The sequence below is a fragment of the Ursus arctos genome, unplaced genomic scaffold, assembly GCF_023065955.2.
Source record: "Ursus arctos isolate Adak ecotype North America unplaced genomic scaffold, UrsArc2.0 scaffold_36, whole genome shotgun sequence".
Taxonomy (NCBI): Eukaryota; Metazoa; Chordata; class Mammalia; order Carnivora; family Ursidae; genus Ursus; species Ursus arctos.
In genome coordinates this window covers 11,903,414-11,975,502 of record NW_026623050.1, presented here as the reverse complement: position 1 = coordinate 11,975,502, position 72,089 = coordinate 11,903,414, and the positions used below count along the sequence as shown (strand labels likewise).

General features: G+C 40.8%; 1 long non-coding RNA gene across 1 annotated transcript; it reads right to left on the bottom strand.

Annotated features, from left to right (window-relative positions):
* Window positions 1–43,551: 43,551 nt before the first annotated feature.
* LOC113269732 (uncharacterized) lies at window positions 43,552–54,589 on the bottom strand. The gene is made up of 3 exons (XR_003321558.4): window positions 54,463–54,589; window positions 50,756–50,875; window positions 43,552–43,648 (listed from the first exon to the last, which is right to left on the bottom strand). It is a non-coding gene; the product is annotated as an uncharacterized LOC113269732 (long non-coding RNA).
* Between the last annotated feature and the right edge of the window lie 17,500 nt (window positions 54,590–72,089).

Genomic DNA, 72,089 nt, shown 5'->3' with positions numbered 1-72,089 from the left:
GACACGCTCCCCCTCCCCAGGACCCTCCTCCTCCCAAGACCTACCCATACCCACCAATCCTGGTGTAGTGCTGGGGGGGGGGGTAAGGGTTGGGGTGGGGGCTTCAGGATGCTGCAGGCCTTGGTCCTCAACATTGCTACCCCGGCAGTTAAATATCATTAATATTGCCCCAGCCTCTTCCTCCTCCTCCTCCGTGTCTCCCCACAAAACAGCACCTCCTCCTGACTTCCTTATTTCCAGGTCGTTATCTTATTCTCCGGTTGGTTCATGTTACATGGAGCCTCCTCTGAGCCCTCCTTTCTTCTCCTCTCTTGCTCACCTTCAATTGGTTGTCTTCCCTGTGGCCTTGACCTCTTCTACCCCCTGCCACTCCTCCCTCATCTCCTCCTTTCCCTTCCCTATGGCCTCCATTCTGGAACAGACCCCGACTCCTGTCTCAGTTTCCTTGGCCCCCGCTAACTCTCCTTACCCCCATCCCTTCCTCCTCCACTAACTTGAGGCCAAAGCTTGCCTTCCTTACCTTGCTTCCTCGTGGGAATATTCTTTCTAACCAAGGTGGTGGCCTTACCCCTGCAAATGCCACCTCCATTAGAAATCCTTATACAGAAAAGGTCTTTCATAAATACTTATTAAATTCAGTCAACTGATTAAAAAAATTTCAAGTGCACAGAATTATATTAATTATAAACCTTAGGTCATGATACACTCTCACCATTTCTGTATACTCTATGTCCCACCTTCCCTATATCATTTTTGTTCCTCTTACCTTCTTTTGAGTTGATTATATTTTATTTCTCCAGTTTTTCCTCAACTAGTTTATATTCTTTTCAATTTCTATTCTTTTAGTGGTGACCTAAAAATCCCAACGTGTGTCCTATGTGTGTTTAATCTGTACCTTCTCCCTACTTCCTTGAAGACTTCAGCTCCACCTAACTCCTTCTCCACTTCTCTATTATTGTTCGTCATGGATTTGACTATGCATTTTGACCCCATTAGACATTATTGTTTTAAACAGCCAATACTTACTTGAATGTACCAATATATTTACCACTTTTTTGTTTTGAATTACTTCTTGCATATCAAACCCTCAGTGTGGGAGCAGTTTTCTTCCTTTTGACTTTTAGAATGTTTTAGTCAGGTCCTGCTAGTAATAAAGTATGGATTTTTTAACTTAAAACACCTATTTCATCTTTTATCTTGAAATTTTTTTTTAAGGTACAGGATTTTATTTTAGTGGATATATTTTCAACTTAGAAGGATCGTATTCCATTGAATACTGGCTTCCATGATTATCATTAAGGAGCTAGCTAGCAGTCTACTAACTGCCACTCCTTGGAAATAATCTTTTTTATGAGCGCTTTTAAGACTGTTTGTCTTCAGTTCTCTGTAGATTCACTGTGTGTCTAGACTAGGAGTGTCTTTTTTCTTTTCCTGCTTTGGATTCTTTGGGTTGAGTCTTTGGCTTAGTCTTTCTTCAGTTCTAGAAAGCTATCAACTGTCATCTCTTTAAATATCTCTTCTTCTTCACTCTCTCCTCTCCTTATCGGACTCTAACCAGATGTTAGACTTTTTTACTCTTACCTGCATTTTCCCTCTTTTTTGTCTCTGGATAATTTCTTTTGACCTGTCTATCCTCTAATTCACTAATGCTCTCTTCACCTGCATTCCATCTGCTATTAAGCCCCATCTACTGAGGGTTTTTTTTTTTTTAAGATTTTATTTATTTATTTGACAGAGATAGAGACAGCCAGCAAGGGAGGGAACACAAGCAGGGGGAGTGGGAGAGGAAGAAGCAGGCTCACAGCGGAGGAGCCTGATGTGGGGCTTGATCCCATAACGCCGGGATCACGCCCTGAGCCGAAGGCAGGCGCTTAACCACTGTGCCACCCAGGCGCCCCTTTTTTTTTTTTAACCAACTTTATTGAAGTATAATTTACCACCCATCGAGTTCTTTTAATTGAGGTTATTGTATTTTTTATTTCTTGAAGTTCTATTTATTCATGAAATCTCTTTGTCACTCTTTATAGTTTTCTGTACCATCCTAAGATTTTTCAAATTTGTCTTTATTTTAGTGCTTTATAATCAGTGTCTGATCATTTTATCTTTGGTCTTTCTGGGTCTGGTTTCTGTTATTTCTCTTGTAGCCATCGCTGTCAGTGCCCTGCCCTCACCCTGGGAACTTTTGGTGCTCTGTGGGCTCCCAGCTGCCATGTCTGCTGTCTATTCTGCACAGGATGGCTCTTCTCCTCAGAGCCATGGCAACTCTGCCACCCCGGTGTGTGGCTGGCTAGTAGTGCAAACAAATTCACAATATCAACCCACACTGGAGCAACCATCAACCAGCGTTTGATCAACCAGAACTGGCCTTTATAAAGGTGAGTTTCCTCACCTCTTACATGGGATTACTCTGAGATATGGGTTTTGTACGATTTCCCCATTTGCTCATGAGTTTACATTCTAATCTCCTACACTGGGCTTTATTGGTTGCCTTCCCTATGTGAGGTCTCCACTTCCCAGCTAGTGTCACTTTCACGGCCCAAATATTCTACATACCTTCAAATCCTTGTCTTGGAGTCTGCTACAATGATTAGGATTAGGATATGGTTCCCCATTTTCTTCTGTGCTTTGTTGCCCACTCACCACCACCACCCCTTTTTTTAGCTTGTCATGTAACTGAGAAATTGTTTTGTAGAAATTCAGGACCAAGGACAAAGCTATGTTTATCCAAAGATTTGGATTTGCTCTGCCAATTCTGGGATGCTTACTGAACCACCAAAGGGATGTAAATTTAAGCTAACATTCACTTAAGGGCCAATCTATTGTTCAAACTTTTTAGGGCCTTATAAGTACTGTTCTGTTCAGCACAAAAGTACATTTTCCTATAAGCCCCTGGGAGTAGAGATCTAGAGCAGATTTAATTTAATTTTACTCTGAAGACTAGCCTTTTGAGTTCCAGCTTTACTGGGGATGGTCTTCCATGAGATGCCCCATCTTGAAAAAATGCTGTGTTTTGTCTTCTGATTCCTGTACCTAACAAAACTGTCCCCCCACCAAAAAACAGTTTTGGTAAATATTCTTTGAACAAAACAAGAATTCTCGATTTACCTCTCTGGGCTCCCACCTTCTTTGATAATGGCCTTTAATTTCTCACAGTCTAGCATGTCTCCAACACTTAAAAATCTTTTTATTTAATACAGCATTTTTATTTGTCCTAAGTGGAAGGTTCAGGTCAAATAGCTAACTATTCATATTATTAGAAATGGATTTATTTCCTTTTGTTAAAAGCCAACTTGACTTGGGTTTTCTGTCACTTCCACATGAAAAAGTCCTAATAATTAAGAAGATGTGTTCCCCTCCCCCCAAAAAAGAAAAGATGTGTCTTTCCTTCCATCAAAATAATGTATTAAATAACCGGCTAAGCATAAAGGAGATAGTATTACTGCGTTTTCCTTTGTCACTTGATTGCTCCTTGAAATAAACCTCCTCAGAATTTGAGGTACATTGTTTTGCTAGTATATTCTATGCACATGTCTATGTCATCCTGTGGGCATTACTGGGTCACATTAATTCATGGATTCTATCTATCTATGTAGGCTATGAGAGCCCTCAGGACAATGGACCAGACTGATTCATTTATAATTCAGTCAACAAATATCCATTAAGTGTGCCTTGTGCAGACACTACAAATACAAAAGCAGCCAAGATCCCTGCCTTCATCTTTCTCACATACGGGTATGTAAGACAAACATCAATAAAACAATCACATCACAAAATATATGCATAGACATGCTGCAGCGAGAGCATATAATAAGGGAACGTGTCCTAGCAAGCAAGTCAGGAAAGGCTTTTGATGAAACAATAAATGAAGTTGTTAGTGTCTAACATGGTTAGAAACCATGCTATTATTTGACTTTTTTAAGGGACTAAAAATTATAGGGGAGAAGCTTTTTTCTGTTAATTTGAAATTGTTCATTTACAAATAACTATGAACATGCAGGTCTCCAGGTTGGTTAATTGAAAAATCAATCAAGTAAATTGTTTTACCCCTTGTCCATGCCACTGAACTCTGTATGGGATGCTTTTTAACCAGAGGGTCATGCCCGAAATCTAAGCATTCGTCTCACACAAAATGTCAGGTGCATTTCTCAAGTACTAATTCTTTCAAATTCTACACCTTTCCCCCAGAACTATCACTATTATAAGGCAAACTAAGGCCCCCATCATCAAAGATGGAAACTATAAATTAGAGATGCCATCCCATTTATCCATGTTATCCTAGTGCCCGTTATTTTAGACAAAGCACAATTGGCTATAGATTATTTGCCAGCTGAGCTTAAGAAATTGGCTCAATCGAATAACCCAAGGAATCTCTGCTTCTCCAACATGAAACACTATGTGGTAAGCATTAGTTTCTGGATGTGTTTTTTAGTGAGGTGTTTAAGATTTATGGGGTCATTCTTTTGTGATTATTTCTGATATTTCCCGACTACATACCCTGTTTTCAGGACTCAGGGCAGCAGCTCCAACTCGCTAAGTCCTACCTGGACCTCTCATAATTCACTCTAGCAAGGCACTAACTGAACCAGAACCATTCTGTGTTGCCATCTGCAAAGCGAGGTCTGGAAAGTGGAAAACTTTCAGTACTTGAATCAAGGTAGGGCGATTCAATTTTTTTATAAAAGTCACCTTCAATTTTCAATCCCCCAGCACATCTATTTCTCCTCACTTCACCCAACTCTAATTCTGCAGAAATTCACTTGGAAGGGATGCATTTGAAAATAAAAAAACATTAGAAATATCACAAGCTTGTATTTTCTTCATATTAAGCCAATAGGCTTAAAAATGTAATTTGCCTACATCAAGATTTCATTCCCAACTGTGAATACTCCATTTAGGAAATGCTCCTATTATGTTAGACACATCGCAATGCGGTGCAGTTCCGAAATAAACCACTCTGCAGTATTGTCAGCTCGAACTTAAACCCGCAAGTCAAGGGAACAATCAGTGTGCACACATCATACTGTATTTAATCACACGAATTACAAACGAGTATTGATGATTTTGATAATGAAGCTGATGGTGATGTTTATTTTTTTCAATTTCTTCATTAACGCCATGTTTGTATAGCATCAGACAATAAGTTGTCAAGGTGCTGCGACACATTTTGTTGAAGATAGTGTAAATATCTTTGCCAAGTGTAAAAACCACTTGTCTTATAAAACTGTTCCTCACATAATTCTGAGAAACTTTTCAAAGCTTTGCTCAGTAACCTTCTAAGGATAAACTTCATTGAAGTTTTAGTTAATGGAAAAGACAATCCATCTGTATTGACACAGAGTTCATGTTAGTTGTACTTCTCATCGCTTAAAAGAAAGGTCTATAAATCTATCATGGAAGAACAAAGGTATTTTACAAAGGGAAATATAATGAACAGGCTGTTCGCTCCTTACTTGTCTTTACATTAGAAGAACAGGATGAGTGACCAGAATAAAGCTCCAGTACTAACATGTAATTGCTAACGTTAACCCAGAATGACATTTTTATGGGACGAAATATGTGATGTTCTGTAGGTGCTTTCATGTCTGCAGTTTCTCTATAGCAGATACACAGATCAATAAAATCAGACTGGAAAGTAAAAACTTCCAAGCTTCTCCCCCTCACCTTTAATCTCCCCTCTTCAGGCCTCATTTCTCCCTATTTCCCCTCCAGATTTTCTCAAAAAGACCAGTAGGGTGGAGAAGGGAATCAAAGGTCTTAGCAGAGTGTACAACTAGGCTACGACAATGTCTAAAGCTCTTAAATGTGTTATTAGAAAAGAATGTTAAATTCAACAAAGATGAATTACTAATTATTCAAAACTTTTTTGTTCCTGCATCCACCTTTCTCTCTCTCTATAATTGTGTGTGCTGTACTTGCAACTCCTGTGTGACTGGTATTGAGGGCAAATTCATCAGGTAGTGTTGGATAGGCCAGGGGTCAGCAAATTTTCAGAAGAACTGATTCAAGCAGTTACTATCCCTTCCCTTCTTAAAGAGGATTAGAAATGCAGCCAGGAACAGCTATTAAGTCTAAGGCTATGAACTCTCCCCCTTCATCTTCTCTACCACCTAGGCAGTAAGTTAGACTTTGATTCTCACTTTAAACTACAATAGTCCTGCTCAAAGTTGCTCCTTAAGTCTTCACCAAATGAGTTTTAAGTTTTTAATTTTCATTTTTAATTTAATTACACTGTGTACTGTTTCTTGCCAAGATAGGGCTCCAGAGGGTCCTGTGGGAGAAGGACCTGAAAAAGAGTATATCCTGAGACAGTTAGCAGGACTGCTGCTTTGAGAAGTCATACAGGGCCCAAACCAAGCTTCTCTCACTTGATAATTGTATCTGGGCTATGGTGCTTGATCATCTCGTTGTGCCAAAATACACTGGCATCGACCAGGATTGTGTTTGTTCAAACTGAATACAGAGGACCTAGTTTATAGCTGCCTGGTGTTGGAAAAAAGCTATAAGGTAGTCGTCTGCTTGGTTCCTCCTTGCGAATGAGTAGAAAAGGACTGTGTGTGTGTGATTGTTCCATTCCAGTTGAAGGGCATTCGTTTTTCTTTTTGCTTTTATTTTTTTAGAGTGGGGGAGGGGCAGAAGGAGAGAAAGGGAATCTTTTTTTTTTTTCCCCTAAGATTTTATGTATTTATTTGAGAGATGGAAAGAGAGAGAGAGAGCATGAGAGGGGTCAGGGTCAGAGGGAGAAGCAGACTCCCTGCTTAGCAGGGAGCCTGATACAGGACTCGATCCTGGGACTCCAGGATCATGACCTGAGTCGAAGGCAGTCACTTAACCAACTGAGCCACCCACGTGCCCAGAGAGAATCTTAAGCAGGCTCCACGCCCAGTGCAAAGCCCAATGAGGGGCTCAATATCACAATCTTCAGATCATGACCTGAGCCGAAATCAAGAGTCGGATGCTTAACTGTCTCAGCCACCCAGGCCCCCGAAGGGTGTTTATTTTTAAATTAAACTTGCTATTCATCAGAAAGGATGACATGGATTTACATCGACATGGATGGAACTGGAGAGTATTATGCTAAATAAAATAAGTCAATCAGAGAAAGGTAATTATCATATGGTTTCACTCATGTGGAATATAAGAAATAGCACAGAGGATCATAGGGCAAGGGAGGGAAAACTGAATGGAAGAAATCAGAGATGGAGACAAACCATGAGAGACTCTCATGTGGGAAACAAACTGAGGGTTGTGGAAAGGGAGGTAGGAGGGGAGATGGGGTAACTGGTTGATGGGCATTTAGGAGGCATGTGATATGATGAGCACTGGGTGTTATATGCAACTAATGAATCATCGAACGCTACACCAAAACTGATGATGTACTGCATGTTGGCTAATTGAATTTAAATAAAAAATTAACTAATTAAACTGCTATTGCATGAATGAATGAATAATGGGTATAATGGAGAAGAATCTTACTAGTGACAATACCTTGGCTTCCCCGACTGATCCTATTAAAACATAAGTCGGATCATGTCACTTCTTTTTCAAAATCCTCCAGTGACTTCCCACTTTGCTCTAGGAGACTGATCTTCTGTCAGTAATAATCAAACATGTATTAACTATCAAATACCAGACACTACCCTAGGTACTAGGGATACAAAACAGACAAAAACTCCTGCCTTCATGAAGCTTATATCATGACGGCAGGCGTTACTGAGAGCTAAACAATACATTAAAATGCTATTTATAGTAATAAAGGCCAAACAGGAAAAGTAAGAACCAATTCAGAGGTGAAATCCTCAGTGGAGTGTTGGCATTCTAGATAGGATGGTCAGAGGAGACCTCAAGAATGTGGCTTTTGATTCAAGATCTGAATAAATTGAGGGACTTAACCATCTTGGGGAAGAGAATTCCAGGCAGAGGGAACAGTAAGTGCAAAAGCCCTAAGGCGGGAGTGTTCACGGTGTGCACAAAGAAAAGCAAGGGGTTCAATGCAGCTGGTTGGAAGGAATAATAACAGCAAGAATCAAAGTCTTTACTAGGACTTCCCAGGTCCTAGTACGTGATCAGTCCCCTTGAATGACATAGGAAGTCACGGGAAGATTTTGAACAAGGAGTATCATGATCTTTTAATAGGATGAGTCCAGGAAGCCAGGGTATCAGAGAGGTCATCAATGTATATTAAAATCACAAGGCACTATAATAGAAGAAACACTGAAGGGTTAACTAGTAGCTAAAATAATCAAGAAATGAGGGAGTGGGCTAGGGATAGGAGCAAAGGACTATAATCAAATAGGGGTAGAAGGAGATATAGTCTGATTACATGAGGTTCAAAGCTGGGTGTTTTTATGGAGAAAAAAAGAGCAATAGATATGGAAGGGGATATGGAAAGAAAGCAGGACACCCTTCTGACTTCCAGACTCCTTCTGAAGATAGAGGTCAAAGACAGAAAACACCCCCATGTAGGAGGGCTACAGGGGACTTGTCAAGAGAAGAGGAGGTTTTAGAGGAAGAAGTGGTGAGAATATTCACAGGAGAGGCTCCAGATAAAGGGCATCTTGATCATGATTGACCTCATGTTCCTGGGGACAATGTGAAAGAGTTCAAGAGATGGTGAGGCAAGGGAGAAGGGTCAGAGAAGGCAATAGAAGTAGTGATGGGGAAGATGAGGGATGATTTCAGTCTTGAACTCATGATGAACAGGGAGAAGAGGCATGCTGAGAGTTTTGCCACTGGTCCCAAGGCACATGGTGATGGAGAAGCTGTGAGTGTTGAGAAGAAAGAGGGATGAAGGAGTCTTTCCAAGAGCAGAAACATTTCTGGGTTCCTAATTCACTCAAGCTGAAGGAAGCACACCCTAAAGAAGGGTGATCTTTTTTAATGTGGGCTCACTCTGGATTCCCATAAAGTAGTGGTCTGCTGGGTGCTGACTCCTTTATGACTCTGCTGACAGTGGATTGCTGAGAGCATGTGGTCTGACTTGGAACACAGGCAAGCACTTGTCCCCTGATAAATGGGAGACTGCAGGGTGCTGAGCCTTCTCCCAGACCACACAGTACCTCAATACTTTGACTCTTGTTGATGGTAATCTGTGAAAGGGGTTCTTCCTCTGAAAATTCAGGGACCCTTTTGACACCTGATGAATGAGAAATTGAGGTTACCTTTAGGAATACTTTCTCATTAAAAACAAGGTCTATTTATTGAACACTTAATGTGCCAGGCTTTGTGATAGTCCTTAAGATACATTCTTATTTAATCCTCTAATGTCCCCATAACTCAGTGATACAGTCTCATTTTACAGACAAGAAAAATGAAGCTCAGAGCTGTGCTCCAGAGCACTGAGCTAGTAACTGCTAAGTTAGGATTTGAACGCTGGTCTGAATGATGCCAACTCTTGACTCATTATCACCATGCTCTACCACCTCCCAGCTCTGCCTGACTGAGAGTTGTCAGTCGCTGCGCCAACCTCTAACAAACGGAAATAAGGCAACTGCCCTAAGCTGTGCTGTAAGCCTGTACGCTAAGACAGACCTGCGGGCCCCTCTGTAGGTGATTTCCAGGAAGCACTGTCTCTAGTCCAGGCTCCTTCCTTCAAAAGACTGCAAGAATTAAAATTCCTCATATGACGGCCTGCGGATGCTAATGTCTCTAGCTTCTCAAGGTCTGGGACAGAATCTACAAGTTCTATACCCACCCTAGAAAAACAGATGATTCCCAGCACTCCTGAGTCTATTCATACCAATGGGGGAAAAAAAGGAAGCTGACACAGAAAACTAGGAGCTGAGCACATGAGCACAGAACCCACCCAGCTGCCCTCCCTTTCAGTGGCTTAGGGCAGCACCCCGGGAACTGGGATAGCCAATTCGTCCTCCATCTTGGGTCTGACTCTGGTAGCTCCTGCGATGTTCTGGTCAGAAAGAAAGTGAAGGAATAGATCGTCACCAAGAAAGCACGAAGTGCCCTTCAGTTTCGGGTCTCCCGTTACCTCTCCTGGCAACAGGGAAGGGGAAGGATCTAGCTGGTCAATTCTGGTCTGTCAGCGATAGGTGTTGAAGACCTACTACCTTGGATTAGGCTGAGCTAGACCCTGAGCCAACAAGCACGGAGGTTGACAATATTTTAATAGTTATAGCCACCAACCCACAGCAGACACCACAGGAAAACAAAGGCAAAACCTCAAGAACCCTGATTCCGTGAAACAGCTACAGGTGTTTTCCTATCCTGATAACTAGTAACATTGCTTAAATGTCTTTCAGTTTCTTTTTTACCGTTCCTACCTTCCCCTAACTTGCCAGTCCATTTGATCCACTTGAGAAACAGCAAGTTCTCTGGACACAGAAGGCATTACCACTTGCCTTCTTTCCAACCCATGCTCAGTGACCCTGAAGTACTCCAGATAAAAACCAGTTGTAAGCTTTGATTATGCAAGCGATGTGTTACTGAAAGGGATGTAGAAATAGAATTTTGCCACTAATACCTCATAACTTGAGAGCCATTTCTAAAGGAATAATTCTGGCCCCAAGAGGTCGTTGAAAATCACACAAAGAACATAAAGTGCTATTTCATGAACTAACTCTGATAAAATATTTATACCTCAGTTGAAAACTATACTAAAATGGTGGTACTCTAGACTACCACAGGCTGAAGTAACTGTTACTGGGTTGTGGGCCGAAGGCCTCACGTCACCAGAGGTACACTCAAGAATTTGTGTCACAAAAAACATAGCTCAGGTAACTAACTGCACTGAACAAATGTTATTCCTGTTCAGTTCCCTGAGGTGCCTGAAAAATCACTATTAACTCTCCTTGAAATGTTCAGGTTACATACATGATTACATCCACTTGATAGGATTGCAAATCTGTCTTAAATTGCTTTCACACTTGAAGCTAATTACGCTACCACCTCTAAATTTGCTGATTTTTAAATTCCCATTATCCAGGTGATGAAAACTTAATGGGATGCTAAATACTTCACAGGTGCCCCCAAAAGTTTCATCTCTCTAGTGTCAGAGGTATGGAATGAAGCCAAAGCGTCTGCAGTTCCCACAAGCATGAGGATCTTGGGAAGCTTTGGCAGAATACAGGCTTGGATTGGAATTCGGACCCAGTTCGTCAGCCCAGCCCAGCCTCAGAGCTGCCTATAAGGAGGGCAATGCATGTTTCAGAGGTTCGTGGGAGAAAAAGAAACACATCTACCCTAGAGTGCCTGACACTTCATAGGTGCCCGAATGTTGGTTAAACACATTAAATCCATCCCTCTATCCTAAGGGTCACAAACACTAAATGCCTGGGGGGCCAGGCCTGATGGCAACGGGGCCTGATGGCAACGGGGCATTCAGCGGGGCTGCCGCTCGGCACTCCTGGGAAAACGGCTCCAGTGCTGATGAAACTTGTGGATTTCCCTTATGGTGACAAGTCTGAATTTTTATGTGAAACAATCTCAACTTTTAACTATAGCCTTACATCTTTCTAGAAACACTGTTTTAAAATAAATTTTAATGAAAAATTTAAATTAAATTTTAAATAAATAAAACACACCTGCTAGACCAATGTCTGCTGTGAGCCACCAGCCTGCAAAGCCAGATTAATATCATTTTCCTGTTATCAGGGGAAAAAAGCCAAAAACAAAACAAAGAACAGAAAAAAAGGCAAGATGATTTCATAGCAAAACATAGCAAGGAATACATTTATTGATGTGACCTACAGACAGGAAGGTTTTAGGCAACATGATTAAAGAAATAATTTTATTAAAGCAGTTTTCACATTACAGACTTTTGAAACTATATATTGAATCATCTAGACTAAAGTGGTTGTTCTCAAACCTGGCTACAGTCCACATTCATTTTGGAGGTTTTTAAAAAACACCGATGCCTAGTCCTTACTTTCAGAACTTCTCATTTAATTGCTGTGTGGTGGGTACCATGAGTTCTGTTGTTTAAGTGAACCTTCCCACCTCTCTACGCTCACCTCTACCCTGGGACTTACAGCCAAGATTAGGAACAAGATATAAAGCAGGAACTCTCAATCTAGAGGAGGTTTTGTTGTTGTTTTAATTGCATCTTAGAGCCACGGAATTGAAAACTAGTAGCTGGAGGTAGGGCTCAGAAAGTTTCTTGTTAACTTGCTCCTAGATGATTCTGAGGCACGTGGTCCACAGACCACACTCTTAAAAACATCGCTAGTGTTTGGGCTGAGACACAATGCTTGCATCCTATGTAGTACGTTCAATATGTGCACAGTTGGTTTTTTTAACCCAAGTATCATTTCCTAAAGCGGAGTAACAGGGAAGAACCAGAAATGTGCTCACCAGGGAACACGGTGGGGCTCACGTGGAGACTACGTCTGTTGTTAAGTAAACTTGGATGAGAATAGTGGTAGTAACAGCGAAGCAAGTACAGCAGAGCCCAGCAATTGTTGGTCCCCAAGGTCTTTGTCAACACAGGGAACACCAGGAACCACAGGCATCAGACCACACTTGCCATCAGTGCCATGGCCGTTTCTGAGAACGCTGCCCACGCAGGACAGCAGCCACACCAGCAGGAGGCCGGGAAGCACAGAGGTGGTAAGAGCAGAGGACGAGGGAACCGAGAGGGCTGAGGAAGACAGTCGGGGAAGGTAGGCAAGGTCAAGGAGCTCAGCCACCCGCCCGCATTCACCACAAGGCTGGGGTCATGGCAGGGGTCTCAAGCAGAAATCATAAGTGAGAAACAAGCAATGCCCAGCAGAACAAGTGTGTGCCTAATTGCTCCCCCTAACTGTAACATTCTTGGATTCTTTTTCTCCTCGTTTCCCAGCACTGGGAGTTGAATAAGGGGTTTCTGGTTGGCTGGGTAAATCTGACTAACTAAATAGACTCAGCTTGTTTATAATTCATAGGCATGCCACATTTTTGTTAAGCATCAAATCATTCTTAAAAGCTTTGCTTTCCCGGGTCTCTCAATCAGCATAATTAGTCGAACACCTGTTATGTATATTGAGCTGTGGCCTAGGTGTTACAGTGTGAGACAGGAAATGAAGATACCAATTTGTCCGTACCCCACCAAACCCACCCCTGTCAACCATACATACCACTGAAAGTGACAAGATAATACAGCCAGGGAAACACAGAGGGGAATGCAAACTCTCCACCACTTTGGACTCTTCTTTATGAGGCTGGTGTTCTCGGGCCACTGCCAAGACCACCCAGGCAGTACCAGAGATCAGCACCACCACCGGTCTGAGCAGACTCAGCTGACTCGCATTCAGCGGAGACTCAGAAAACACTGGAGTTTTCTGGACCAGTGAATGCCCCGAAACAAAAGCCATTTTTCTTACAGAAGAATGTAAGAAACCGAGCTGTACTTTTCCTCCCTGTCACCAAAGCAGCATCTTTGCCATAAGATCTCTGCGCTGCTGATGAGAAGCAACTTTGCGTTTACTTACAACCCCCCTTTCTTCCACAGAACTAGTGGTCAAGAGACAAATCTAAATAGTTTCCAAGGAAAGATCCCAGTGGTGACCCAGTATTAGTTACTGGTTCAACTGTGTCTAATTCTCTCTTCCTTTAAGATGAAGGCCCTTCCCAGGAGGATCCCCTATTACTCATGTAATAAATTCAGATAGGCATGCTTCCCCAGTTACGTTTGAATATCTAGACACAATTTATGCACGAGCTGTCCCTACCATTCCGTTCACAACAAAAAGAAAGGTTTAAAGAGGTGGAGGTGTCTAGCACCTTTGCCGTCAAACTCACTAACAAGATGTACAAAATTTGCTAGCTGAAAACAATCTGAAGTTGAAGGCAGAGAATATATGAGAATGACTAGATGAATTAATTTCATATTTATATGAGAGCCAAGTGGCTATTTGCTTTCTGGCTCTTTAAGCTGTATCACCCCCTGGATTCCCTTGAACTTTCTCTTTTCAAATCCAGCAGGAGAGTCATTCGTTGGTTTTTTTCTCTGGTTCTTGAAAGACTTCTTTCCTGCCTTTAACATATTTACTCTGAATGTCCATCAACTGAGGAATGGATAAAGAAAAGTGGTGTATCTATACACAATGGAATATTACTCAGTCATCAAAAAGAACGAAATCGTGCCATTTGCAATGACGTGGATGGAGCTAGAGTGTATTATGCTAAGTGAAATAAGTCAGTCAGAGAAAGACAAATACCATATGATTTCACTCATGTGGAATTTGGGAAACAAAACAGATGAACATATGGGAAGGAGAAAAAAAAGAGAGAGAGAGAGGAACCATAAGAGATTCTTACCGATAGAGAACAAATAGGGTTGATGCAGGGATGTGGGTGGGGATGGGCTAAATGGGTGATGGGGATTAAGGAGGGCATGTTGAGCACTGGATGTTAAATGGAAGTAATGAATCACTAAATTCTACTCCTGAAAACAATATTACACTATATGTTAACTAGAATTTAAATGAAATTTTGAAAAAAAAAAATATTTACTTTGTTTTCTATCCAATTTTTGAACTGATTTTCCACATCAGCAGGGAGATGCTCTATCCCTCTGAAAAGATACATCCTCTTTCAAGTCGCTCTCCAGGACTTCTCGAAACTCTAGCTTGCATCAAAGTCACCTGGGGGACTTCAGAAAACACAGATTGCTGGGCTCCATCTCCCCAGTTTCAGATTAGGTGGGTCTGGAGTGGGGCCCAAGAGTTTGCATTTCTAACACATTCCCCAGTGATGCTGAGGCTGCTGGTCCAGACACCACACTTGGAGAACCAGGAGTCTAAACCAACATCCAGCGTCTTTGGATTCAGGAGCTGAGTGGAATATCACAGTGAGCTTGCAAATTGGCATCAAAGAGCCTCCATAAGGTAGATGCTAGCGTTGTGTATACCTGTTCCCCTCAGAAAGTGTCTCGCCTACAGCCTGCTCTTCCTAGAGGACTGTTTCCACTTCTCCTGCTAGAATGTGTATGTCCTGGCTTTGGTAATGAGAATCAGAAAAGGCTGTTTCTATAGATTTTCTGGGACTCACCAAGTTACCATGCCTCTTCAACTGTTGAACCAGTGGCTTGAAAAATCTCTAATATTAAGCGTTATTGCTGTTTCCAACTAGCTTTACAAAATATAAAATGGGAGATTGCAGGAGCAGCCAGACTAGTAGCCTGAGGTTCCCCATGCGCCTGCAAGGTCAAAATGCCTAATTGCACCACCATAATTACAGTCACCCTTGAGTTCTCCTCACACATAAGGGGTTACACAGAGAGAGTCATTAAACAATTACTTGTAAAAACACACTATGAATTCAAACTTGGCCTCCATCAGCCCATCCTAGCAATTATGACTTTTAAAATAAATATAAAAACCCTATTTAGTCTCTGGGCAATTGTAAGGATCAGTTAAAATAAACATTAAGAAAATACTAAAAGTGTTTGTTTTCCAAGCACCAGACATTTAGGTTTTGCTCTGGTCCAATTAAAGCAAAGTTTTAATGATGTTAAATGTAATCATTCAGTGGTCTGGGACCAAGATGCAATGGAGGAACAATTACAAACTGCTTTGCTGTTGAAAACCCATGTTCTAACTCACCTGGAGAATAGACTTCATGCTTGAACTACAGAAATCTAGACTTTCCTCCCTCTCCCATCAGGAGAGGGTAATAATTCAGAGTTGAGAAACACTGGCATGGGATGAGGTCATGTATTTAGAAAGCCTCATATAGGGGCGCCTGGGTGGCACAGCGGTTAAGCATCTGCCTTCGGCTCAGGGCGTGATCCCGGCGTTATGGGATCGAGCCCCACATCAGGCTCCTCTGCTGTGAGCCTGCTTCTCCCTCCCCCACTCCCCCTGCTTGTGTTCCCTCTCTCTCTGGCTGTCTCTCTGTCAAATAAATAAATAAAATCTTTAAAACAAAAAAAAAAAAAAAAAGAAAAGAAAGCCTCATATAGGCTGGGGAAAAAACCAGGCCAGAATATGAAGGAACACCCTGCAAGCCCTTTACCTGCATCAGCTGTCCTCACTGGACAGGTCTGACAGATGTTGCAGATGCTTTCGCACATGCTAGTTTGAGATTTTCCAAAAGTTCTTTCCTTTCAGCACCTCCTCTAAGACTGCAGCTGAATCAAAGACTAATGATTTGTTCAATATTCAACAAAAATTTAGTTCATACTATGTGCCAGATACTTCAAAATACATATGTTAACACTTAATTCAAACATGTATTCTAAAATTTCCTCTGTTTTCCTTAGATTTTAGTGCTAGAAGAGACATTCTGGGCAAATCTAGAACAAGAGCTAGACTCCACAAAAGCTGTTACCTGGGGAAAACCAACCGGCCTCCAGCCTCGAGTTTTCTCATCTGAAGAGAGACCATCTGGTACCATATTAGTAGTTCTCAAACTAGAGGATGCATCAAACTCACCTGGAAGACTTGTTAAAATACAGATTGCTGAGCTCAACCCTCAGGTTTCTGACTCAGTAGGTCTGGGATGGGGCTCAGGAATTTGTTGTTTGGGTGGGGGGGGGGCAGAGGGCGAGAGAGAATCTTAAGCAGGCTCCCCGTCCAGCATGGAGCCTGACATAGGGCTCAATCTCACAACCCTAAGATCGTGACCCAAGCCAAAACCAAGAGTCAGACACTTAACTGACTGAACCACCCAGGCTCCCCGGGGAATTTGCATTTCTAGTAAACTCCCAGGTGATGCTGTTGCTGCTGGTCCAGGGGCCACATCTGACTAGAGTATAATGATTATCATCTAGAAGTTTTCTCTCGCCAGTTTGCTCCTTTCCAGGTTCAAAAGCAGGCTTTTTGTGGAACTTTTATTGTTGTTTTTGTCTGTGGGTCTTGGTGTTTCTGGGTTGCCAGTGTCTTCCACTATTATAAGTCTGTTTGTGAAACTGAAAGAAAACCCAGGGAACTTATCACTATGTCATTCCTTGGGTCCTGAGACCCCTAGCCATTCTTTCTTTTTCCATCCTTTAGAGTCTTATGTTTGCTTAGTATAAAATGTCCAGGGCATTGTACTTACCAGGAGAAAGAGAGAAAGTGGAAGAAGTGCTTCTCCACCCTTCCAGAACCAGAAGTCTCTGGACCCCATTTTGAGAACCACTACCTTAGATGACCTGTCACATCCCCTTCCAGCTCTATACTCTATGATTTTAAAAAGCATCTCCATGAATTCATAAGACACATGGCAGGGCATGCACTGAGCAATATAGAGAAGGGATCGGGCTGGCTGTCTGGGCTTCTCTTTTCTTTCTTTTGTTCTAATTACAAACCAATTAAAACTACCAGGTGTGAGGTCTGAGGCTCCTCTAACTAACTCCCGCTGCCAAGGTTCACCTGCCCTCCCTGTCCAGCTCACACCTCCAAATAAGTACTCTGGTTTCTGCTGTTTGCTAACCTGGGACCCATTCTCTGGGGCCTCTTTCTGTGCCAGAACTAGTCTGTCAAAACTTTCTGTGTGGTACATAGTGGTGAGAGCTCCAGATCACATTCTTACAAGGATTTTATTTTTCCTTAACTCAGACAACAGATTGGTAGTGATTTCGCATACTTCAAATCGTCCTAGTCAAAGGTGGCATCATCTCTTTCCTGGTTTCCCACAATCGCTTCCCCCCAGCTCTTCTGTACACTCCTGCCCCCTTCTAAGCTCCTTTCAATATGGAAGCCTGAGTGATCCTGTCAGAATGAGATGCTCATGGCTTGTTGAGGATTCAATCACTTCCTGCAGCTCCCCAAAAAAAGAGTTAAATGTTTTCTGTCTGATGTGGCCCTGCAGTGGCCTGGGACACACCTCTCTCCTCTGCTCCCTGCGCTCAGTGACAATGACCTGCCCAGATTTCCTCGGTTATCTTCTTTAGTTCCAGGCACCTTCCCGCCACAGGGCCTTAGCTCTTGCTGCCCATTCTCCCTGGAATGCTCTCCCTCTTCAGCCAGTTAATTCACCCTCCTTCAGATGCCAAATCAACGCTTTCCCTGATCACTTGGATCTCGTCACACCCAGCTGTTACTTTCCCTGATCACTTAGATCTCGTCACACCCAGCTGTTACTTTCCCTGATCGCTTAGATCTCGTCACACCCAGCTGTTACTTTCCCTGATCGCTTAGATCTCGTCACACCCAGCTGTTACTTTCCCTGATCGCTTAGATCTCGTCACACCCAGCTGTCACTTTCCCTGATTGCTTAGATCTCGTCACACCCAGCTGTTACTTTCCCTGATCGCTTAGATCTCGTCACACCCAGCTGTCACTTTCCGATTGCTTAGATCTCGTCACACCCAGCTGTTACTTTCCCTGATCGCTTAGATCTCGTCACACCCAGCTGTCACTTTCCCTGATCGCTTAGATCTCGTCACACCCAGCTGTCACTTTCCCTGATCGCTTAGATCTCGTCACACCCAGCTGTCACTTTCCCTGATCGCTTAGATCTCGTCACACCCAGCTGTTACTTTCCCTGATCGCTTAGATCTCGTCACACCCAGCTGTTACTCATTTACAGCACTGTTTCCTTTCCTTCGTAGCACCTATCCGCAAATAATCACAAAATCTCTCTCACTTTTATTCTTCTTGCATTGTTATTATCACCAGGACCTACCACAATGCGTGGTACGTGAGACATGTTTAACCAATCTCTCTTGAATGAAGTGTATTAGAAGAGGGAAAAACCCCCAAATATCACAAATTAGTCATATTAGCTGCAAAAAACAAAAACAATCAAACAAACAAAAAAATCACCCACATTTGTTTCACTTCAATCAATAGTGACTAGCACAGTGGCTTTTCAAATATGTTGAAAGAGACAATTTTCATATTTCTTTTCATATGTTAAAAAATTAACATACTGCTCAATATTCAACATAGTAGATTTTGCCACCCATAAGGGCACTGTCTGGAGATTTTGGCTAATATCTCAATACATGAATAACCCCCTCACATATTATTTACTCCACTAAAGTGTGGTTCAGCAATGACAGAGAAGCCTTTAACTCCTGATGCTTCAGTAAGATGACTGGGCCACCTCTCGACTTTGGGTCACATTTGCAAAGAGACTCAATCGTGAGTTTCCTGAGCACGATCTCAACCACTGAGATAACTCCTGGCTCAGCCTCACTAAAGTTTTCTCTCTTACTTGCTGAGACATTTGAGACCTAACCAAAACATGCCTTGAAATTTTATAAGTCACTTTTCTTATTCCATAGAGTGCCTATGGTAAACACGCTCTGGTCGGTCAGAATAATAGCTAGGAATCATTTGGATAAATTAAATGCAGAGTGTTTAATTCAACTTAGACACATCCCTTTCTTTGAACTTGTCTAGAGTCCCAGACACTGTAAGACAAAGAGGTACTACCCAGGGCCTCACAGGTGAAGAATCTTGATAAATTGCAAGCCTCAGACTAAATTATATGTAAGATCCCAGTTCACTTATTTAAATGTAATTTGAACAAACCCTATGACATCAGTTAGCATGTATTTACAGCTCCTTTTAAAAGGAAATATATTTTGAGGCATTATATTCATAAAAGTAAGCTAAAGATTATCAAATATTCACAGAACAATAAAATCTTTTAGGTAATACAAAACACTTAAACCTGACTCTACTGCGAGAGTGGTTATTCAGAGCTACAATTCAGTGAGCAAACCTGGCTTGCACTACAGAAAATTCAACCAAAACGCAGTCTGTAATGCCCAGTCACAGATGGTCACATACCCAGAGGAGCTCATATGTGCCCACCTTGAGGATTTAATAACTAAGCTGTAGTAGTAGCTGTAGGTTTCATAGACGACAAACATCAACTGAGAAGTGTGAGCCATCAAAACGTAGGTACCAATGAGGGAGAGAATATGGTAAGTCCTGAAAAGCTGAATTGAGTTATGCCAAGAAGGATAAAAGATGCTCAAGAAAAATTACTTTGAACCAAGGTAAGGTTAGAGGGTGGAGGAGCGGGGCGCCTGGGTGGCTCAGTCGGTTAAGTATTTGCCTTTGGCTCAAGTCATGGTTCCGGAGTCCCGGGATCAAGCCCTGCATTGGGCTCCCTGCTCAGTGGGAAACCTGCTTCTCCCTCTCCCTCTGCCTGCCGCTCCCCGTGCTTGTGCTCTCTCTCTCTTCATCTCTCTCTCTCTGTCAAATAAATAAATAAAATCTTAAAAAAAAAAAAAAGAAGGTGGAGAGGGATGGTAAAGTATCCTCCAGGCTGAGAAGGCACTTTGAGACCAAGAAACAAAGCAAACTACTCCATACCATTTAGTTTTATTCAGGGTAACTTACCGAGAGGGGGGAATCAGGCAGACAACAAACCAACCAAGCACTATTCTCTCCCAGACCTTAATCCACACCTTTTAAGGGATGAGGGGTATCCTGGGGAAGTCAAAGGGTTGTTACCTAAAGTGTACCATCTGTGTGCCAGAGGGAAGATCAAAACAAGTCCTCTCGAATTGCTGGTCAGAGCATACATTAACCTCCCAGGAGCCTGGAACACATAGCCCTGAGGGAGGTCACTATCCAAACGTGAACAAGACGGGGAGCCAAAGATGAAGTCAGAGTTGTTAGCACTCCTACCACAAGTACTTTGTGTGCCTATTCTAATGTCCTGATGGAGACTGCCTAATGAGTCAGGCTTACAAGAATTATGAGGCAGGAGCTAAACTTAGCAGAAAAGAACAAATGATTAACTTGCAATATCTGCCATGGGCTTGAGAGCAAAGGGTGGTGGGAGAAATGCCATTTTTGCTGACCCTAGGGTCTCTCTGGTTTTAGAGCTACTTCTAACTTCTCCTGGTCTTCACCAGTACAAGAGGTTGGCTTTATTGGGGACGATATTCTTCACAAAGAACTCCAGTGTTTGTTTGTTTGTTTGTTTGTTTGTTTGTTTCACTTTAGCAGAATTTCTACCTGAGGGGTCATGCGTGGAGGATGGCCAAATCTCACTGGGACGCAGCGAGGTCTACCAGCTGGCTAAGCGGCTTGTTGCAGCACAACAGCCTCGGAGCATGCTCAGTTCCAGTTCTTGCCTCACTGTGCAAATTACTACATGGGCCTTTAGGGTTACTCACTGTTAGTTAAAATTGTGATAGTTAAATGTGTAAATGAGGTTCAGTACTTGATTTGTGCATGTGATTAGTTGTTAGCTTTTAGACATAGTCCTTGATACAAGTTGACGATTTCCACTGAAAAAGTAGATACAGCTGGATAAATACACACGTAAGTAATGCTAACTCTGCAAATGTGAAGAAAGGAGCCCATTAGAACTGAGCCTTGCAGGATTAATAGAATTTTGAAAGCAAGTTATTTAAAGCAAAAAAGAAAAGCATTTCAGGCTGATCTTCCCTGGAGAAAATGTTTTTAAGTCTAGTCCTGCTGCTTCCTCCAAAGATCCCATGGCTACTTTACCAATACTACTAAAATCTTGGTCTGTATTAACATCCATTCTCTTGCCCCTTGGCTGTGTGCATTAGTGGGTGTTATCCTAGGACATACCTACCAGAGAAAAAGAACTCCACAGAGCTGGAAAAGCACTGCTGTGGTCTACAAGTCTCTTTTTAATTTTTCTGGACTGCCATAAGCAGAAGATATGAACAGGATATATAATATATTTTGTCTCACAATATTCTCAGGTTGATGAAAAGGAATAGCAGAAATTCAATAGATTGATGACAGGACAGACCCCCTTTCGCTGCTTCAGAACCCAAGGCATTTTTTCGGTTGGGTCAGAACGCAAATAGTTTCATGTGTTTTGTACCACAGAGAAAGTTTTGAATGATCTCAGCTCAGCAGCCAGTTAGAAAAGCTCCCTGCATAATCAGAGACACTCGCCCAGAGCAGCTCCTCCGTGGATGACCGAAGGCCTCAGGCCCGCATGTGTGCATCCACTGTAGGCTGAAGCAAATCCCGTGCTTGTGACCAGGAAGAATGTAATACGGCAAATTGCTTTAGTATGCTTCTCTGACCGTAATCTGTAATTGAATTTCATCATTGAAAATCATATCTACAGAAAATTTTCTATAGAAAATATAAAATTCAGTGCAGCTTTTTGTGTTTTGCATTTATTTCTATTAAAAACTTGGCTAAGTGCACACCTTGGCATTAAATACTACTGTCTAAGTCAGATTCCATAGGAGCAGGGTCTGAGAGAGGGATTCTTGTTCAAATGATTTATGGGAGGAGTACTCTCAGAATAGGGGCAGGAGGGAAGCAAGATAGGGCAGGGGAACAAAGGGAAGCAAGAGCTACTCTCAGCTGGAGACCAGCTTCAGTCTCCTCCCTGGGGAAGCCCTGCGGGATGAATTGCATCACAGAGTTAGTCCACTTTGAGGAAAGAGGCCAACCTTTGCACATACTTGCTGCAGTCATCAGCCACAGTCAGTTCTCAGAAGGTTATGGTTATCAACAGAAGTGTCATGGTTATCAACACTCAAGCACCTGGGAGATCTGAGTGGGGACCACCAACACGCACTAAAGCCATTTTTATTGGTAACTGGTCATCTCTGCTATGATAGTTTCATTAACCAACTGATTTTTCCTACTTCATCTTCCTTTCCTCTAGGCCAGGGGGAGTCAGCAATCTTCTATGTAAAAATAAATATTTCAGGCTTTGCAGGCCATATATCATCTCTGTCACAACCACTCAACTTGGCTGTTTTAGCACAACAGAGCCATAGACAATATGTAAATGGAAGAGCTTGGCTGTGCTCCAGTAAAAGTTTATTTACAGAAACAGGCAGCTGGTCAAATGTGACACGCAGGCCACTGACTGCCGCTATGGTCCATCTCTGTCTCTACTTCCTGACTTATTTTCTTTACTACTCATCTTTGATCTCCCTCACATGTCATTGGACCTATTAATTCCCCATTGCTCTCCTCCTCCCTCTTCTAACATGCCTCTCAGCCAACTTCCTTTCCCTATTATTCCTCTACTTATCCTCCTACTTGACCTTTGAAATAGAGCATCATTTGAAGTACCCCACACAGTTGCTTGTTAAAATTCCCATTGTTCCTTCTCTCAATGATCGTTTCTTTGTTTTACTATCACATCTCTCTTCTAGTTCTTCGTTTATTTCTGATTCATCAGTACACCCATTTATCCCAAAATTTCGTTCTCTCAGCCTGGTCTTCTAGAAAACAGCAACCTCACCGTATGCACCAACCAGGAACAAATTCTGCACTTACTCCAACTGCCTGCAACAGTCCAAGTTTTCCATTTGTCTTTCTTCCTTTTCTTTCTCTCTCTCTCTTTTTTTTAACGATCTTATTTATTAGAGAGAAAGAGAGAGAGCAAGAGAGAGCCTGAGCAGGGGGAGAGGCAGATGGAGAGGGAGAGACAGAATTCCCCACTAAGCAGGGAGCCCGATCATGACCCGAGCCAAAGGCAGCCACTTAACCGACTGAGCCACCCAGGCACCCCATGTCTTTCTTCCTTTTAGACATTTCTTTAATTCTATGAATAGTGGTTCAAGTTTTACATGCTGTATTTGGAACAAGAAAAAAATATTGATTTTCAACCAATCTAGTATCCCAATCTAACCTCATACCCTTCTCAAGAAGCATCTAAGGCCACCCCCCTCCCCTCTGAAGCCCTCAGTTTGCTTCTCAGAGTCCATAGTCTCTCATGCTTCATTCCCCCTTCTGATTACCCCCCCTTCTTTATCCCTTTCTTCCCTACCGATCTTCCTAGTTCTTATGTTCCATAGATGAGAGAGGGGGGTGGGGGAATGGGATAGGCTGGTGATGGGTAGTAAGGAGGGCACGTATTGCATGGTGCACTGGGTGTTAATGAATCATCGAACTTTACATCAAAAACCAGGGATGTACTGTATGGTGACTAACATAATATAATAAAAAAACTAAAATAAAAAATTTAAAAAAAGAAGCATCTAAGGACATCATGTAATCAATACTCAGAAAAGCAATCAGATACACAAGGTGGAGTTTTCTGTGGGGCAGAGATAAACTTGTTTTCCATGTAAAGACCTCTTTTATACTCCCTTTTAAAGACTGCTTTATTCTCTTACAACCCACTTCTTCATGTGGTGTTTCTAAAATAATGGTCTAAAATCTCTTTCCACTTGGCAGGAGAGGTTCTGGTAGGGTGGGGATCTCAGAGGCAACAAGGAAATGCAGGAGAAACCTCTACATTGTAGCCTTCACAGGTCACTGTTAGTTTTGACAAATTCGTGAAAGTAAGATATTGTTTAAGAGTGTAGGTCAAAGCTCTGGCTACTAATAAGGTAGCTGTTATCATTGGAAAGAACCCAAAGCACATATTCGTGGCAACTTACTGAAGTGGCCACAGTCATGGTAGGCAGCTGAGCAAAGATTTGACGATTCAGGATACCAGTTAAATCTTTTCCCAGAATCACATCTGATGGAAGTGGGTAGAAGCAGAAGAGTACAGGGTATGGCAGAAAGATCACACTGCAGGGGCTCTTGGGTGGCTCAGCTGGTTAGGCATCGGACAATTGATTTCAGCTCAGGTCTTGATCTCAAGGTCATGAGATCAAGCCCCACATTGGGCTCCATGCTGAGTGTGGAGCCTGCTTGAGATTATCTCTCTTTCTGCCCCCCCCTGCCCCACCACTGCCACCCCCTCATTCTTGCTCTTGCTCTCTCTAAAAAGAAAGAAAGGAAAGGAAAGAAAGGTCAAACTGCAAACAAAATCTCTGGTATTGAGAGATGTCCTCCATCAGTGGTTCTAGAAGTCATCTCAGGGGGATAAGGATTCATCTTAAGGGCTAAGGCAGGTTCACTCCTAAAGTACAAATTATAACAGCAATTATGTATCTCACCCCACTTCAAGCAACAGGATCTTGTTTTAGACACTGTTAGGAATTCATTTCTAGACTGGAGCAGGCCCAGGTCAGTTAGGGAAGTGCACATTGGGCCTGACAGTATGAAGAAACAGTAGGAGGCAGTGAATTCACTATGCTATTTTTGTTTTCCCCTTCTCCTATATTCAGTGAGGATTGGAGACGAGACTAGCATTGCTGGGAATGCAAAGCTGTGAATGTTACTTCTAGAGTCTCCTATTATCTGTGAGGAGTTACTTCACTGTCAAAAAGTAGGACCATCTTAATTTGGATTCTCCCAGAAACAGAATCTGACACAAGGAATTGAGTATAAGTTGTGTATTTCAGTGGTGATCCAAGAACGACTTGGAAGGAAGTGGGAAATAAAACAGGAAATGGAGGGTATCAAGCCAGCTACCACTGTGGGCCACTGGAGCCTCATCCTGCCGGAAAACTCCAGGAATCAGTGTAGAACAGGCAATCGAAAGATATCGCACCCAAGTCATTGATTAAGGGCTGATATGGGGCACTAATTCCGTGGCACTTCTAGCCTACCTTAGGTACAAGCAGTAGGTTCCAGCTAACTGAGTAGCTCCAGCAAATAGGTGCATATCCTGCAGTTGGAAGTAAGATGGGAATATACCACAAACATAAGGCCCAAAGAGATATGGTGGGGGTACCAATAGCATCTTTTACGAGGTATAATCCTGAACTCATTTGACTGTGAGACCTGGAGAGAAGTAGCAAAATTCCAGGGTCCAAAGAAGGATAGAAGACATTCTTGGTTTCTCCTTTTTTTTTTTTTTTTGAAATTCAACGTATATGATCTGAACACTAAATGGAAAAAGGAGTCTTACAAATTACCTGGAAGAAAAGATCTTACCATCTCAAACTTAGAGATTTTATTAAAAGAAAGGAATGTTTCAGAGTTAACATACCTTCCTCTCCTCTTTCTTCTCTCCACCAAACATGACAACTACAGTGTAAGAGTCCTATCTCAGAAGAACTATTACATTGGCGTTTTAAATTCAAGGTAGGCTGGACAGTAGGTACCAATCAGCCTTGTCCTATGGAGAAACTAAAAGTCTCTCTCTCTCTCTCTCTTTCCCTAATCTTTTCTTTTCTTTATATGATCTCCAAAATATGCCGCATCTTTGTGGTGGTCTCTTACTGATAACAGCAAATTATGGTTAGATTCTAAGTTATATGTTTGGTACTGGAAACACTGGATTGCTTCGGAAATACATGTGCATAAGGTGATTTGTACTTAAAATGTAAATATTTAGTTCAGTAGATCTGTGTCTAGACAGTTCCTTAGAACTTTGGAAATATGGGAGATTTGAAACTGGGGTAATTTCTGGAGGTCCCAAAGGAACAGTGCCATTTCCTATGAGAAATACTCCAGGTTGCAGCTGGGGAAGAGATCCAGGCACCAGACACCTGAAAGATACTACAGAGCTGAGACTGAGCCAAACAAGAATACAATGAGAGGGAAAGTACGTGTAGTATACTTGTATATAATAGATGCTTGTATATATTCTAGTATATACTATATATTATAGTGCAGTATATACAGTAGTAAATACTGTAATATATACTTGTATAAATATATATGTTGTTAGTAGACCTCTAATCCTTCTAAGAACAAGAAGTTGCCTTTTAAAAGCAAGATAATTTTAGAATTAAATCAAATACGGTTGTCAAGTAGAGTAATAGGAACTGGAGCTATCCCCCCAACGTAAATAGCTAAAAACCTGGACAAAATATAGGAAACCACATTTTTCAGATATTGAATGACAAAATAGCAGTACAGAAATCCCTGAGAGAAGGGAAACAAATAAGATGGGTTCTACAACTTTACTGGTTTACTATTTAGAAGCAATTATCAGGTCTTCATGCAGAGGGAAAACCCAAACAGCCCAGGACTTCTTGAATTGAGAAGACAGAGGCTGGAGTACGGATGGCAGGGCAGCTAGAATTTGTGGGGCAGAAAACCAAAAAGGAGAGCATTAGATTTCTACAGAGGGGTCCGCTAGAGTCTTTGACTACATACAGGGATGCATGTACAATAGGGAAATAATAAAAAAAAAAAAGTAGGAAGGACAATTCCTGAAGCCCACTCAAAATAGTTTTTGATCTGGCTGACCAGAGTATAAAAATATCACACCACCAGGTGCACCAGGTAGGAGAGGAGAAGCACCATAACGGAATTAAACTGATGCTAGAATAAAGGATCATCTGAATCCACCCTAACAAGTCTCGAAAGCAAAATTCAAATATTCAACTGAGTCCAAGTAATTTAACTGCATATTAGAATAAAATCCAGCACTACTTAATAAAAGCAACAAAATCCAGCAGCCAAAAAAATAAACAATGTAAAATCACAAGGTCAGGCATGCAAAAAAAAAAAAAAAAAAAAAAAAAAAGGATGCAAAGCAGCAGAAAATTTTGACCTATTACCAGCCAAAGCAAAAAGTAAAATAAATATGAATAGATCAAGAAACGGCTGAGGCAATGGAGACAGCACACAAAGGTATAGAAAAGGCTAGAATAAACATATTCTATATGATCAAAAAGCTAGAGAAAAATATGAGCATTATGGAGAAAGAAGTAAAAGATAATTTCAAAAGACACAAATAGGTTTAAAAGTAACAATATAAAAATATGTGTAATAGGGGCACCTGGGTGGCTCAGTCAGTTAAGCATCCAGCTCTTGATTCAGGCTCAGGTCATGATCTCAGGGTTGTGAGATCAAGCCCCATGTCAGGCTCTACATGAGTGTGGAAGCTGCTTAAGCTTCTCTCCTTCCCTCTCCCTTTGCCCCTCCCCCCCTCACTCTCTCTCTCCCTCTCTAAATATGTATGTGTGTATGTGTGTGTATGTACAATAAAAACACTAATCAAAAGCAAGAAGGAATATTTATATCAAGGCAAAGCAGATTTTAGATTGAGAAATATTGCCACAAAGAAAGGGATATTTTATAATGGCAAAGGGGTTGATTCATCAAAAGTACATGCATTATTTTGCTGGGCCTACCATAACAAAGTACCACAGGGACACCTGGGTGGCTCAATCGATTAAGCGTCTGCCTTCGGCTCAGGTAATGATCCCAGGGCTCTGGGATGGAACCCCACATTGGGCTCCCTGCTCAGAGGGAAGCCCGCTTCTCTCTCTGCCTCTGCCTGTTGCTGCCCCTGCTTGTGCTCTCTGACAAATAAATAAATAATTTTTTTTTTAAAAAAGTACCACAGATTGGATGGCTTCAGCTACGGAAATTTATTTTCTTATAATCTTGGGGTCTAGAAGTCTAAGATCTGAATGTCAGCAGAATTGGTTTCCTCTGAGACCTTTCTCCTTGGCTTATAGATGGCTATCTTCTCCCATGTCTTTACATAGTACTCTCTCTGAGTGTGCCTATATCTTAATATTCTCTTCTTATAAGGAAACCAATCATATTACATTAGAGCCCACCTAATGAAATCATTTTAATTTAGTTACCTCTTCAAAAACCCTATATGCAAATATAGTCACATTCTGAGGTACTGAAGAGTAGGAGGATTTCAACATATGAATTTTTTTTTAAAGATTTTATTTATTTATTTGACAGAGAGAGACAGCCAGTGAGAGAGGGAACACAAGCAGGGGAGTAGGAGAGGAAGAAGCAGGCTCCCAGCAGAGGAGCCTGATGTGGGGCTCGATCCCGGAACGCCGGGATCACGCCCTGAGCCGAAGGCAGACGCTTAACGACTGTGCCACCCAGGCGCCCCTCAACATACGAATTTTGGAGGGACACAAATCAGTTCACAACAGTACATAACAACACTAAATGTATATGTACCCAATAACAGAGCTTCAAAATACATGAAGCAAAAGCTTATAGAACCAGAAGGAGAATAGACAAATCTACAATTATAGTTAGCTAATTCAACATTTCTTTCTCAGTAATTAATTAACAGAAGAAGCAGAGAGAAGTGTCAGTGAGGATACAGAATGCTTGAACAGCATTATCAACTAAACCAAACTGACATTTATCTCACAGTGCATCGACTGCAAAATGCACATCTTTTTCAACTGCACCAAAATAGACCATGTCCTAGACCATGAAACTAGTTTCAACAACTTTAAGAGAAGTTAAATGATACAAAGCATGTTACAAAAAAAAAAAAAAAATTAAACTAGAAATAATAGCAGAAAAATATCTAAAAAATCTCTAACATTTTCAAATTAACTGACACACTTTTAAATAACTGCATGAGTTGAGAAGAAATCACAAGGGACATTTAAAAATATTTTGAACTGAATGAAAATGAAAACACAGCAACTCAAAATTTGTGGGACGGAGCTTATAAGAAAATTTATAGCAATAAGAGTACTTAGAAAAGAAACAAAATCTCAAAATAAGTTATGTATATCTCTACCTGAATAAACTAGAAAAAGAAGAGTAAACTTAACGCAAATAAGAAGCAAGTAAATAATAAAGAGCAGAAATCAAAAAACAGGAAAACAATGGAGATATTCAATGAATTTAAAAAATTTTTTAAATTGATGAACCTCTAGCCAGTCATACTAATTAAGAAAACAGGAGAGATGACAGAAATTACCAATATCAGCAATAAAGCAGGTCATCACTAGAGATCCTATTTAAAAGATAATAAGGGAATATTTATACATGTATGCCAATACATTTATACATGTATGCCAATACATTTAACAAATGCAATAGACATTTGTGACTTAGGAGTCATAAAATGCCAAGGCTCACTCAACAAGAAATAAGTAACCTGAGTAGTCCTGTATCTTTTAAATAAATTGAATTCTTAGATAAAAACTATCTCAAAAGTAAAACTTCAGCCAGATAGCTTCAGTGGTGAATTCTACCAAATAGTTAAAAAAGAAATTATATTAATCCTTCCCAGACTTCTTCAGGAAATAGAGGAGAAATACTTCCCAAGTTTTTTTAATGAGACCAACATTTCCCTGAGAGAAAACCAGATAAAGACATCATAAGAAATAAAAAAACAAAGAAATAAAAATGAAAACTATAAGCATAGATGCAAATATTCTAAACAAAATATTGGCAAATTAAATCCAGTAATATATAAAAAAGAATAATATATCACTACCAAGTAGAGTTCATCCTAGAAATGTAAGATTGGTTCCCAAAATCAATCAATATAATTTGCTATATTAAAGGACTGAAAAAGGCCATGATCATCTTAATAGTTCCAGAAAAGACTCTGGAAAAAATTCAGCATCTACTTATGATAAAAAGCTCTCAGAAAACTAGGAATAGAAAGAAATTTCATAATACAGAACATATATAATAGGCATATAACTAACATCCTACTCATGGTGAAAGACTGAATGCTTCCTCCTAAGATCAGGAGAGAGGTAGAGATGTCTGCTGTCACCAATTCTATTCAACATGGTGATAGATATCCTGGCCAGGGCATTAAGGCAAAAAGAAGGGGAAAAGGTTAAAAAAAAAAAAGGCATACAGATTGGAAAAGAAGCAAAACTCTCTTCATTTGCAGGTGACATGATCTATGGAGACTATCCTAAGGAATCTACAAAAAAGCTATTAAAACTACTGTGAGTATGAGGAGGTTATGAATACAAGGTCAATATGCAAAATTGTATTTCTGTATAATAGAAATCAACAATTGGAAATTGAAATATCATCAAAACGTGTGAAATTGGGATACATTTGACAAAAGACATTGACCCTGTACATCAAAAACTATTAAATATTGCTTAGAGAAATTAAAGAAAATTTAAGTAAGTGGAGTGAAACTTGTAATCCTCATGAATTGGAAGACTCAATAATGTTAAGATATTGATTCTCTCCCAAACTGACCTACAAATTCCACACAATCACAGTAAAATCCCAGCATGCATTTTTATATTTTCAAAAAGATGCTTTTATATGGAAATACAAAAGACCTAGAATAGCCATAATCACTTTGAAAAAGAAAAAATAAAGTTAGAATTTTCCTGATTTCAAAGCACATTATAAAGCTAGAGCAATAAGAGACTGGAGTATTTATATAAAAAAATACACCCCATTACACAGAGCAGGAGCTTGGGAAGAGGGCAGAGTCAGGAGACCCTGAGCTCACCCCATCCCATATTTTCAACTAAATATCATCCAGAGCCAAGTGAACACATAATCCAAACACTGGCAGAAAAAAACTGTGCAACTAAATACAGAGAAGAAGCTGCATCCGAAAGGTTACAAAGGTCAAAAAGGTCAGAAAGGCTGACAGAGGCTGCCTGCAGGAGGGAGGGAACTGCACACAGGACAGAGAAAGGGATCCTCACACCAGGGAGCTCATGGGGGGGGGGTACTAATCCCCATAACATTTGGCTTTAAAAACATTCACAGGGGGAATGCCCGGTGGCTCAATGCGTTAAGCATCTGCCTTTGGCTCAGGGATCAAGCCCCACATGGAGCTCCTTGCTCAGCGGGGAGCCTGCTGTTCCCCCTGCCTGCTGCTCTCCCTGCTAGTGTGCGCTCTCTCTCTGATCAATAAATAAAATTTTTTTATAAAATTAAAAAAAATATTCAGAGGAGTTGAATTTCATGAGTTCTTAAAACAAGTGGGACTTGGAGCCTGGAACTTTAAAAGTCAGCTGACTTGCAAGCTGGGAAAGCAAGTCATACCTGAGTCACAGCCGTTAAAGAGACAGCAGCCTGTGCAGAGAGGCAACGTAAAAACAGCAGTTCATGGGGAGCCTGGGTGGCTCAGTTGTTAAGCGTCTGCCTTTGGCTCAGGGCGTGATCCTGGAGTCCTGGGATCGAGTCCCACATCAGGCTCCTCTGCTGGGAGCCTCCTTCTTCCTCTCCCACTCCCCCTGCTTGTGTTCCCTCTCTCGCTGGCTGTCTCTCTCTCTGTCAAATAAATAAATAAAATCTTAAAAAAAAAAACACAGCAGTTTATACAACATAGGGAACAAACAGGAGGCAGATCTGCTCATGCTGATTTCTGAGTGCGTTGGGGGACTTCTCCAAAAACGAGGGAGCTGGCAGGTACCATTTTCCTCGCCCACCCCCCAGCATAAATACAGAGCCACCTGTGGGAGATGGGGTGCACAGACACTTGTAGCCTCAGCCCAGGGCTCAGGGTAAATTTTGTTAAGGTTGCTTGGCTGCCCCTGAGAGAACAGCTGCCACTGTGCACCACACCCAGCCACAACGCAGCACCCAGCCACTCGCCCCACCCACCATTGTGCCCCACACCCAGCAACTGCGTGCATAGCTGCTAAGACATGCCACCCTCATCTGCCACACCACACACAGCCACATGCCCCCAGCCACCATCATGTGCCGGGCCCACCGCTGCTACAGGCCACACCCAGCCATGTGCCCCTGGCACACAGCCCCCAACTGCCACAGCACTTCAGAGTGATGAGGGAACTGAAGGCAAGCTGAGGACAAAGCAGAAACTGACACCCCGCAACCCCTTCCCCCATGGGATGTATGTGACATTCCTCAGGCACTCCTGGCTGCCCTAAAGGAAAAAGAAATAGTCAACCTACAGAGACCACAATCCTGCAAGACTTGAGTCTCCCTCAGTTTACAAATGTCTTAGCAGTCTACAGGAACAAAGCATTTCTATCAATAACCTAGCTTCCAGAAGGGAATGTAAATACAATTAAATGTCTTTATAACCTGCAGCCCAAAGGCAGACACTTGAAACGGTAGAATGTAATGTTCCTCCAGGAAGTTCCCAACTATCTCCATGTCAATGCCTTACTAGAGGGGAAAACAACCTTAACTTGACAATAGCAAGGCCTCTGGTATCCTGTGAGTCTTTTTTAACAGATGAAAGTACTTCCTTGAAACCTCCCTTTTTCCTTACCTCCCCCAACCCCATAGTATATAATCAGCCACCCCTCACAACCCTGGGGAAGCAGCTCTTTCTGCCCACGGGTCCTGTCCCCGGGGATTAATAAACCACCATTTTGCTCCAAAGACGTCTCAAGAATTTTTTCTTGGGCATCAGCTCCAGATTCCACCCCACTGAACCTCACCTATATTCCAAAACCACATCACAGAGGATCAGCATAAACCAGAGCAAATTTTGTGAACACTCCTGCCCACACCCAAATTCCCCAGCAGGCATGCCATCTCAGAGCTGGCCTGCCTGGGTCCCATTAACACCACAGAGAGCAAGCAGAGCCCACAAAAGACAGTCAGTACAGATGACTGCACTGAAAGGAAAGGTGATACAGACACAACCGCAGGGTGTAAGCAGCACACATAGGATACTCTCCTATAGTGTCACGTTCTGGTAAGGGGAGTCTATACTGCTGGGCACTCCAGAACCTCTTCTTCATAAAGTCACTACTTACAGGAATGAAGGACAGAGCTGACTTTCTTAACACACAGAAGGAGACACAAAGAGGCAGACAAAATGAGAAGACAGAGAAATGTATCCCAAATGAAAGTATAGAACAAGGCCACAGCCAGAGATCCAAGCAACACAGATATAAGTAACATGCCTGATGGAGTATTTAAAACAATGATCATAAGGATACTCACCGGACTTGAGAAAAGAGTGGAAGACATGAGTGAGAGCCTTAACACAGAGATAAGGAATAACATAGCAGAAATAAAGGGCTCAATAAACGAAATGAGAAACACATTTGATAGAATAAACAGCACGATGTAAGAAGCAGAGGAATGAATTATGACCTAGGAGAGAGTAATGGAAAGTAGTCAAGTTGAACAAAAGAGAGAAAAAAGAATTAAACAAAATGAGAATAGACTTTAGGGATCTCAGAGATTCCATCAAATGTAATAACATTCTTATTATAGGAGTCCCAGAAGAAGAGAGAAAACGGAGCAAAAAACTTATCCGAAGAAATGATAGTTGAAAACTTCCCTAATTTGGGGAAGGAAGTAGATGTCCAGATCCAGGAGGCACTGAAAATTCCCATCAAACTCAACAAAAGCAGACCCACACCAAGACATATTGTAATTAAATTAGCAAAATAAAGTGATAAAAAAAATTTTAAAGCAGCAAGACAAAAGAAATCAGTCACTTACAAGGGAAAACCCATAAGGACATCAGGAGGTTTCTCAACAGAAACTTTGCAAGCCAAAAGGGAGTGACATGATCTATTCAAAATGCTGAATGGGAAAAATCTGCAGCTGAGAATTCTTTATCCATCATGGCTACTATTCAGAATGGAAAGAGAGGGGTGCCTGGGTGGCTCAGTTGTTAACCATCTGCCTTTGGCTCAGGTCATGATCCCAGCATTCTGGGATTGAGCCCCACATTGAGCCCCACATCGAGCCCTGCATCGAGCCCCGCATCGAGTCCCACATCGGGCTCCCTGCTTGGCGGAAAGCTTGTTTTTCCCTCTCCCACTCTCCCTGCTTGTGTTCCTTCTCTCGCTGCCTCTCTCTCTGTGTCAAATAAATAAATAAAATCATTAAAAAAAAAAAAAAAGAATGGAAAGAGAGATAGATTCCCAGACAAAAATTAAAGGAGCTCATGACCACTAAACCAACCCTGCAAAAAATATTTAGGGGACTTTTTGAATGGAAAGGAAAGACCAAAAAAAATAGCATGAAGGTAGGAAACACAAATGCAGTAAAAATGATTATTTCTGTAAAATATCAGTCAAGGAACTCACAAAAGAAAAAGGATATAAAGACATAATGACATTTATGTTCAGGTACACCTAAAACGTGGGGAGGAGAGGAAAAGAGAATGGGTTCACACTTAAATGACTATCAACTTAATATAGACTGCTCTATGCAGAAGATGTTTTATGCAAACCTAATGGTAACCAGATATCAAAAACCACTAATAAATACGCAAAGAAAAAAGAGAAAGAAATCCAAATACATCACTAAGGAAAATCAGCAAATCATGAAAGACAGAAAAACAAGAAAGGATCAGAGAAAAATCTTCAGGAACCACCAAAAATAAGTAATAAAATGGCAATAAATACATATCTATCAATAATTACTTTAAATGTAAATGGAATATAAATGCTCCAATCAAAAGACACAGGGTGACAGAATGGATTGAAAAGCAAGATCCATCTATCTGCTGCCTATAAGAGACCCATTTTAGACCTAGGGACACATAAAGCTTGAAAGTGAGGGTATAGAGAAACATCTATCATGGAAACAGATGTCAAAAGACAGCCAGAGCAGCAATTCTTATATTGGACAAAATAAACCTTAAAACAAAATCTGTAACAAGAGACAAAAAAGGACACATTATAATAATAAGGGGGATAATCCAACAAATAGATGTAAAACTTATAAATATTGGTGCACCCAGCATAGGAGCACCCAAATTCATAACACATTTAACAAACATACAAGAACTAATCAATAATAATACAGTAATAGTAGGGGACTTTCACACCCCACTTACATCAATGGAAACATCATCTAAACAGAAAGTCAGCAAGGAAATAATGGCTTTGAATGACACACTGAAACAGATGGATTTAACAGATATATTCAAAACATTCCATCCTAAAACAGCAGAATACATACTCTTTTCAAGTATACATGGGACGTTCTCCAGAAGAGATCCCATATTAGGCCACAAAACAAGCGTCAACAAATTCCAGGAGATCAAAGTCATGCCATGCATCTTTTCTGACCACAAGACTGTGAAACTATATGTCAACTACAAGAAAAAATCTGGAAAGACCACAAATTCATGGAGGATAAATAACATGCTACTAGACAATGAACTGATTAATCAGGAAATAGAGAATAAATTAAAAAGTGCATGGAAACAAATGAAAATGAAAATACAATGGTCTACATTTGGGATGCAGCAAAAGCAGTTCTTTTTCTTTTTTTTCAAGATTTTATTTGTTTATTTGACAGAGAGAGAGAGAGCACAAGCAGGCAGAGTGGTAGACAGAGGGAGAAGCAGGCTCCTTGCTGAGCAAAGAGCTTGATGCGGGGTGGGGGGGGGTGGGGGGAGCTTGATGATGCGGGGCCTGGATGAGGGCTGGATGCAGGGGCTGATCCCAGGACTCTGGGATCATGACCTGAGCCAAAGGCAGATGCTTAACCGACTGAGCCACCCAGGCATCCCAGCAAAAAGCACTTCTAAGAGGGAAGTTTATAGCAATACAGGCCTACCTCAAGAAATAAAAAAAATCTCAAATAAACAACTTAACCTTACACCCAAAGTAGCTAGAAAAAGAATAACAAACAAAACCTAAAACCATCAGAAGGAAGGAAATAATAAAGATTAGAGCAGAAATAAATGATACAGGATTTAAAAATACCACAAAACAGATCAATGAAACCAGGAGCTGATCCTTTGAAAAAAATCAATAAAACTCATAAACTCCGAGCCAGACTTATCAAGAAAAAAAGAAAAAGGACTCCTATAAATAAAATCACAAATGAGAAAGGAGAAATTACAACAAACACCACAGAAATACGAACAATTGTAAGAGAATATTTTGAAATATTATGCCAACAAGTTGGACAATCTAGAAGAAATAGATAAATTCCGAGAAACATATAAACTACCCAAACTGAAACAGGAAGAAGTAAAAAATTTGCACAGACCCATAACCAGCAAAGAAATTGAATCAGCAATCAAAAAACTCCCAACAAACTAAAATCCAGGACCAGATGGCCTCACAAGCAAATTCTACCAAACATTTAAAGAAGAGTTAATACCTATTCTTCTCAAACTATTCCAAAACATAGAAAAGGAAGGAAAATTTCCAGATTCATTCTATGAGGTCAGCATTATCCTGATACCAAAACCAGATCAAGACTCCACTAAAAAGAGAACTACAGGCCAATATCCCTGATGAACATAGATGCAAAAATTCTCAATAAATACTAGCAAACTGAATTCAACAATACATTAAAAAATACCATTCACCACAATCAAGTGAGATTTACTCTTGGTTTGCAAGAGTGGTTCAATATTCACAAATCAATGTGATATACCACATCAATATGAGAAAGGATAAGAACCATATGATCATTTCGATAGATGCAGAAAAAGCATTTAACAGTACAACAGCCGTTCATGATAAAAACCCTCAACGAAGTAGGTTTAGAGGGAAAATACCTCAACATAACAAAGGCCATCTATGTAAAACCCACAGCTAACATCATCCTCAATGGGGAAAAACTGAGAACTTTTCCACTAAGGTCAAGAGCAAGACAAGGATGTCCACTTCCACCACTTCTACTCAACATAGTATTGGAAGTCCTAGCCAAGCAATAAGATGATAAAAAGAAATAAAGCACATCCAAATCAGTAAGGAAGAAGTAAAAGTTTCCCTGTTTACAGATGACATGATATTATATATATAAAACCCTAATGACTCCACCAAAAAAACTGCTAGAACTAATAAACAAATTCAGTAAAATCATAGGATACAAAATCAATGTACAGAAATCTGTTGCATTTCTGTACACCAATAATGAAGCAGCAAATAGAGAAATGAGAAAACAATCCTTTTTACAACTGCACCAAAAATAATAAAGTCCCTAGGAATAAACCTAACTAAAGAGGTGAAAGACCTCTAAAACACTGATAAAAGAAATTGAAGAGGACACAAAGAAACAGAAAAGCATCCTGTGCTCATGGATTAGAAGAATAAATATGCTTAAAATGACCATACTACCCAATGCAACCCACACATTTAATGCAATTCCTATCAAAAAACCAACGGCATTTTTCACAAAACTAGAACGAACAATTTGTATGGAACCAGAAAAGACTCCGAATAGCCAAGGCAATCTTGAAAAAGAAAAGCAAAGCTGGAGGCATCACAGTTCAGGACTTCAAGCTATATTATAAAGCTGTAGTCATCAAAACAGTATGGTACTGGCACAAAAATAGACAACTAGATCAATGGAAGAGAATGGAAAACACAGAAATAAACCTACAACTATATGGCCAATTAATCTTCAACAAAGCAGGAAAGAATATCCAATGGGAAAAGGACAGTCTCTTCAACAAATGGTGTTGGGAAAACTGGACAGCAAGATGTAAAAGAATGAAACTGGACCACTTTATTACTCCATTCACAAAAATAAACTCAAATGGATTAAAGACCTAAACATGAAACCTGAAATGACAAAAATCCTAGAAGAGAACACAAGCTTTGACATTAACTTTGGCAAATTTTTCTAGATATGTCTACTGAGGCAAGGGGAAAAAGCAAAAATAAATATTGGAATTACATCAAAATAAAAAGCTTCTCCACAGCAAAGAAAACAACCAACAAAATTAAAAGACAACCTGTGGAATGGGAGAAGATATTTGCAAATGACATATCTGATAAAGGGTTAGTGTCCAAAACATATAAAGACCTTACAAAACTCAACCTCCAAAAAACAAATAATCCAATTTAAAAATGGGCAGAAGACACAAACAGACATTTCTGCAAAGACATCCAGATGGCCAACAGATGCATGAAAAGATGTTCATCATCATTACCGTCAGGGAAATGCAAATCAAAACTACAATGAGATGTCACCTCACACCTATTAGAATGGCTAAAATCAACAACACAAGAAACAACAGGTGTTGTGAGGATGTGGCAAAAAAGGAACACTCCTGCACTGTTGGTGGGAATGCAAACTGGTGCAGCCACTGTGGAAAAGAGTATGGAGAGCCCCCGAAAGTTAAAAATAGATCTACCCTATGATCCAGCAATTGCACTACTGGTTATTTACCCAAAGAATATAAAAGCACTAATTCAAAGAGATACATGCACCCCTATTTTTATAGTAGCATTATTTACAATAGACAAGATATGGAAGCAGCCCTAGTGTCCATCAATGGATAAAGATGCAGTATATATATTCAGCCATAAAAAACAATGAAATCTTGTCATTTACAATGACATGGATGGAGCTAGAGAGTATAATGTTAAGTGAAATAAGTCAGTCAAAGAACAACAAATATCACAAGATTTCACTCATATGTGGAATTTAAGAAACAAAAGGAGCAAAATGAAAAAAGAGAGAGAGAAAGACAAACCAAGAAAAAGACTCTTATTTATTGGGAAACAACCGATGGTTACCAGAGGGGAGGTGAGTGGGGATGGGTGAAATAGGTGATGGCAATTAAGGAGTGCACTTGTGATGAGTATGGGGTGATGTATGGAATTGTTGAATCACTATATTGTATACCTGAAACTAATATAACACTGTATGTTAAACAAAACAAAACAACAACAACAATAAAGACACTGTATGTTAACTATTAACTAACTGGAATTAAAAGAAAAAATTAAAAAAAAAAAAAAGAAATACACCCACACATTTTTTGCCAGTTGATTCTTGACAAAAGTGCCAAACCAACTCAGTGTGGGAAGGATATACTTTCAATAAATAGTGTTGAAACAACTGGATATTCATATGCACAAAGGAAAAGAAGCTTGACAGTTGCCTTACAAATAAAAATTAATAGTCTTCAAATAACATTACCTTATATTAATATTATCTTACAATATACACAAAAATATTAACAACTTAATATGATCAAATGGATCATAGACCTAAGAGTGAAACCTAAAACTATAAAACTTCCGTAAGAAACCATAGGAAAAAAACAAGACTAAATCTTTATGTTCTTGGGTTAGCAATGATTTTTTTAGATAAGACACAAGAAACACAATCTATAACAGGAAACATTGATAAATAAATTTAACTTCACAAAAATTAAAAGCTTTCATTCTTCAAAAGATATTGTTAACAAAATGAAAAGGAAGACTACAGATGGGAGGAAATATTTGCCAAACATGTATCTAATAAAGGACTTGTATCTAGAACAGAGGTGGGCAAATTACAGCCACCTGTTCTTGTAAGTCAAGTTTTATTACTTATTTGTCTTCTTTCATGCTAAAATATCAGAACTAAGTAATTGCAATCCAGACTTTATAGCCCACAAGCATAAAATATTTGCTAGCTGGCCCTTTAAGAAAAAGTCCGCCAACACCTGATAGAGAATATTTAAAGAATTCTTAGAACAAGACAATCCAGTTTTCAAATGGGCAAATGATTTGAATAGATGCTCCACCAAAGAATATATATGAAAACAAAACTGAGTTTCAGCTACACAAGATGAATAAATTCTAGAGATCTGCGGTACAAAACAGTATTATACACTTCAAAGTTTAAGAGGGTAGGTTTCATGTTAAGTGTTCTTACCAAAACAAACAAACAACAAAAACAAAAGCAAAAGGGACACAAGGAAACTCTGGGAGATGCTGAATATATTATTTCCTTGATTTGGGTAATGGTATCACAGGTGTTTGCGTATGTCCAAACTCATCAAATTGTACACATTAAATATGCGCAGTTCTTTGTATATCAATTATACCACGATAAAGCTGTTTTAAGCTGTTTTAAAATGCCAAATATCATTAGTCATTAGGAAAATTCAAATTAAATGCAATTAAAATCATAATGAAATACCCCCCCACACAACTAGAATGGCTACAATGAAGAAGACTGACAAAACTGTGCCAGTGAGGATACAGTACAACCGGAACTCTCATTCTATGCTACTGGGAATACAAAATACTGTAGCCACTTTGGAAAACAGTTTGGCAGTTCCTTATGAAATTGAACAGACATCATTTCACCCAACAATCCCACTCCTAGATATGAGAGAAATAAAGATATGTTCACACAAATATGTTCATAATAGCCAGAAACTGGAAACAACCCAAATGTCTATTGACAGGTGAACGGATAAACTAATTGCAGTGTAGCTAGATGATGGAATACAACAATAAAAAGGGAAGACTGATGTAGGGCTCAGTCTCAGGACCCTGGGATCATGACTTGAGCCAAAGGCAGACACTTAACCAACTGAACCACCCAGGCTTCCCCCCACCTTTTTTTAAAATTTTTAATTTCAATTCAATTAAGGTAACATATACTGTATTATTAGTTTCAGGGGTAGAATCCACTGACTCATCAGTTGCATATAACACCCAGGGCTCATTACATTCAGTGCCCTCCTTAATGTCCATCACCCAGTTACCCCATCCCTCCACCCACCTCCCCTCCAGCAACCCTCAGTTTGTTTCCTAGAGTTAAGGGTTTCTTATAGTTTGCCTCCCTGTTTTCAACTTATTTTATTTTTCCTTCCCTTACCTATGTTCATCTGTTTTGTTTCTAAAATTCTACATATGAGTGAAATCATATGGTATTTGTCTTTCTCTGATTGACTTATTTCACTTAGCATTATACCCTCTAGTTTCATCCATGTCTTTGCAAATAGGAAGATTTCGTTATTTTTGATGGCTGAGTAATATTCCATTGTGTGTGTATACACACAAACACACACACACACCACATCTTCTTTATCCATTCATCTGTTGGTGGACGTCTGGGCTCTTTCCATAGTTTGGCTATTATAGACATTGTTGCTATAAACATTGGGGTGCATGTGCCCTTTCAACTCACTATGTTTGTATCCTTTGGATAAATACCTAGTAGTGCAAACCTCCATGTTTTGAGGAACCTCCATACTGTTTTCCAGAGTAGCTGCACCAGCTTGCATTCCCACCAACAGTGTTAGAGGGTTACCCTCTCTCCACATCCTCACCAACATCTGTTGTTTCCTGACTTGTTAATTTTAGCCATTTTAACTGGTGTGAGGTGGTATCTCCTTGTGGTTTTGATTTGTATTTCCTTGATGTCAAATGCTGTTGAGCATTTTTTCATGTGTCTATTAGTCATTTCTTTGTCTTCTCTATAGAAATATCTGTCCATGTCTTCTGCCCATTTCATGACTGGAATTTCTGTTCTTTGGATGTTGAGGGGGATAAGTTCTCTACAGATTTTAGATACTAGCTCTTTATCTGAAAGGTCATTTGCAAACATCTTCTCCCATTCCATAGGCTGCCTTTTAGTTTTGTTGACTGTTTCCTTTGCTGTGCAAAAGCTTTATATCCTGATGAGGTCCCAATAGTTCATTTTTGCTCTTGTTTCCCTTGCCTTTGGAGATGTGTCTAGCAAGCAGTTGCTGTGGCTGAGGTCAAAGGGGTGGTTGCCTGCATTCTCCTCCAGGATTTGGATGGATTCCTGTCTCACATTTAGGTCTTTCATCCATATTGAGTTTATTCTTATGTATGGTGTAAGAAAGTGGTCCAGTTTCATTCCGCTGTGGCTGTCCAACTTCCCCAACACCATTTGTTGAAGAGACTTTTTTGCATTGGATATTCTTAACTGCTTTCTTGAAGATTAATTGACCATAGAGTTGAGGGTCCATTTCTGGGTTCTCTATGCTGTTCCATTGGCCTATGTGTCTGTTTTTGTGCCAGTACCATGCTGTCTTGAGGACTACAGCTTTGTAATACAGCTTGAAGTCCGGAATTGTGATGCCACCAGCTTTGGTTTTCTTTTTCAACATTCCTGTGGCTATTCAGGGTCTTTTCTGGTTCCATATAAATTTTAGGATTGTTTGTTCCAGTTCTGTGAAAAATGCTGATGGTGTTTTCATAGAGATTGCTTTGAATATGTAGATTGCTTTGAGCAGCATTTTCACAATATTTGTTCTTTAATCTATGAGCATGGAATGTTTCCTCTGCCCTATTTGTTAACTTACTAGTGCTGGCTCTGGGTCTTCCTTCTGTACTTACACCTAGTCCTGCATTCTTGCCAATCTTGATTTTTGATGCCTAGTCTTCCTGACTTAGTTTTTCTTCAGGTTCCCATAGTTTGTACTTGCTCCAGATAATGAGAACCTCCTAGACTTACTTGCCTTATCTTTCCTGGACCCTTAACTTGAGTGTCTTGCTTCAAATTCTGTATCTGATGCCATAGTACAGTAATGAGTTTCCTCATACAGAAACATAAAAGGTCAAGTCAGCCCCTCAGTAAATGGTGGATATAATCACGGTGGCCTAATGGCCTCTGGAGAAGAGCACCGAGATGCATCACTCAGATCCCCTATCAGAAATAAAGGATTTATTCCCCAGCTACAAAGACTACTGATAGGAGAGATCTCAGCTGTCAGCTTCCTACTGCCGGGGCTGAAGGTGATGGCCCTTCCCAAGGCTGTGTGAATTCAGTGAGTGATCGTCACAGGGATATGAGAGCCTGGACCTTTTGTCCCTACAGGATTCAGAACTCCCTATAGGGTTGGCAGAAACCTTTCTTGAAACTATATTATAGCTAAATTTCTCCCTCCACCCAATCTGGCTTTCTTCCCTTTCATTCCTCACTCACTAACAACTCTCCTGTCCAGGAGTCTACTTCCTATTGAACCCAACAGGTAAAACTTCTTCAAGTTGCTTGGACGGATCCACTGTATCATCATGATCAGAACATCATGTAATTGGCCTAAATGCCACGGTATTAATTAATAAGAACATGTAGGGCCAGAAATGAAACACAGGGCCCTAGAAAAGGTTTAGAATTCCAGAATGGAAGGGGATGAATTAAAAGAGTGGGAAGGAAGGAAAAGGAAAAGCAAGCATATTGGGGTAGCTGTATCTATTCTCAAGATACATGTTTGGGAATTAGACATTGAAGGAATATCTGAAAACCACCCTCCACTTTCCACCAACAACATGCCACCTAAAAAAGGACTATCTGAAACTTCTATAAGATTCCTAACCCTCCAACTTCTAAAATGTTTCCATGTATCTTCCAATTTGATCATCAAGCATTATCTGCCTGAAGTGGTGTCACCTTCATCTCACAGAAGGGGAGGAATACTCAGAGAGTTTGGATGCTTTGTCTAAGGCCAACCAGCTGCAGGCCCAAGGCCACCCCCATGACAGACTCCTCTGGAACAGAGGGACTCAAGACAACCAGTTGGCACTTACCCATTTTAACTTGGCTTTTTAAAATTAGAGTTGCCCATTTCCTGGAGTTATATACACAGCTTGATTGAGTAAAACACTCTGGGATCTCTGGCCTGCATGAAATCACTGCAAAAATAATGGAAAGCTGGTTAGAGTCAGAGAGAAAAACTCTGATCCTCTCCGCCATTGCCTTCCACTCTCCACAAGTGTAAATACTACTCCACAAACCCCTTTAGTGCATGGAGTTAGAGGCCTATTTGTTTTCATAGTTAAAAAAAAAAAAGAAGAAGAAGAAGAAAGAAAGAAAAAGCTTTTCTGAAATCTTGCTTGGGGTCTCAGAGCTTCCTGCTATGCCACTGTGTACCTGCAGTTTGGGTATATAAATGTGTGGAGCTTGTTCCCTGGAGTTTCCATGGGGCCTACATTAGCTTGATTTTCCTTGTGTGGATCTAAGCATCACTGGCAAATTAGAATCAATTCCTGGAAGACCGTATAATAGAGAGTTGTGACTTAGCTGGCAAGGGACACTCTGCTGTGAGTCTTGTTACTGAATATTTTAAAACAGAAATAGATCAAGGAACTGGAGAAAATCTCCCTCTGTCTTTGCCCTGACTCCCGATTCTTGCCATGTGGATCTGTGTCCAACAGGCCCTTGTTGCCTGCCTTTTGTGCTGCTCGGGGAGGCGGCAGACTCCCAAGATTAGTAAACAATGTATGTTTCCTCTGTCTCTCCTCTGGACCCCATGGTTAGATTTTTCTTTCATATGTAAGTGAAATAAGCAAATCTCGAAGAATAGGAATAGGAGAAAAATAGATTTTCTACCCCAACCACCTCTTGGAAGACAGCACAGGCCCCCTTCCTATGCATCACATGGGCTGCACGCCCACACCTCCCCCTTAAACCTGATTCAGGAGAGATTTTTATTTGAGAGAGAGAGAGAGTGCACAAGAGGGAGCAGGGTCAGAGGGAGAAGCAGGCTCCCCCCTGAGTAAGGAGCCTGATGCAGGACTCAATCCCAGGTCCCTGGGGTCATGACCTGAGCCAGAGGCAGATGCTTAACCAACTAAGCCATCCAGGTGTCCCCAGGAGAGATTTTTATAAAACTATTCTGATACCTGAGAAGTTCTCTCAGAACAAAGCAATATTTAATTTTCTTTTCTTTCATTTTTCCCTTTTTATTTTGGTGTTTTCTTTTTTGTTTTGTTTTGTTTTTAAGTAGGCTTCATGCCCAGCACAGAGCCCAACATGGGACTTGAACTCATAACCCTGAAGACCCTGGGATCAAGACCTGAACTGCGATCAAGGGTCAACCAACTTAAGCACCCAGGCACTCCTTGGTGTCTTCTTTTAATGAGAGGCATAGGAGCCCTCATGTTGGACTTTATGTTGTGGAAGAATGCTGTGGGTAATAGGACTACTTTGTAGAAGGCAACGAGTGAAGAGGCTTAAACATAATTCAGCAATGCTGACATTTATGTCACTGTGGGGCTCTCCTCTTTTTTTAAGTATTACTACCACAAAATGGAGTTGTGGGTGATGGTTGGGGGTAGTCAAGAGCCATATGAATAGAAAGTGACTTCATTTAATGTTCTTTTTTAAAGAGCAGAAAAAAATTTTTACTTGGGTATTTTATAATTAAGAACAGAACAAAATACTCTTGTATCCAAACGAATAGCTTTAGTGACTATGTTAAAGAGAAAGCAGGGTAGGGATGGTAGTAGAGTGCTCTGTGTGGCCAACCAGGTACTAGTTTAGCAGGTGAAGACAGTCAGGACTGCACTGCAGTGTGCTGGATAAGGGTACTAACTGGGAGCTAGACCTCCTGCTACTGGCTCCATAGGCTAGAGCGAAATTAAGGAACATCAGATCAGGATCTAGTCAGTCTCATCCCTGCTTTTTATGTCATTTAAATCTCAGTTGTGGCCAAAGACCAAGTTGTGAATGTTAGATTTGCTCTAGCTAATGCTGATAAATTTTCCTGAGGGCTCTTTCTTCCCCCTGGGGAAAGTCATCTTTTTGCCCAAGTTTGCACTGTTAAGAGAAAAGCCTAAGAAACTGTGAAGCAGGAACTGGTTTCACTCTAACCAGTCAGATCAACTGAAACAACCTTTATAATCAAAGCAGTGACCGATGCTTCTTCTAGATCCTTCCTTCCCTACATATCCACAAAATTTAGCTTCCCTAGGCCAAAACATGCAATGTTTTTCCAGATGTAATTTCCATCAGTATAAGGTACAGTTTTGAAACATGAAGTGTGTGTGTGTCTGTGTGTGTGTGTGTGTGTGTGTGTGTGTGTGTGTGTGTGTGAATGTGCTGATTTGCTGAGTCTGATGGGAATGGTTTGAAAAAAGATCCCAGAGTTAAGAAACCTGGGACAAAAGCAGCAAAATAAACCTTTAAAAAAATGTCCTCAGAAGGTAGGAAAGAAAAGTGTGGTTAGACACAGATACGTGCCGCCCTTTAGAGAAGGACATCTGCTCAGCTATCAGGCCACGGGGAATATGGTCAACAGGACGGCTTCTCATCATCAGCTACTTCGGGATCTGCTTCAGCTACAGACAGCTGCTCAGCCAGGTTGCTGCCTTTCCTGGGACAGCCTATATTTTAGTGACTAAATGAGCTGGAGGGATGAAGCCCTGCTGTGTCCGTCCACCAGGTAGCTCTGATGGACAACACACATTCCCGAACTTCCCACCAGCTTCCTGGAGACAAGTTGGGTCTGCACTGTAGTACAACTACGTCCCACTGCTACACCCTTCCTTTCACAGCACTTGAGTCTTAACAAAGCTCCTGCATCCCCAACTCCATCTAGATGTCTGCTTCTGGAGAAGCCGATCTGTGGCAGTTGGTGCCTGTTTCTGAGAAAGCTGGCAGTAACGCTGGATTTGGAGATGGCTTGCTGGTCCTGGCTGGCACTGAGCTCCCCATCAGTGGCAGAAAGTGAAACATAATCAGCTCCTGGTCCCCCTGGCAGTTAAACTGTGAAAACGTTTGACAGCGGTAAGTTGGGATGATGCACTGCTGAAAGTATGGTGGATACATTGGCAAGTGTGTCAGGTGTTTGAGATCTCTAGAGGAATTAGTAGCTCTAGGGACAATAAGATTGTATGGCCATGCCTCATTGCCTTCCAGACTCCAGAAAGATAACTGATAGCTGAGCACAAGTGAAAGCATAGCTTGGCTCTCATCTCCTGCAGGAGGAGAGCAGAAGATTTAGACGTCGGAGTGGTTCAACGGTAAAGAAAGTTAAACACTCCAACGAGGCAATCATCTCATGCTGAGATCAGGGCCTAGGTTAGGAAAACACAAGACTAACACACCAGATGGAGACTTCTGTGTAGATGCCCTTGAAGATTTTGTCTCCCCAGACCCCTCAGAACATTCTCTAGTAAGAACTACCATCTCCCGCAAACTCTCCATACTGGAAGAGAGAGCAAAGGCTTCTCCCCTGAAAGGCAGCATGTGCCCTGCTCTGCGTAGGCTCCACCTTCCCTCCTGGCTGCTAGGCCTGTATGGACAGAACCCAGGTATCTTTCTGGAGTACGGGACAGCAGCCCAATCCTGCTACCTCACTTTCCTCTCCAAAGTGTTGATTCCAAACTCTTCATCAACGCCTGCTTCTAGGGCATGCTTCCTACAAAAAGAAGGGTAGCTTCAGGGAGGGCCCAAATCATTTTTCAATATCAGTGTGAAAAACTGGATATGCAGCGCAGGGGAGTATATGTTGACAAGCTGTAACTCCAGGAGGACTGGCTCTGGATAAACAGTGAAGTAGACAGAATTTACCTTTAGAGCATGTCTCATCACCCTGTCTGCCTCTATCCCCACCCATCTGCCACGTGTTCTCTCCCAGGTATGTAAATTCTTCCAGATTATCTGGAGCCCCCCCCCCCATACTATGGTTCCCTATACACCAGGCTCTCGTGCTTTGGTCGCCCCTCATATCAAAATTTCTCTCTAATATGGAATACACATAGGTATTAACCATGGACACTATCTTAAGATGTTTTTTCCCACTGAATGTTTAACAGCTACAGTCAGTCAGCATTCTTAAATACCTATTACGGGCCATGGAGAATTTGGAAAGGATTTTTCCTGCCCAACAGCTTCCTTGTTAGTTCTACCTGCCTTCCAGCCTTGTCCTTTGTAAACTTATTCAACACATTGTCCCTTGAGCAGCCTTTCTAAAATGTAAATTGATTATGTTGTTTACATTCTTAGAATGCCTCCAGGACTCCCATGACGCTCAGACTGAAATAACGGCAATGATAATAACAGCTATCCATTACCGAATACTTTGTATATGCCAGGCACTGTATTCGACATTCTCTAAGGGTTAGCTCAGTAGCTCCTGTCCACATCCCAGTGAGGCAAGTAAATTGTTTCCATTTGATAGCCCTGATTCAGGTGCAAGTTCAGGATGCCAGATCCTGCCCTCCTAACCGCTATACTACACTGCTGAATCCTTTCTGTGACTTGTAGAGGCACTAGGTAATGTGGTCCCAGCTTTTCTCCCAACTAGCCTCACCTAGCCTCTCGCCTCTCCCAAGCCCGATCTATGCTTCCAGACCTTTGCCTGATGCTTTCTAGAACTGCCCCCAATGTACACTACAGCCCTGCTACTTTCTCCTCACTTAGCCTTTATCCAGCCTTCCAAGTATCCATTTAGACATCACTTCCCATATCAGCTCCCCTCACCATTCTCCAAACAAGTTGGGGAGGATGGCCCTCCATGTATTCACCCTTATCATGATACCTGTTTGCTTGTCATCCCCACTGGCCTGCAAGTTCCTTGCAGGAGGGAACATCTTGCTCACGGCTACATCCTCAGCACTGGCAGCACCCGACGCAAAGTAGATGATCAAAAACAGTACTTGTTTGACGAATGAATGAATGAATCCCAAAGGAATACATGAGATGGGAATTTCTTGGTGGTGATGGAGGTATGGAGGTGTGTGGTTAATTTTATGTGCTAACTCGACGGGGCTAGGTAGTGCCCACGTAGCCAGTAAAACTATTTTTGGATGTGTCTGTGAGGGTGTTTCTGGAAGAGATAAGCATTTGAATCAGTAGACTGAGTAAAGAAGATAACCTTCCCCAATGCCAACGGCATCATCCAATCTGCTAAGGGCCTGAATAGAACAAAAATGTGGAGGAAGGGCAAACTTGCTGTCTGCTTGAGTTGGGACATCTGTCTTCTCCTGCACTTGGACACCAGTATTTCTGGGTCGTGGGCTTTTGGACTTGGATGGAGAGTTACACCCTTCCCCCATTCCCCTCCCACAGTTCTCCAGCTTGTAGACTGCAGATCGTGGGACTTCCTGACCGCCAAAATCACATCAGCCTATTCCTAGAATAAATCTCTCTCTCTCTCTCTCTCTATGTATACACACACACACACACACACACACACACACACTATATATATATATGTGTGTATATATATATACACATTAAGTATATATACATATATTTAGTACATATTTTCACTAGTAATACTTTCATATATATATGAAAAAATATGTGAATATATGAAATACATTCATATATTAAAAATATATATATTCATTTATAAAAAATATATGAAAAAAATATGAGTTTGTACACTAAGCTCCAGGCATCTTGCCCCAGAAATTCATCTACGGACTCTTTGGTGACTGGGGTTAAATTTTGGATCCAAGTCAGGTCCAGAGTCTGTTATGCCGTTTTGTATCGGACCGCACGTGCCACCCAGGAGGATTTGGATTGGCATGTTCCAAGCCAGAAGAAGCCTGACAATTGCTTGTTGAAAGAAAATTGTTACCAACTCTCTAGATATTTGCAGTCTGACAAATAAACTGTCTCCCTCAAAGAGTTTAGACATACATAACTAAACACTGAATACCCAGATGGCCCATCGTGAGTGAAAAGGTGGTAAATAAGAAAAGCCCAGTGTAATCAATGTTGCTGTCTTCTACACTGCGTGGAGAAAAGTCCCAATCAATATTTGGGATAGTCAGTTCTTTTAAAACTGGGGAATGCTGGGAATGAAAGACTATTCCACACACAGAAAATGATTTGAGGAAACCTTTATTCTAATTTAAAATGTTCACATTTTTGCAATTCATGAGATTTGCTCTGTAGCAAAAGAGGAAAACTATTGTATATAAAATTTAGCAGCTCTGGACAAAATTAACTAAATGCTGGAAACATTTTTGCCGTGTTTTTTGCCTACAAAACAGTAAAGGAAAATAATAGCTAAAAGGCAGCAAGAAATAAGCAGGCCTTAGTTTGGAGGGCTTACTTTTTGCAAATGCATTTTTTTAATTACAAAGAAATTGCCTCAATTAATTGTTTTTAGAAATAAGGCATAATGAAAACCTAAGAACAACACTTTCTGGAAAGTATAGATATTTATTTAAACCAACTTGGTTAAAAGATCCTTAACTTGCTATAAGTATAGCTTGCTAACTAAATATTTACCTTACTAAGAAATCGGAGACTATTTTTCTCATGATCTCTTGTTTTTTCCCTTAGAAAGGGAAAATGTCTCTTTCCTTTCCAAGCTCCAGTAAATCAGAATATTTGTCAAATATTTATTGAGTGCCCATGATTTGACTCACGCTGGCCTACTGGTGAGACCTTTCTTTTGAACATGGCTCTGCTGCTGTCTCATGTATAGAGAGTGGTTTCTGCTGATTTTGAAGAAGCTAAAAGCACATTTTCTCCATGGATCTCAGGGCATCCTGGCTATGTCTGCTCTAGCCCTGACTTTCTCATGATGCCTGGAGTGTTCTACTCACTTAGGCCTCGCACCCCCTGCCCACATCGTCCTCCCTCCCCAGTCCTAATCTCAACACTCCACATCTCTGTGCCCATCTAACCAGCCCCAAGTGGAAACTCAGAGCACAAAGCAGAGGAACCACCCCTGGCTGTTCTCTTCTTCTTTGGAACACTTAAGCATTTACTCTGTGCCAGGCTCTGTTTTCAGTATTGGAGAGAGACAGAAATGTGTAAGCCAATAAGAACCAAGATGATTTAGGGGTGATGAATGCCAAGAAGGGAGGGTGGTCTAAATGTCACATAAGCGACCACTTCGTGAAGATCTAGGGACAGAGAACTTGGGGCACGGGGATAAGTAAGTAGGAAGGTGGCGAGATGGGAACAAAAAGTCCAGTCTGATTGGATCACAGTGCTTTCTGGAAGGAGCTGTAGATGAAGTTATAGAGGTAAAGAGGAGGCAGACTACTTACCATTATTTAGCGGTTAGCTGACATCTGCCCCTCTAGGTCCACTCTTCACACTGCTTTGTGTCCTGGGGGCAACTTTCCCTCACCTTCTACCTTCTGTTTGTGTCCAGCCAATGAGGAGTCCTAGCAGGTGAGAGAAGATAGGGGCCTGAGTGTTTAACTGCCCATCTCAGCCCCACGCAGCTTCTCTGTCTTCACCCAACACTTGACAGGTAGCCTTCCTTTCAGGCCTGGGGTGCTAACTGTGCCCTGCTCTTACTAGCTCCAGGGACTCCACACCACCTGTCGCTTCACGATAGTCTGCCCACACTTTTAAGGAGAGTTTGACAAAATATCTACAACTTTTTCCTAATTTGAATGTGTCATCTGTTTCCTGTGGTACCCTGACTCATACAGTCATATCCACCATGGCAAAGAGTGTGGCTTTTGTCTTAAGTACAATGGAAAGTTACCAGCGATTTAAATTTTTTAAAATTGAAATCAGGTTTATTGAAGTATGATATATGTACAGTAAAAATCACCCCTCTTAGGTGTACAATTTTATGAATTATGGCAAAGGTCTACGGTCATATGATCCCCACCACAATCAAGATACAGAACATTTCCAACCATGAAAGCTTTTTAAACAGGCGGGTTACATGATTTTTGTTTCCATTTTAAAAATCTTACTCAAACTTGAAGAACGGTCATAGAAGGCAAGAGTAAATGTAGAGAGGCTAGTTAGGAGGTTACGACTGTGGTTTAAGCACTGCGCTGGTCAGGGTGTAATAGTGAATAATAGTCTAGCAGGACAAATCAACAAGGAAGGAGAACAGTATAATTCAGTGTGATAGTTTGTGTGATACCCTAAAGTATGGGGTGTTATGGGAATACCTGGGAAGAACACAGGGGATCAAAAATGCACAAATTCTGTCTTCCTGCAACCCCTCTGTCTAACCAATCCCTTTGGCCTGGGAGTACCGAGAAGAGGTCTGATTCCATCAGCACCAGTACTTGTGTGTAGAGGGAAGCAGGGTTTTTGAATTCTCAAAATCCCAGCAGTTCAAGGTATGAATGCCACTCATTTGAAGGATAAAGCAAAAACATAAAAAGATCAAGACATCAAAATCAGATAACATGTATCAGTGCTCCCTAACATTTTCCATATCACAGTCCACAAAGCACACTGGGGTAAAGACCAGAGGTGGCTCACCTCCAAGCGTGGACCAACCAGGCCATCTTGGCACACGGTTTTTACCAGGCCACCTTGAGGGCTGAGGAGTGTCAAGATTTTGGCTCCCCTTTAAGCTATTAATTGGAAGTACTAGCATAGTCTCCCTCCCAACTGGAAGAGTGCCACAGAGAGCGAAAGGAACCATGAAATTTAGAGTCACAAGATCTGGGGGGGAAGGGGTTGGGTTTTTCTTAATTATTATTTTTTATTTATTTAAATTCAGTTAGCCAACTTACAGTACATCATTAGCTGCAGATGTAGTGCTCCATAATACTGATAAATTATTGAAAGAAATCGGGTTTAAGTCACAACACTGTTTGGGTGATCTCTGCCAAGGATGACCTGTCTAGGCCTCAGTAGAAGATATCTTCTAATTATATAGACTACCGAGCACTTCGTCCATCAGTTATTATTACACTGTAAAAACTTCAGTTATAGGGTGCATACAGAACCTTCAGGACTGATCACAAAGCTCTGCTTGATGTGTGTACCTGGGGAAATGCTAGTTGTTGCCTGACCACCCCGAAGAACAGCTCAGGCGAGGGCAGAAGAGAAGAGGGAAGACCTCGGTGACTCCTTGTCATTAACCACCTGCTGTCACTGCCCACCCGAATCACCTCCATTCACCTGTATCAACAACACCAGCTTTAATCACCTTCTCCACCAAGCCCCTGGAAAGCAGAGACTAGAATAGAAAAGTGAGACAATGTGGTTGGAAGTACCACCTGGGTTGCTTTTAGGTTATTAAATAATAGAGTTGAAGAGGCTTGAATGTCATTCTTTTATTACAATTCAATCCTTTGTTATATTTTTCTAAGTTTTACATTACCTTTAGAATTACCTGAAATGGCTCGTTAAAAGTAAACAGTGGCAACTGATGCATTGTTGAACACTACACCTGAAACTAATGCTGTACTATGCATTGGCTAATTGAATTTAAATTAAAACAAAAGTGAACAGTGGCTATCAAATGATTCCACTTTGTAAGCAAATAAAGATCTGTCTGGATACTCAGGAGAGGAATGCCTTCAATCCCACAAGATAATGTCAGTGGTAAACCCAGGCAGGAGGACAAAGATGGTCCATTGATATCAAAATCACTGAGATGATGATAATGATAATAAATACAATAATAAACATAAGACATAACGATAATGCTAACAACCTTAACAACATCAACGTTGACATTAACAGTGACAACTATAATGGTGTAAATGGTATAATGGTCCAAATAATTAAAAAGCATGAAATCTAAGGTCTCATTATTATAAAGTTAACCAAATGATCAGGGCAAGCCTGCTGTGGAGGTTGGGAATCAATTACTTGTTAAGGTTATCTGAATTTTCCAGGTTTCGTTGTACATACTATGCACTAGGCATTGTGCTAAGCCGTTTATATGAATTATCTTGCTTAATTCTGACAAACAACCATAGGAGGTAGGTAGGTACTATTGATCCTACCAAATAACCAATGAGAAAAGTAAGGCTCAAAGATTCAGTACGCTTTCTTAGCCAGGCCACGGTCAGGGAAGGGGATCAATGGCATATCAGAAGACTTGCACTTTTGGGAGGCGACTTTGCCAAGCCTTGAGCCTCCTTACAGGGCTATTTAGCCAATACAATTGGCAATTTATTGCTTCAAGGTCTTTTACGATGTTTCTGATATAATTCTCAGAAGTCTCTGAAATAGAGCAGAGCATGACATCAATTCAGTTTACTCCAAGGTCAGCCTATATACGAGGCTGATGGTTTTCAAATTTTGCCATGCATCACAATCACCTGGAGAGACCATTGGATCACAGAGGTCCCCGCCCCATACCTGGCCTTAAATCAGAACCTGTGGGAGTGGGGCCTGAAGAGCTGCATTTAGACAACATCCCCAAGGAATTCTGATGTGTATCTGTTTGGGAACGACTGCAGTAGGCAGTAAGAAAACCATCTCTTATATTATTTCATCTCATGTTATGCTCATATATGTTGTAAAAACTTTCTTAGAGTCAGGAATCCAGTGTATATAGTGAAACAAATAGAACTGTATGACCAATATATATATACATATATATATGTGTGTGTGTGTGTGTGTATATATATATATATATATATATACATATATATATACTGCACATTTGTTGTTGTCTTTATTTAATTTTTAAAAATCAGCTTTACAAAAATCTCACCAATTATTGGATACAATTTGGTGAATTTTGGCAAATGAATATAATTGTGTAACCATCACCACAATGGCGATATGCAGTATTTCCATTATCCCCAAAGTTATTTTGTGTCTCTTTGCAGTTAATCTCTTCCTTGGCCCCTGGCAACCGCTGATTGGCTTTCAGTCAGTATAGGTTTGCCTTTTCTAAAAATTTCATATAAATAGATTATATTGATTATAAAGTAGAATAATAGATTCAATATCTTTTCTACCTCTTTGGGTGTTAATAAGAATACAGATTTTTTTCAGAAAATCACTGAGAGTCCAAGGGACCTAGCTTTACCTGGAAGGATGAGTATGAGTGCATGCCTAGTCCATCCAGAGACGGTCATGGAGGCTGTTACACACTGAGGAGCAGGAGAACAAGGGTTGAAGAAGTATTGTTTCTATCTTCACATTCTCCAGTATGACTCCTGGACTGAAAACGGCCAGAGGTGAGAAGGTTTAAGACAGATCATAAACAGCAGCCAGATTTGCACCTGCTTCCTACATCCAACTAAGCTAAATAAATAAGTACAAAATCACCAAACGAAAGACCTACGAGCCATGGAGCTGTGCTGCAAATTCTCATGGATCTCCTGTCTGGCCATCTGCATGCCTAGAGAAGGGGAGAAGGGGCAGATTATCCCCAAATCTGACGGATGATAGCAGCATCGATGTATGGAAATACCAAAAGGAGAAAAGAAATTTAAAAGGCAAAAGAAAAATGAAGAAGACACATATCAGGAGAGAGGATGGTGGTGAAGTCAGAAAGACGGTATAATAAAACCACTACAAAAATGTAAAACATTAAAAGCAGCAAAAAAGAAAAGAGAGACATCTGAAACGTAGTGACATGGACCCTCTGAAGCTAGGCAATAAAATGAACAAAAGGGACAAAAGAAGAGGCTAAAGAGAAGATCAGAGGCGTGGAAGATGAAAGCAGCTGACTAATACACACATAATTGATAGTTCTCAAGAAGAGAATGGAACAGATGGACCCCAAATTTTTTTGAAAAATATAATAAAAGTTGGCAGAGAAAAAAGTAAGCCTTAAATCTGCAGTAACAAAGGTCACACTGTGGCCCAAGAAAATTTGCAGGAAAACACTATCCTCACTGAAGAAGTCACTTACAAGAGGATATGGGGCACCAGGCTGGCACATATGTTCTCAACAGGGATGACATCACTCCCAAGGGGAGGAAAAACTGGTTCTTGGAGGGTTAAGGGGGGACTGAGAAAAATCTTAGATATTATAATACTTTGTGGCCCTTCAAAGGCCATGTGTTATTAAAGGCTCTTCGGGAGGGAAAGCAATAATGAAATTAGAACATATGAGATACACACACACACACACACACACACACACACATATATATATATATGTTATATCTCTATATGTAAATATAATAATAGTGAGAATAAAAACACTGGATTAGTATAACATATTTACAAAATCTTCCGTGTCAGAGCAATGTTTAGAAAGGCCTGGGGAGAAATACGCATGCCCCCAATAATTTCAAACTAACCAATTATCAATCATGAATACGGTCATTAGCCACGCATTTGCAACTATGCAGAGAGTCAGAATATAACAATCATAGGCTGAAACAGCGAGAACGAGCTCCAGCCAGCCAAAAGAGGAACCGAAATAAAGAACCAGAAATGAGGGAGCTGTGGTACTTAAGGAGTTAGTGGTGAACATGGAAGCCATTAGAAGTTTATTATGTTTACTAGAAGTGTTGTAAACTTTAACACTGTGAAAATACAAGAGCTAAAAAAGCAAGGTAGTGATGTAGGGGTGGTGTAGGATTTCCCCATATTTCATAGCAAGGAGTCAATAGACCTACTTGAAAAAATATTAACAATCATAAAGGTAGCCACTAGAGGAGCTAAAAACTGGATAATAAATCTCTCAAAATATCAATAGTAGGAGAGCAACAGAACCAAAATAAAGGAGACATAACCATATAGAAAAAGATGAAAAGCAACAGAAGCGTTAGAAAGAGAAAACACAAGATGACAGAATTGAAGAATGTTATATATGTAATAAATATGTTACATATGTATACAAAATATAATAAATTCTCCAAAGATTCTCAAATTGTATTTAATAAACAAAACCTAACTATATGTCTCAGCCATTCAGGAACGTCAAAAGTAAAATGAGAGATATGACAAGTGATTCTAGCTTTTCTCTCTCTCTCTTTTTTTTTTTTTGCATTAATTTGTCATGTCTGCCAGACAGACTTCAAGGCAAAAAGCATTAAACAAGACAAAAGAGTAGTTTATCATTATAAAAACGTTCAATCTCAAATGAAGATATAACTACTGTTATATTTTACATTCCAATTATTGTAACATAAGAACACATAAAGCTTAAAACGCAGGGAATTTACAGAGATTGCTCCAAATGGAGTAGGATTTTAATTTATTTCTTTCAGCTGCAAACAAGTCCAATTCTCAAAATGAGTGATGGTATAAAGAATCTGGAATCTAATCCACCAGATTAACATCTTTATAATTCCAACACTGAAAACAAGAATAGACTTGTTTTCAAATACTTCTAAAAACATTTATAAAACTTGACCATGTATTAGGCACAAAAAAGTATTTAAAAACAAATGGTAATAACAGTAATGACCATGCTTTTAGGTTATAATGCAATTAGAGCAGAAATTAATAACTAATAAAACGAACCACCTGAAATGTTATAACTCATTCTTTAACAATTCTAGTCATGATTTCTTTATTGGCTCCAAAGTTGCAGAATCTCTAGTGAATAATAATATTGAAAACACTACAATAATAAAACCCCATGTCAATAGCTAAAGCTACGCACTGTAAAAAATGCGAAGCTCTAAACACATTACTATATACAAATTCAACTCAGTAATTTAAAAAGAATAAAACCTAAGGCAAGCAGAATGAACAAATTATTTAAGATAAAAAGCAGAGATTGATATATTATAAAACAAAAGAGAGAAAGTAAACTTAATCAATAAAACCAGAAGGTGATTCTTAGAGGGAAAAGAAATAGAGATAAATCAGCAGTTAGTCTAAACAAAAAATAAAAAGGAGAAAGCACAAACACAGATCATTAACAATGAGACTAAGGGGGGAAGAAACCTCATACGCATAAGATTTTTAAAAGAATTATGAGTATTTTTTAAAACTCTGTAAAAATAATATTGAATTCCTAGATGAAATGGACAGTTTCTAAGTTAGAAGGTATCAAAATTGAGAGCATTCTTACTTTCTTTCACGACTATAAATTTGCTTACCTTCTTTCTCTTCTGGGGTCAAAGAACAACTACTCCCCATCTCTTCACCCCCCAACAAAAGTAGGTAAAAAAGATGCAAAAATGCATTTTTGTCAAATCTTCAAGGAACAAATAATGTGATATTATTTACACTCTTTCAAAGCACAGAAAACAGAAAAGAAATAAAGATCAATCTTGCTAATTAATGTCAATGTAAAAACCTCTAATGTAATATTAGCAAATAGAATCCGACAGAACATAAAAAAGAAAAAAAAATATCCCATGACCAAATAAAGTTTACTGAGAGATGAAAGGATGGCTCAAGAATAACTAGAGGCCACTACCTTCCATTTGCTATTGATCACTTCTTCCCTGGGCCAGTGTTGTAACTGGCCCCCTGCCCTCTAAGTTCATTCCTCCTCCCTCCCTCCCCATCATTCCACCCCAGTGGATCTTCTATATTATTGACAGGGAGAACCTCCTAATACATGAATCTATATTTTGTTGCCTCCCTACTTGCACTCCATCAGAGATTCTCCACCCTTCAGAAGAAAGTTTAATCCCCTGACTGTGGCATGTGAGGCAGGTTCTGCCCACCTGTCTAGATTTGTTTCTGGTTGATTCTCTAGATTCTGCAAAGTACTTGGAGATCCTCAATTCATTTTACTGTCTCTTGCCTCTGTGCCCCAGTGCCCCGGAGACGAGCCCCAGAATACTTTTCTTCCTTCTCTTAGCTTTTTTCTCAGCGTATTCTGGCCTCATCTCCTCCAGGAAGCCTCCCGGACGAGGCTGACTTCTCTGCTCACTGAAACACCTTGTCTGGACCTCAGTGGGACTCCCCACAGTGCATCAGAATTGTTGGCTTGTGTGGCAGTCTCCCGCTTTACACCTGAACTTCCTTAAAGCCGAAGCGTTTTCTTTTGTCTCTTGCACTGAGCACATGCCTGGCATATGGCAGACATTAAACAACCCTGAAGGGATGAGTGCTTCCCAGTCTGGTAGAAAATCATCCCCACATTGACAGAGGCACTGCAGGTTGTGAATGAAGTCACCCAGACATGGGAATCACTTTCGGGGCCCTGCTTAAAACTACCGTATGCCAGCTTCTGACCATAAGAAATGTTTCTCCAAGAGTGTCGCCACTTGAGACATAGAGGATGGTCTTAGAGGACTGTGCGTTTTCACGTCTTCCTATCCCTGGGAGGATTAGAGACGGAATTCCGTAGTTTGAAGGGGACAGAGTGCCAAGGACAAAATGACCCATCTCGAGACTCATTTTGGAGCCAGCACAGGTTTAGTTCACCACGCGGCACAGGCGGCGCGCTTGTCCCACGCAAAGGCCCCTGGTGTGCCCCCGCAGACGAGGAGCTTCGCACACCCACACATGGCATCATTTTATGGCCCAGCCTGCATCCTCAGTACGGGGAACAAAGCACGGTCCTTCCCCCGATCGCTCACTAGAAGCAGCTCAGCGAATGGAGCTCCTTTTCTCAGTCAGAGGTCATCCGCATTTCCCAGTCCTAGATTTCTTCAACATTTCTACTTCAACCACGGCTCCGGTTCTATTTCTTTTATGTCATTTCTTTCCCCCTGGAATTTTATTTAAAGACGACTTTCAAGCTTTGTGGCAGGAAAGCACTCCGATTTAGTGCAACTCTTATTTCACAGATGAAGAACGTGAGGCCAGGTAGATGCGTTGCGTTTACCCACACAGCTAGTTATTAAAATCCAGACCCATAAGAAATGCCAAAATCCTAGATGCAGTGTTCTTTAAGGAGAATAAAACTTGTACTTATTTCTGCTTCCAATGGTCTATTACAGCACAAAAGTCTATGTGCTTATTGTCTAAGTCTCTTGATACAGAATCGGCTACTATTTTATTCAATTATCTGGCTTGGGGGGTCATATTTTCTAAAGTATTACTCAAAGACAAGATTTTTAAAACCTAACACTAACCAGACAACACACACACACACTCCCATGAGGTTACCAGACACATAGCTCATGCCACCTGGAAATGAGCTGGCAGAGTTCTACTCTAATCAAATCCATTGTCAATAAGTCACAAAACAAATTAAAATGCAGCAGAGAACAAGGGAAGTTAACTTCAGGGTCCACCAGTGTGTTCATTCCAGCACCATCTGTGCATCTGTTACACGATTAGACTCTGTGTTGGGCAGTTTTTAAATAACTGGGCAGCCCTACCATAAAGACCATATACTTACAAGTGAATAAGAGTTGTCAATGCAAAAGCCATCAACTCCTCTGCAGAAGAATCTTCTCTGAGAGAAATCTCCTTTAAAAAGTTTTGGTTTTGCTAAAATTGAAGTAAGATTGTAGAAGGGAGTTCTTTCTAAAGACCTCATAAACTAGAGCTGCACCGGGCAACAGCACGATTACATGTGGCCACAAATCAAGCCACCTTTGCACGTGCCTTGGTAGGGATATCAGTTCTGCCTTCAGACCCCCCAGAGCCTCTCCGCTCGGCAAAGGTTCACACCGCTATGAATGCTGTGGAAGAGGGCACTGGAGGAAGTACGCTGCATCTCATATACACTATTTCAGTTTTTATTACACACTTACAAACGAGGCCATGCATTTTGTGCACCAAAAAACATGGTAAAATCTTTTCTACTCTACTCTTTTCAAAACTCATTACAATGTAATCTCGTGCCAGAACATATCTTACAAAAGAGGCAGTTATTTTTCCCTCCTCTTATGTGGAAATATTACAACCTTTTTGATCACCTGTTTTGTTTCTTTGTTGCCCCCCACCAGACAGGGAATTTTTGTGTATCCACTCCGTGGTGCTGTGCTTGGCACGTACTAGATACTAACAGTTGTAAGGGAAAGGGTGAGAGGAGAGAGGGAGAGAAGAAAGTAGCAGTTGAGTCATCAGAATGAGAGCAATGTGGGAAACACAGAAAAAAGTATAGACAGATGAGTTGTGAGTTTTTTACCAAGAGCACATGGGCTACACAACTTCAGTCTTAATGAGAGAAAATTAAAGACTGACATCAAGACACACGGTATACCTTCAAATTGTGCTCTCTCAGTGTGTACATATTATATACCATTTCATATCAGAAGGTAAGCTCAAAAGGATTTGTTGAAAGTGACAAAATCTTTATAAAGCCCACATTAATAAACCTCCCGGGCATTGTTATATACCTGGATAGACATTGCATTACTATTAGACTCCAGATTCTACAGCTGAAAGTGAGCAAAACTCCTAGCATCCTGTCTGCACCTCCACCATTCCCTGGTAGGTAATTTTTTCCTGATCATGTTACTCATTTCATGACTCTAAGCCCAGAGCCTGATGGGAGCATGTACGATCAGGACTATGTGTCTAATGCCACTTCAAGAGGCAGCAGCCAGACAGAAGGCTACTGTGGGGGGAAAAAAATTAAGTCTGAGATGAAACATAAAGATGGAATAGGAACAAAAGACTAGATTGGCCTTGATCTCCCAAAACTGACAACCCCAAACTGAAATATCAATGAAGAGGTACTGAAATTTCACCTGAGATTGATTATCTATGAAAGCTTAAAACTGCTAGGTTACAAAGAAGAGATATATTAAGTATGTTTGAAAATAATACTGTTTCTCAGAAAGCACTGAGTAGCAAATATAACTCAATGAATAAAATTCTTAAGCACATACTCAGGTCTTAGAGTGATGAAAGGACCTTAGATCATGTTCAGATCCCTCACACTAACAAAGGAGGAAGCTCAGGTTCAGAGATATTTCTCTTGGTCTAAGATCTTTGAGTTAATGTCAGATTGAGATTCCTAATTCCAACTAGAATGCTCTCTTCTTTCTGTCCATCTGAAATAATTCCTAATTATGCATCATTTGCACAAAACTAGGCTAACCAAGGAGGAACTATGTGATTTAACTGGGCCAGAAACAGAGTAGGTTCCAGGTACCCACAGTCAGCAACTCAGTGATGTCATCAAAGACCCAGCTTCTTTCTACCTGCTTGGCTCTGCCTCCCTAGGTACAACTTCCTCCTAAATCTGATTCCCTTCCTTGTTTTAAGATAGCATTGATTGCTACTGGAGGTTGTGTGTTTGCTTGCTAATACTGGTTTGGCAAATCTAGATCTTATGTTCACTCCTGGTCCTTGAAAGCTGGAGATGGGATGGATACTTAAATCCAGAGTGCAGTTATGCACCAAATAATTTAGAGTTAAGTAATGAATTTAGTTTGACTACTACCTGTCAATCCCAGTAGTCAAATTAGGATGCAAGTAATCAGAAATCCAAGCTGCCCTAGATACACCTTAAATGTTTCCCTCCTACTTCTAACCCACCATTCCTCAATATTTCCTCTATCAAACTTCCAAACTGATATAGCAGATGGAGTGAGAAAGAAATTGGCATAAGCTGTTGTATCCATTTGCATGCAATTTCTGTTCCTGATTGGCAGGACTCCTTCAAGTTTTTGGGTGAGCAAAACATAGCAGACTCCGCTAAATCCAGCTTTTTGGGTTTATGTAAATCAGTGTTGCGTATTAGAATACTGATGCCTGGGGCGCCTGGGTAGCGCAGTCGTTAAAGCGTCTGCCTTCGGCTCAGGGCGTGATCCTGGCGATCGGGGATCGAGTCCCACATCAGGCTCTTCCGCTATGAGCCTGCTTCTTCCTCTCCCACTCCCCCTGCTGTGTTCCCTCTCTCGCTGGCTGTCTCTCTGTCACATAAATAAATAAAATCTTTAAAAAAAAAAAAAAAAAGAATACTGATGCCTGCACAGCACTAGGAAACTAATTAAATTAGACTTTGGGGGGGGGGGTAGAACCAGTCAAAGATATTTTTTAAACCTTCTCAATGATTCTAACATACAGCCAGAGTTGAGAATTACTAGTGTACTAAACATGCTGATTGCCTGAATTTCTCAGTTAATATCCTTCAGTTGTCTAGTTATGGCCTAAGACTTTGAATTCAGTTTCTTTGCCATTTTCCTAGGTAACTTAAAGCATAATCCATTTAAATAAAACATCATCTGTGGTATGATAACAACTACAGTTTAAGGTAAGGACGCTGTGTCAGCTTCCTTTTAGAGAATGCTGCTCAATCAATGGTTGAATGTCTGAACCAAAATATTATACAGGCATGAGGGTTTTTGTATTGCTTTCTATCTATTTCTGGGTGTAGTGTATAACATACATTGGCAACATTTCATTTTTATATTGTAATGGGATCTCCATAGGCTTATATTGAAATTGGTTTTCTGCTGTAATCTCACATTTTAACAGCCTCTACAGACCTGCTCAGAAACTGACTAAAAATGGTTGTGAAGAATATTTGGCATCATGATTTATTTTTGAAAATTATACAAATGCCTCAATCCCCCCCACCAACAACCACAGGAGATACTGAAGTACCATTGTAACTGCAGTGGGAAGTAAATACTTGACATATTTGATAGTCATTTTACAAAAGCAAGAAACTGTTTTCCCTCTTGAGTGCAGAGGCTTCAGTCATCCTCAGATTTTTAATAGGATTTTCATGTCCATTTCAAATGATAAGGGAAAGTGATTTTATCACTTGTTTTCTCTGAATAAATGTTAGCTTGAAATTAATATTATAGGCACCAGAGTTATTCAGAGCCCCTGGTGCACCCAGTTGGTGACCCTTCTTTGCCAGACTTGTCACATTCAGGCTGCTGTTTAGATCAGCCAGTGTTGGAGGAGGTCACTGAGAGGACATGACCACTGGTAGACCCATGAGCTGGACCTGGGCCTCAGAGGCTTCTCACCCCCTTCCCTGTTCCTGGAATGTGTGCTGTGCTTATCTTCTTCATGCTAGAAGTTGCCCCAAGGACATAACCTTGAGATAGTTATGTGGTATTGAGATCATCTGGACAGTATACATGGCTGAACCCAGTTAGGACCTTTATCCGAACTTCTGAGAGATCTACTAATCTTGTGGCTGGCTGCCCAAGGCAAGCCTTGTAAGTAAGTTCTCGTGCTTATTAAATCTGCCACCTACTATCTGAAGTCCCCTGCCTCTTTCTTCAGTCTCTCTTTAGCCCCTGTGTAAGGGGGCCAGTTTGTCAACCAACAATTTGTGAGCCAGCCCACAGACTAAAGAAATGGGTGGGAAAGAGGCATCCCAAGTTGGCCACTGACCTCTATGCAGAGAGGGGTGGCCCATAGGTTAGCTGTTTTGTGGCCTGCCATGTGCGAACAAGGATGCCCTGAAAACACTGGCTGCTTGAATGCAATTGTTTAAGAAACCACACATGGTGCATTGTGGCAAAGAAGGGAAATGAATGGCTGCCATAGTGGGTTGGCCTCTACTGTGGGCAGTTTGGCTAAACATTGATGCCCCATTAGAAGCTGAAGCTCCAGTCAGAAAGTTGGGAGAGGAACTGAAATTAGAGAAGGATGTGCAGTTGTCCACTACTCTGCTAGCTTCAGGGCTGACAGACAAGGTAGAAGAGCTGAATAATATCTTGGAGAACGTATTGTGCCATTTTGTAAAGCTAGGAGGAGGGCTTGTGACAAAGCCTGATTAGGATGCCAAGACGCAGAATCCCCAGGAAAGTAAGGAAAGCAAAGGGGAGGATGTTGTGATTGACAGTGAAACATGAATGCCCCATACTGTCTGACCCCTAACACAAAGAAAAACTTTAAATAGCAATTATCCTAGACTTCTGATAATAAAGAAATACATCCTAAAACTCCTAGGAGAAAAGTTGCATTCTTTTTCTGTCCCTTGAAGTTGTAAATCTTATAATGTCTTTGAAATATTGTCTATGGCCATACCACCCTGAACACGCCCGATCTCGTCTGAAATATAAACACCCCAGGAGATAACTAAAACACTACCCACAAAGACTGAAGAGAAAAAAAGGTGGGGGGGGGGAGGGGAGAAGCTTTTTAAAATACAGACTACTGTAGAAGCTCCCCTGCCCAAAATCTAGTCCACAGCTTCCATGAGATTATGCAAGGGCTAAGGTTTTGGACTATGGGTCTCTGTTTGTGCCTGTCTGTATGTTTGCGTATGTCTATAGACAGGTGTTATGTATATGTGATTTTTTTTCTACCTCTAGAGGTAATTTACAAAATTGATTTGTAAAAGAGCTCTATTCAACTGGCCTAAAGAAAAATAAGCTTTAATATCAAGGTGTACTTATGTAAAACTGAAACTTAATTTTCTTTCATCTGCTAAATTCTCAGTCTGTTCTTGGTGGGGTTGTGAAGGCTTTGCTTTACTTGGTACGTAATCTGCCTAAAAAACAAAGATTTTGTATTTTATCAAAATAATTTCCTGTGCTTCATGTTGTATTTATCAGGTCTTTGATCACTGGAGAAAACTAGTCTTCTCTATTCAAAAAGCAAGATTTTTACAACTATATAACTTTCTGTATCTGCCTTTGAAGTCTTTGTCACTTTCATTAATAGATAACTAAATATTGTTTCACAGTGACCTATGATCCTATTTAATCCTGTGTTTTAAAAATTTTGATATTTTTAACAAACTTCCCCAAAATCAAATCCTGAATGAAGTCTTCTTGACCCTGAACTACCTTTGGGATTTTCCAAAGGGTCCCTGGACCACCTCAAAAGATGTATTCTCTTTCCTTATGAAAGCAAGATGTCGAACTAATTAGGCTTACTTGGTATATTAAATTTCATGGGAAATATTGTCAAATAAGAAACAATGCTAAATTTTCTTTGGGATATATTTGTATGAAATTCCCAAAAATCTGGTATGTCCTGGTATAATGTTATCAGTTATAAATTTAAAATGCGTGTCACTGAAATAAATAAATTCCCTTGTCAATTGCATCGTAACAAACTCTCATCAGATCTTTAACCATGGGTGGTTTTAAGTCTTTTGTCATTTATTGTTTTATTCTGACAGTTATTGTTTTATTATGGAATTTGCAAAAGTGTTCCTGCAAAAGTGCTTCACCTTCAAGGAGATTCATGGAAATGACTCTGACAAGTAGGGTTTCTGATAATTAAGATCAATTGGCTTTTACATGGGAAGGGTAACAATGGACCTTACATATGCTTCCCCAAGGCTACCCATGTACCCCACATCAGTAAAATGAGTCATTACATCGATAATATAATGTTAACATGTGAAGATTTGCCTCTGCTGTTAGACACTCTGCAGGATTTGCTGAAACACCTGTGAGGGAGAAGTTGGGTGGTGAACCCACAAAAATTCCCACAGAAAACCCACAGAAAAAAAGGCCAAGGCATCCCCACAAAGTATTTGGGAGTCATTGGGTTAGGTAAGACATACATTCTCCCAGAAACTGTTATTGACAAGATGCAAGCCTATCCAAACCCTAAGAATGGGAAAGAGACGCAAGCCTATGTAGAGACTTCAGGATTGGAGGACTTTGATTCCTCACCTGGCAGAGTGCTTCCATCCCTTACACCACCTGGTTAAGAAAGGGCATGTGTGGGAATGGGGATTAGACCAGTGAGCTGCCTTTGGAAAGACAAAAATATTCATGAGGCAAATTAAATTAAAGCTCTGGGCATTTCCCAAGCAGGACTACCATTTGAGTTAGATATGTTGTGTTTGTGACTCTGGAATATACAGGGCAGGCACTGTGGCAGAAACAACAGAAGAGAGTACCCCTAGGATTTTGGTCCAAGCTCGAAATGGGGCAGAAACCCAAAATATCCCCTAAAGCAACAATTCTTAGCTAGGAACACAGCACTCCTCCAGGAAGATCCTTTCGTACGGAAGCCAGTGCAGCACCAAGTAGGCTGAACTCAGAGCAGTTTGGATGGTGATCTCTCATGATCCCTGACCATTAACCCTTTGCACTGACAGTTGGGTTCTTCTAAGGGGATTAACCCCATGGCTTATATGATGGGAAGCCAAGAGGTGGATAATCATGAGTGTGTTCTTGTGGGGTCAAGATGTGTGGAGGGAAATTCGGGTTCACCTGCAGGAGCCTGAGACAGTTCCCTGTCTTCCATGTCCTGGCCCTTAATGCACTGGCATTCCCTGGCAATCAGGAAGCTGATGCCCTAGCTCAGGTGTAAGCCCTAACAACTGACCCTTCTGTAGATAGAGTAGACTGGGTGCGTAGGAAGAGTGGCCATCATTGCACCTGGGTTGTTTAGAACATGCCGGTACTGCATTAACCAAGTCACTGTAATTCAAAAGCAACCCAGTGTCCTTGGCAATATGCCATCCCACCTGGGTACAAAGGTGGCCCAATTGGTAAGGAATTGGCAAATTGATTATATTATCCCCCTCCATCTGAGTGAGGGTTCTACATATGCCTTGGTTTGTGTAGACACCACATCTACACTCACTCAAATCTTCCTGTCACCATACAAACCAGGCTGCCACCATTAGGGGTTTAGAGAAGCTGAGTACCATGTAGAGATATCCTTATCAACTAGACAGTGATTGGGGGGTCACATTTCAAAGGTCATGATGTGCAAGACTGGGCAAAAGAACATGCCATTGAACAGAAGGTCCATCTCTCCTATAACCTGCACACAGCAGGGTTGGCAGAAAGGAAAAATGAAATATTAAAGCAGCAGAATAAATTACTAATGAGTAAAACCATCTCAGCTGGGTGGACTAAAGTATTGTTCCCAGGCTTTAATACCTTTGAATGATCAACAAGCAAGGCCTGCTGCCCCATATGCGAGACTGAGAACCCCTGCTGAGACACCCAGTGCCATAAAAGTATGGAAGTCAAGGGAAAATGCCATTGCCCTGGCTTTCACCATGAATCCATGTGCTATGCTGCTAAGAACACCAAGCCCCATCACACCTGGAAAAGGTGTCATCTATTGGAATTTACAATGGGATGTTCCACCAGGATGGGTAAATTACTTCACACCCCTGGGTAAGGAGGAACTCCTGCATCTCCACTGAGATTCCGTTGTCCCACTATAAGGTGGACCTGCTGAAATGCACTATAACTGGAAAGGAACATGCACCATTAAAAAAGGGGAGATGGTGGGGGTCCTGGTCTGGTATATCTCGTCTCCAGTCCATTTTCCCATGCCCGAAACTGTCTCCCCCAGGCAACAATTTTGTTTTCCACCGGTATGATCGTTTGGCCACCATTTTTGTTCCTTCCTTTGGCTTGTAGGATGTTATAGCACACACAGAAGCCCTTACTAAATTCACCCAGGAAGCCTTAAATAATAGCCTGCCCTTACTGAGCACTGAAATGTCTCTGGTGAGAAAGGCTGTCCTCCAAAAACGATGGCCTTGGACATTATTACTGCTTCACAAAAAGGCACCTGTGCCGTTATCCAAACAGAATGTTGTGTGTTCATACCTGATGAGTCTGCCTACGTGTCATATTTATTAAATTACATGGGACATAAGTGAATGCTCTGAGTGCCTAGAAGACTTAATAAATCGGTGATTGATCATGGGGCTCTTGGTGGGAAAAGTTTTCACTGATTTTGGGAATTACTGTCTTAATTTATTTTCTCTTGTATGTGCCTGTATTGTTGCTATAGCATCTGCCTCCAAGACAGCCAGACAGCTGCCAAATGCGCCACATCCATGCTAGTAAAACCCCTTGCAGACCACTCAGGACACACTGCAGAACAGGTGGCTGTCTGAGATCGTAAGAGCTGGTCATGAGGGGTGGAGTGTCAGAGGAGGTCATTGAGAGGCCCTGCCCAACTGGTTGACCTGCAAGCTGGATCCAGCCAACCAGAGGGTCGTCACTCCCTTCGCTGTCCTTGGAATGTGCATTCCTTTTGCCTTCTCCACCCTAGAAGCTGCCTCAAGTACTCAGCCTTAAATAGTAATGTCATGTTGAGACCATCTGGAGAGTTTCAGTTAGGGCCTCTATATAAGTTTTTAATATTTGGCAGGTGGGTACAGAGATCTACTTGTCTCACAGTCACCAAAGACAAGCCTCGAGGTAAGTCTTCTTGCTTATTAACCTGCTACCTACCAATCTGGAGTGGTCTGCCTCTTTCTTCCATCTCCCCTTGCTTCCTATTCATGAGGGTAGTTTACAAACCAACAGCCAGGTTACCCTTTTTATCTACTCCACCCCCTAGGTACCCCCAAAGTGACAGGAGAACTAAACCCACCCCCTCTGTGGTGAAATTAGCATTATCAGTTGCCTCAGAGCCTATAACATTCCTAAGGGAGGTGGCCACCTGCTCCCTCAGGTCATCGTCTCCTCAGCGCAATCTCTCTGGGCTAGAGTCTCACTCCTTTATCCCACAGCATCTCTGGGGCTCTGCAGAGGTTCAAAGCAAGATGTACCACTTACTAACTCTAGGTTCTTTAAACAACTTCACCTCTACAAATCTCCATGTCTTAATCAGTAAAATGCAAACACTACTTAGCATCTTCGGGAGGATTAAACGATATAATGCACAGACTGAGTTCACTCAGCACAGTACACAGCACAGATTTCAGCTTTGTTAATGCAACACTGCTGCTGATGACTGTTGTCACCACCATAGTGACTACCCTTGGGCATGTCTTGTATAATTCTATGTTTTTCGTACATCTAATTTCTCTTTTCCACTGCTGTTTCAGCCCTTCACCATATCATACCTACACTAATATTGTAAGAGTCCAAAATAGTCCTCTTTCCCTACCTTAGCTGCTTGCCTCTCTTCTCTAACAAGAGAAAGAAAAGAACAAACAAAAACGACAACTAAATTCTCTTTGTAAGAACTCCACAAAGAGCCTCCAGTTGAAATGGATGAACATGGATGCTGTTTCCCAAACTTCCCCCCTTTTTTAGTACAGCTGCTATCACCCCTTAGAACTGGAACTCTGCAGAGCACACTTTGGGAAATGGTGTATTAGAGAAATGATAGGGCCAAATCACAGGAGCCTAATCTTCTCTTTCTCAGCGTTCCCATGCCCTAAAGAACAAAAGGCTGGCAGTCTGAGAGAAGGAGCACAGTCAGGCCTAATTCAAGGCCTCCTTCGTGAACCAAGTTTTCGGGAGCCTTCACTTCTGTCACTGATCTCTAAGGAGAAGGCTTTGGGAAAGATGATAACATATACAGTGTGAGGCCATCAAAACATGCACAGCAATGACATCCTGCATGTGATGCTGCTGTTCCAGCCCTTTCAGTAACACAGGAAGGGCATGGAATTCCCTCAGAGTCACTCTATAAAATCCTCAGTCCCATTGCCTGCTCAGCATGAACCTTGCTTGTTGCTTGGGTTTGAGGTGATTCACTTAGTTGCTTCTCCAGGATGTACCAAACACTGTTCTGTTCCAATTAAGCTAATGTAACAGCCCAGGGTTCTGAAAAGAAAGCTTTGCTACTTGGTACAGGGATTGGTCCAAAAATTTATAAAAGCATGCTCTTCTGCCACTTCTCTCTCCATCAAAATACACAGCTCCGTAAACAGGAGTGAGGGATTTGTGCTCACAAAGGTAACTTGCCACTCCTAATTAACAGTCTAAGTCTTGTATCTGTGGCAACAAAAGCTCCATTAAGCGTTAAGCACCTGTTCTCTTCATCTCAGTTCGCAGTCTAAGGGTGTGGTGGTCAGTGTAACTGCAGTCACTGCTTCACAGTACAGTATGAGTAGGGGAACCGTGTAATTAATTATCCAGACCAGAACACTTCTAAACGTGAAAGAGGAAACTATTAACATTATACTAGGACAAGAGGTGCAAAACAGAATGATCCTGAGCAAACTAGGAATTATATCACCATACTTACGAGTACTATGGTTCTTAGAAAATGCTATGGGAACACAACTCCCTGTCCTGTGTCCCCAGAGATAAAGATGACGAGTCTTTTGCTACTACCAGCTGGCAGAAGAGAAGGAGCCGTCATTCCTTATTCCCATCATGCAGGCCTTTTCTGCTAACCTGATTATCTAGGATGAATATTGTCTACCACTCTAACCCTCCGATATTGTTCCTCAGCAAAAAGGGAAGCTGTGTTCTCTGGTTTGATTCCATCTTTGCTCATTTTATTTGCTCAAAGGAAGAAAGTATAGACTGTCCCTGACTTACAGTGGTTCAACTTATGATTTTTCTACTTTATGATGTGCAAAAGTGATACGCATTCAGTAGAAATCATATTTTAAATTTTGAATTTTGATCTTTTCTTGGGCTAGCAATATGCCATGTGATACTCTCCCCTGTGGAGCAGCGGCAGTGAGCTGCGGTTCCCTCGGCTACACAACTACAAGGGTAAACAACCACACACTACAACCACTCTGTTTTTCACTTCTGGTACAGTATGCAATCAATTACATGAGATATTCAACACTTTAGGCTCCCTGCTAGGTGATTTTGCCCAACTGTAGGCTAATATAAGTGTTTTGAGAACATTCAAGGTAGGTTAGGCTAAGCCATGATGTCCAGTAGATTAGGTGTATTTAAATGTATTTTCAACTTAACGATATTTTCAGCTTCCAGTGAGTTTTCTGGATGTAACCCCATTATAAATTGAGGAAGATCTGTATTTCCTTTGAAATTAAATCATAAAATCAACTGACTATTCAAATTAATAATTCTGAAAATAGAACTTGACTTGTGATAAATACACAAAAAGAAAAATGTAAGTTCAAAATACTCCAGAAGTAAAGGGAAAATTCTAGTAAATGAACGTATAAAGAAGATGTGGTATAGATAGACAATGAAATATTACTCAGCCATTAAAAATAATGAAATCTTGCCATTTGCAACGATGTGGTTGGAACTAGAGGGTACTATGGTAAACGAAATAAGTCAGTCAGAAAAAGACAGATACCATATGATTTCACTCATATGTGGAATTTAAGAAACAAAACAGGTGAACATAGGGAAAGGGAAGGAAACATAAAATAAGAGGAAAACAGATAGGGAGGCAAACCATAAGAGACTTGACTATAGGGAACAAACGGAGGGTTGCTAGAGGGGAGGTGGGTAGAGGGATGGCTAACTGGGTGATGGGCATTAAGGAGGGCACTTGAAATAATGAGCACTGGGTGTTTATGTAACTGATGAACCCCCAAATTCTACCTCTGAAACTAATAATACAGTATATGTTAATTAAATTGAATTGAAATTTAAAAAAAATTTAAATTTTTTATTATGTTAGTCACCATACAGTACATCATTAGTTTTTGATGTAGTGTTCCATGATTCATTGTTTGCATATAACACCCAATGCTCCATGCAATACGTGCCCTCCTTAATACCCATGACTGGCCTATCCTAATCCCCCACCCCCCTCCCTTCTGAAACCCTCAGTTTGTTTCCCAGAGTCCATAGACTCTCGTGGTTCATTCCCCCTTCTGTTTACCCCCCCCCTTCATTCTTCCCTTCCTTCTCCTACTGATCTCCCTGCTATTCCTTATGTTCCATAAATGAGTGAAACCATATGATAATTTTAAAAATAAAAATAAAATAAAATATATAAATCTTTTTAAAAAAATAAATAAGGGGAAATTTCTAGTAATAATCAAAGCTGATAAAAATTAGAGAAAAAATTTTTAAAGTGTGTGAGACATAAGAAAAATATGCTAAAATACATAAATGTGGAAAAATTTGGAATGATTATGAAGGGGATAGTCAACTATTATAAAGGTAACAGGTCTTTCCAAATTAATTTATAGATTTAGTAAAATTCTCATCAAAATTGCAACAAAATTAGGAGATGGGAGAGTTGCCAAAGTGGTTCTACAGTTTATCTGTAAGTGTATTATTTTATTCAACTTCATTTTTG